Here is a 56,034-nt window from a genome sequence, read left to right as displayed (position 1 = left end):
TCTGCTTTTGAGACCTTGAAAAGGGAAAGACCACTGGGGGTATAGGATGAACTGGTGTGGCTGGATAGGAAGAAAGACAACCTACACTCCTCTCCTCTTGGCTTCCCTAAAGCCAAAGCTACCGTGTTTCCCCGAAAATAAGACCTAGCCAGACAATCAGCTCTAATGCGTCTTTTGGAGCAAAAATTAATATAAGACCCGGTCTTATTTTACTATAAGACCTGGTATAATATAATACCGGGTCTTATATTAATTTTTCCTCCAAAAGACACATTAAAGTTGATTGTCCGGCTAGGTCTGATTTTCAGGGAAACATGGTAGGAGAGGCTTCTGTGCAGGCAGAGCCAATGTCATTGTGAAAGAGACCACCTGGAAGGATGCAAGCTCTCTCCTTGGGTTGTGGTCTGCCAACACTCCCATTCCACCAAGCTTGGGTGCTGTCAGCTGCCCAGGCAGCCTTTCCAAGGAGCAGACCCAGAAATGAGGTCTCCCACCACTCCACCAGGGACCCAATATGTGGCAGAGACCCTTCCTCAGGGACAAGGACTAGTCTCACTGGATGACCCCATCCTGCTAAGCAGATGGAAAGATTATACAGTGGGAACCACACAGGGTAAGTTACAAAGGAATTTCAACTCATTTTCATTTATAGCAAGAGAGTACTTGATTGAAACTTTTTTGACCTTAGGAAAATAGTATGTGAGCATTAATATAAAACCTACCAGTATAAGTACCATTCAGGCTTCTTTCTGCTGAGATGCCCAGAAGCTGAGCGTGGGGACCAGGTCCAGAGCCTTCCAAGGGCACCTCAGGACAAGGTTGCTTAGTCATAGCCATGTTGCATGAGTCTGTTAAGGAATACACTGAAAGTTCATATTAAAATTCTAGCTGGAAAAACACATTTATCCAAGCATGTTCCTATTTAATACGTGTACCCAGTGCTGTTCACTGACCTGATTCACAGCACTGGTGGAAATAGGAGTCCTGTAGCCCCAACTTCAGTGCTGGATAGGTGGGGATGGAAGCAGACAGATGTTACACCTGAGCCCCAAAAGGGTCCTTGGAGGCCTAGGCCCAGCTAAGAAGAGGACGAAGAGGCAGTTGAGGTCCTTGTGAGACTGGTGAAACTCCTTTCACACTTGATCCTGGGAGAGAGGGGCATCCAGCTCTGGGTGTAGCTGAAATGCCGCATGCCAACCATGGCACTGGGTGGGCCTGGCCTTCTGGGCACTGTGGCCCCTGTTGTGATCTTCGTCCTGATATGGAGACAGGAAATAAACCATCCCAATGGCCAGCTCCTTGACTGCCAAAAAGCCCTGTAAGTGGACAGCATGCCTGGCAGGCTCCCAACCACATGGGCCTGGGAGTCTAGGGACCCTCCAGGGGCACGTTCCTGAAAGTAACACACATAGTTGCCTTATGATTCCACAAGGATAGGCTCCCTGGGCCCAGGCTTCTGTTTGTCTATGAAGGGACTGCATGTAGCTTTTATTGGGAGTGAAGTGAGTTCAGCATATGGGCCTGAGGAGGAAGGATGGTTTCAGGAGTGTCATGTTCATTTCAACATTCACTAATGTCACCTGGGAACAAGGCCCTTGCTAGGAGCTAGGGCTGCAAAGGAGATGCAGTTTCTGCCCTTAAAACTCAGACTTTTAGAGCGATGACCCCATCTTTCCCATCCTTGGAAAGAGGTACTACCATCCATTCACCCACCCAGTTGCTCAAGTGGAAATCCTAGAATACATTATTGATTTTCTTTCCTCATTCAATTAATCAGGAAGTCTAAGTAGCTCTATGCACATTTAAATTCTATGTTATTACATCTCCATTGCCATCAACCTGCTCATCACCAGGCTGCTGCCTCTTCCTCTCTGGCTTCAGGGTTTCCCATACACCCCTGCTACCTCAACATCTACTTACCGGACATCCGCTTACCCCAGGGGTGTCCAAACTGCGGCCCACGGGCCAACTGCAGCCCGCAATCCATTTTTTATTGGCCTGCAGCAAATTCCAAAAATATAGTTTACTTAAATAAACCAGGTAAGGGAATAGTACTTCACCTCGAGTGAGTGGTCTGGCTGTTTGTGTATTTTACCACATATGGCCCTTGGTGAAAAAAGTTGAAAAAAGTTTGGACACCCCTGGCTTACCCGGTGCCCACCTGCCTGTTGCTCCCAAGGCTGCTCCGTGCTTGGGCCTCTCCCATCAGTTCTCTTGAGCCAGAGCCCAGCCTCTACCCGGCTTTGTCTTTTATTACAGCAATTAGCACTCCTCTGGAATGTGTGTTTACGTTTGACCCTCACTAGAGCCAAGGCTTCACGAGAGCAAGGAGCCGGTCTTATTCATGGCCACCTGTCCAGTATGCAGAACAGCACGAAGCAACTGAGGTCAGAGGCAATTTCTAAGACAGAGCAAAAAATAGAACGAGGCTTAAAATGAAATCGCCTCTTATTTCGGACTAAAATTAGAGTTTGTACAGAGTTTGTACTAGAACTGCAAGGAGAGACTGACATTAGAAATTGCTGGCAGAACGACGTATCCCTTTAGTTAGTAAACATAGAAGTTTCTATTATCGTCAAACCCACGAAAATATGTGCGGCGGGGACATTTTTTTTTAAAGACCTAACAAAGGATTCCCACGGAAAATCGAGGGAGGGGCGACACCTAGAACCTTCACGGCGAACGAGACGGAGCCTCCTGGGCGAGCTGGCGCCCCCTTCCGGATTGCTCCTCGCTTGCGCACGCGCACTCCCGTCCGCACGCAGAGTATGCGCACATGTACGCGCACGTTCCTCCCAGACTGGCGGACCGAGGCGTGTGGGAGTTCCTGTCTGCAACCCAGTTCCCGACTCCGCGCGGTGACATGCGCACACTTGAGCGTCGGACGTGCGAGCCCACACGCAGACGCGTGCGCTCCCCCGCCCCCCATATGCTCCGATCCCGCCTTCCGTGCGTGTAGACATGTGCGCACCGCCCCTCGGGAGAGTGGGTCCCTGCGCAAGGAGCTGCGCAGAGTTCCAGGGAGGCGCGGTCCCCTAGCCCTCGCCCGCTCACCGTGACTCAGCATCCCCGGTGCGGGCTCCTCCCGGAACAACTCGTGAAAGCCCATCCTTGTGGATCGCCTCGCGCCCGACCTCCCGTGGGCTTCTTTAGCTCGGGCTCCAGAACTGCCCCACTCCCGTCCCTCTTCCCCCGCCCGTACCCCTCATCCCCTGGTCTCCAAGTCCTGCTTGGACAGGAGGCCAGCGGTCCCAAATTAAGGCCTGACTTACCTAAACGGTCATGCCTCAGTTTCCTCACTGTAGAATAGGGCTCTTGTTTGGAACTGTGCCACAGGCCAAGTGAGTGCTAGTTTCACAAATATTCAGTGGAAGTCAATTGGTTTCCCAAGGCTGTGCTAGGCTCCAAAATTAATCTTTATCAAGAGTTAAGACTGTCCCTGGACCTCCTAACTTGCCTCCGCACTCAGGTCCACCATCAAATCCACTCTCTCCAGCGCCAGGCTTGCTGAGGGCACTTGAAGTGCCCGGCGCTGAAGCAGGGTCTCTTGAACTGTTTGAGCCAGGTTTTCTTTCGGTTGTGGTTAGTCAGCCCCTGATCTGGGCACATACGACCCCTTAAAGCGTCAGTGCCCTCAGGACCCCCGGATTCGCACAACATACAGTGCGGATTGCGATGATGATGGTAGAAAAAGTGGGTTTAACTTTAATCAGAATGTAAGATTACCTTACACTGATATTTTTGCAGACTACAGACCCCACTCCACTCCCCAGGATTTTATGAGATGCCACCCTCACACTCCAGTGACTAATCACGATCCCTCGTACTGCACTTTCCCTGGTGGGTTTCTTTCTACTTCCCTACAAAGATCCTGAGACCCGAGTGCTAATGCAGTGGCTGACTTCTCCTAACTCTGCCTTTGCCATGTTGCTGTCCTTCCCGTTTGAGATGCCATTCTTGGCCATGTCCACTTGTAAAATTCTACCTGGTCAATCAGAGACCTAATTGATGTTAAAAGAACAGGAATGATGGGGAAGAGCCAGGAAATGGCAGGCAGGACAGGGTTTGATTAAGAAGAGTGCTCAAAAATCAGACAACCGTGGATTGATTTTCTACTTAGCAGCAGAATGGCTGGTTTTAGATTTCTTTTTTTTTTTTTTTAAAGATTTTATTGGGGAAGGGGAGCAGTGTACTTCCATGACTTTTTTTTTTCCAAGTCAAGTTGTCCTTTCAGTCTTAGTTGTGGAGGGTGCCGTTCAGCTTCAAGTTGTTGTCCTTTCAGTCTTAGTTGTGGAGGGCAGAGCTCAGCTCCAGTTCCAGTTGCCAGTGCTAGTTGCCAGTGCTAGTTGCAGGGGACGGAGCCCACCATCCCTTGGGGGACTCGAGGAATTGCACCGGCAACCTTGGGGTTGATAGCCCACTGGCCCAGGTGGGAATAGAACCGGCAGCCTTCGGAGTTAGGGAGCATGGAGCTCTAACCACCTGAGCCACCGGGCTGGCCCTGGTTTTAGATTTCTTAACCTCTCTGTTAAATGGAGAGAACAGCAGGAACTTCCTCATAGGGCTGCTGTGAGGGCTGCATATGAGAGAATTTAGCTCAGAGCTTTGCAGAGTAAACTGGCAGTGGTAGTAACCATGTCATTTGGATGACAAAAAGCTTTCAAATAATAACTGTCTTCCTTGTTCTACTTGGATTTTTCTCTCCTTAGCTGCTGTGATTTAGGACCCTCCAGGTAGGAACCTAGTTTTCTGCTAATGTAGAAAATCCATGTAATTTGGAATTTGAAAGTACAGTGTTAAACCTAAAATACTACAGGGGGAAATCTGGAATAATTGAAGCCACTGGGAATCACAGAGGCCAAACTGCTGAAGGTGTGTACATTAAAGAATGTCAAAAAGATGAAACTTTCAAACAGGAAATCATCAGAGGCTTCTAGTGATTCTAAGCTGCTCCTTTGGGTTTTGAGTGGACAAAAGAAGATATTGGAGAACACACTGTGGCGCTGGCCAGGTGAATACTCATAAAACATTTGGAAAGACATGGAGTTGTAAATGACAGCTCAGCTCAAAACAACATCAGCACTAAGAGCAATCACTGATTCGTGTACCAGCTGCAGACAGAGGAACTTGGGCCCTGTAAGGTTCACTCTGGAATCTCTGAGGGGGATCATTCTCTCCATTGTTTTTCTTGAGACCAGGGACGGAACCTCAGGTTTGTCCTTTCAGAAAGGGAACAGCACTACAAAAAGCTGAGTAACTGCTGCTGGCACCAGAGTCCCAGAAAGAGACCCCATTTGGCTGGCTTAGGCCATGGACTTATCTCTGATGCAATCAAGGAGGCAGAGAAAGAAACACATGGGTGGGAGGTATGGTTTTGGACAAGACATGAGATGTCCACCCTAGTCACAAAAAAGAGCCTACTAGAAAAAAAGGAGTCAGTGGCTACCGTTAGGCTAGAAGTCATCCAAGGAATCATAGTGTAAGCAGATGATGGTTCAGCGGCTACTGAGACTGGCCTTCCTATTGGATGAGGTTCTGTTCCGAAACACAGGATTTAGGTGTGAGTGTGTTGTTCTGTGCAGACAAGTAAGTGGCTTGGATGGGAAACTCTGGTTGGAGCGTTTCTCAGGATCTCCAGAAGAACAGAGGCTGTTCAGCACTGTCAGAGTTGTGCTGGGTATGGGAAGCTCACTTAAATATGACAGTTGATAGTTGACCCAAAACTCCTCTGAGTAAATAAGGGCCACATGGATGGGGCTGTTCCCTGCAAAGTCCTGTGACCACTCATTTCTTCAGTCTTCAGCCCCTCCCTATTTTCCTTCTTCATCTTTAGGACCCCAGATCATTCTGGGCAGGGAAAGAAACGCCAGTTGCAGAGGCCAGTGGTGGCATTGAGTGCATGGAGCTGGGAGGTGAGAAGGAGGAAGACCTAGGCTTGGGACGGCAGCAGCACAGGGCACCCTGCTGGACAGCTGTTGGAACAGGGTGATGGAGAAGCTCAATCTCAGTGCCCAGTTTCTGGACCTCTTCTCCCCTCGGACTTTAGTCACTCCCTTGTCCCAACTCTCATCTAGAGTCTCACTCAAAAGCTGTCTATTCACTGATGACTCCCAAGGTTTTCCTCCAGCTCGAACCTTTTCTCCAGACATGAATACCCAACTCAACACCTCCACTTGGATGTCTAATGAGTTTTGAAAACGTAACATGTCCAAAAACAAGATCATGATCTTGCCCCAAAACTTGCATCTCTGCAAGATGCAGTGATAATTCCATTTTTCTAGGAATTCAGTTAGAAAACTGGATGTCACCCTTGACTGTTCTTTATCTCTCTTACCAGGAAATTGTCATTTCTTCACTCAAAATAAAAATATATTCACCACGCCCAACTCTTACCGTCTTGACCCAAGTCACCTTCTTCCCTGGCCTCACTCTTGTAGTAGCCTCTTATCTGTTGTCCTTACTTACATTCCTGCTGCGTTGTGGATCTGATCCTTTGTAAACATGCCAGATGACATCCCTCCTCTGCTTAGAACCCTTCGGTGGCTTCCCATCTCTCTCGGAATAAAAACCCAAGTTCTCGCCGTGACTTACAAAGTCTATGTGATCTTGGTGCCTTCCTACTTTCTCTGACCTCGTCTTCTAGCATTCTGCCTCCTTCACACCACTCCAAGCCATCTTGCCTCCTTCTGCTTCTGAAACATCTCAGCAGGCTGCTCTTGGGAATTTCGCAGTTGCTCTTCTCTTTGCCTGAATACTTACCCGCCAGATATCCCACTGACTTGCTTCCTCACCTTCTTTAGGCTTTTGCTCAAATGTCACCTCATGAGTGCGGGTTTTCTCTTGACCATTCTATTAAAAAGTGCAACCCCCACTTCCAGAGCCCTTTCCAGCTTTCCATTTCTCAATAACACTTAACAGCATCTGATATACCGTATATTTTGCTTATATATTTGCTTATGTATCTGCAGCGTCCGGAACACTACCTGTAACATGGAAGGTATCTGAAGGAGTTGTGTTAAATGAATGAATGAACGAACGAATCAAACACACCGGGGCATTGGGATCTCGGCCTCTGTCCCCTAGTCGCTTCCAGGCAGAGGTCGCAGAGCAGCAGCATAAGTGGCCGCCTGTTGCACGGCGACACCAGCGGAAGCCCCGGAGCCCCGCGGCTGGCAAAGTCGCGGGGCGGGTGCTGAGGGCGGGGCCGGGCGGGAGGGGCGGGGCCGGGCGCCTGCGCCATAAAGACCGCTGCTCGGGGGGAGCTTTCTGCACGCCGGCGGTCCCTCTTCTTCCTCAGCTCACGACCCAGCCTGTGCACGCTGCTGTTCTCGCCATGGCCGCGCTCACCAAAAATCCGCAGTTCCAGAAGCTGAAGGAATGGCACCGCGAGCACGGCTCTGACCTCAACTTGCGCCGCCTTTTCGAAGCGGACAAGGAACGTTTCAATCACTTCAGGTGCGCGCGGGGCCAGAGTCTGGCGGGACGTGGCAGCCGGGATTGCGGTGCGCGGGGCCGCAGCTCAGGGTGTGCAGGGCCAAGGCCGGTGGCCCAGCCGGAGGTCCCCGGGGGCCCCTGGCCACGGATCGGGCTTAGGCCGCAGTTTGTCCTTGACGCCTCCTTGAAGCAGGTTCCTGGGGACTTGTCGGGGGTCCGGGGCCGGGGCTGGCTGCTTAGCCATGAGAAGTGGGCGCCTTCACGGCTTTCCCTCCACGGGGACATGTCCCTCACCCTCCTCCCGTCTCCACCCCTCAGCCCCAGCGGTTTGAGAATGGACTCCTTCCGCTGTTGTGCGGAGGGGCCCTCGCTGACGCAGCAGGAGGGGAAGGGCTGTCTCCTTCCACCCCCTGCCGGATGAGAATGGGCTTGGGACCGTCTGCGGGATGCGGTCAGAGTGGGGCAGACCCGGGGGATTTGCAGGGAGCCTGGTGTAAAGGTAGAGATGTGGGGGCATGATGCCTTCCGGCGACCTGGGAAGGACCAGGAAATGGAAGGGAGTCTGTCGGCGGAAACCTTGGGGGGCGGGAATGGGGCCGAGCGTGCTCTGGGCACTGGTACAGGTGTGTTGGGGAGGAGAGGTCTGTGGCTCCGGGCTGGAAGCCCCCGATGGCCAGCCCTGTCATCTGGGTCCTTCCCTGAGGAAGTTGAACCTCAGAATGGAAGCTCTGGGAGGTGATGGTCACTCCCTGGGCTAGGCAGGGGCAGTGCACGCAGCTCTGTCTTCCCATTCTCCATCTCAGTTTTAGCAGAGGAATGGCTCCTCACCCCGAGTCTGCCTCTCCATTCCGAGAATGGCCTTTTTCACTATGCTGCTGTCGCTACAGGTCAGCCTGGGGGACAGGCAGGTAAAAGACACCACCACTGTGTTGGGCAGCTGAGGCCTGTTTGGGGTGTGGCACAAGGAAGGTTTTTTTCCTGGAGGCAGGTCTGATCAGGGAGCAGCAGGCTGTGGGAACCTGAGGGTGTGGTCAATGCTTCTGTCATTTTTCTGCAGCTTGACACTCAACACCAACCATGGGCGCATTTTGCTGGATTACTCCAAGAACCTTGTGACGGAGGGTGTGATGCAAATGCTGGTGGATCTGGTAATGTTCTCCTGTGGGAGGCTTGACCTGTGACCCTCGGTGTGGTGGGCAAGCTGGGCTCCTGGGAGCCCCCGTGTCCTTGAGCATCTTTACTTCCTTCTCTCTGTGGACCTCAGCGACTGCCTGTGTGCCAGCGCAGGGCTCTGAGCTCCTGGCCCTGGCTCAGGTTCTGAGCAGACCCTTCCCTAGGCAGTGGGGGAGGGCGCCAGGCTGCAGCCATCAACCCCGCTCAGGGCTGCACCGAGCCTTGTGCATGGGAGCTTGGACTCTTGGGGGCCAGTGTGGGTGGGACCAGGCTTCAGTGTTATGTCTTCTCAGGCCAAGTCCAGGGGTGTGGAGGCTGCCCGGGAGCACATGTTCAATGGCCAGAAGATCAATTTCACCGAGGTGAGCAGAACTCAGCTGGTCTGCTAGGGCCTCTTCCTTCCCTTTGGTGTTCATCTGACCGTTAGCCCCACCATGTCTTCACCCCTCCTCTTAGGCAATGCTTTTGCTTAATGAAGGGCCTGAAGGCCTATTTCCTCCTGTGGGTTGCAGGGCCTTGGGATGTGTCTTCCCCAAGATTGGCGGTCTGGATCTGGTGAGCATGGAATGGCTCCCGGTGTCTGCCTAGGGAGAGCACATCTCAAGCCTGCAAGGAGAAAGCTTCTCAGGGCACACTTGGAGAACTTAACTCAGATCTACCTTTGCTGCAAGTTTTATTAGTGAAAAGAAGAATCTTCTGTCAAAAGATCAACCTCTTCGGTGGTTGGAGTCAGTAAGAAGCAGTGGTGAGGCCAGGACTTAGGCGTTCCTGAATTACTGTGGAAGCCGGAGACGCAGTAATCACTGTGCACTCAGAGGCTCCTCCTCATGATGTTATCATCCTCCTTTTACACACAAGGAACCTGAGGCTCAGAGGTCCCAGATGTCATATCTATAAAATCAGAACCAGGATTCAGATTCAACCTGTCTCGCACTGCTGGGCTAGGCTGAGAGAGGCTGTAATCAAGGAGGGCTTCCTGGAGGAGTGCATTTGCCTATGGAATATGGAACAGGAGTGGGGTCAGACTTGAAGCTTTCAAGGTCCACCTTAGTGAACCTCTCCCTGGGTTGGAGTCCCGAGACCATCCCTTTCCTGCCCACCTGGCATCTTTAGGCCGGTTTCTGTCAAGGACTCCTCTGCCGGCTTCAGCTTGATGGGACTGTTGCTCTCACATGACAAGGCCAGCTGCCTGGTATCTATCACAATCTCAGGGTCTGGTTGGTTTCTGGCAGTTGGTGTGATGGGGCCGCTGGAGGGAAGCTTGAGTTGCCTGGTTTGCTCCACATCCCAGGGGCAGGGGGCACTTTTGAAGAGATACCATGCAAACACCATGTATTCACATCAGGAAGATGAGACTACTTTAGGCTTAATGAGGCCTCGTCCTCTGAAGCCATTTATTGCATGTCTCTGACCTGGGTTGTCACCACTCTCTATCTTTGCTCGCTCTGTGCTTCTTTCCTTGGCTTTTCAGACTCTAAACCCCTGTTGGCCCTTGGGACCAATCCTAGGCTGATTCTGGTCTCCCTCCCTTTGGAACTGACCGTCTGCAGCACATAAGGGAGTGGCACATGCCTTGCCTTCTCCCCGGGGCCTGGGGTAGCCCCTACTTCCAGAATCACGTAGTAGGTTCTCAGTATGAGACCATGGTACTGACGAGACCTCAGGGTCTGCAAGTCCAGTGTCTAGAGGTTGAGCTGACTGCACCACGCCCAGCTGGAAGTGTGGCTGCCCTAAGGTGGGAAGCTCCTCATTCTGTCGCTTGTCCCCAGGATCGGGCCGTGCTGCACATTGCTCTGCGGAACCGGTCAAACACACCCATTCTAGTGGACGGCAAGGACGTGATGCCAGAGGTGAACAGGGTCCTGGAGAAGATGAAGTCTTTCTGCCAGGTAAGCAGTTACTGGGCTGGACTTCCCTTTAGCCATATGTGTGCATGTATTTGGGTATCTCGGGGCCCTGATGGGCCACCCCTCCACTTTCCTTGGAGAGGACTCAGACCCTCACTGAGTGGGGAGTGATCTAAGGTGGAGGGTGATCTGTGATTGTGGGCCCTTGGGGGGCTCTGCTAAGGCACGAATTTCCCTGACCCTGTTCTGAATGAGCCCACAGCTGGCAGCAGTGGAGCAGCATCCGTCCTGAACTGTAGACTCCTGTGGGCTCCTGGGGACAGTCTGGCCAGTGGCCGAGATCTGAAAAGTGAGGCTCCTGAGGGATGGGACAGTGGGGGAGAATCTTGCTTTTTCTAATCTCTTTAGTCATATCCCCTTATTGCCTAGTCTAGAACTAGATAAAATAAGTGTTTTAAAATTTCCTGGACCATACCCCCAAACAACTCTGCATGTACTAGCATACGCATACATTTGTCATCTCCTTTTTTTGAAATATACACATGCCCATGCGTATACACAAACACACGGGTTGATTTTTACCTGCTTTTCTGCAGCTTATTTGTACTTATAATATGTAGGAGATGTTGTTGTGTCAGCGTCAGTGCGCTTAACTTTCCTGTGTTGGGGTTTAGAGGTTTAACCTCAGACTAGCTAGAGATTGCCCCACGTCAATTGCCTCATTTCTGTCCCAGGGGATATTCTGCAATGGGTGGCGGACGGCCTCAAGCCTAGAGTACAAGGGTGATTTCTGTGGGCTTGTTTGTCTGTGCGGGTGTGTGCACATCTGTATGTATGGGTTCTGTGCTCTGGGAGTCATCATCTGTGCTCTGGTCAGCTTGTCCCTGAGAGCAGTGGCCCCCACGTGTGGCTGGTCAAAGTCTGGTGGCTTTGGCTGAGAGCTATTTGCAGACCTGAAATGGCAGGAGGTGATCTGGTCTGGCAGCCGAGGGGGTAGGACTTCCCAGGGTGAGAAAAGCTTGGGATCCTGATGGGAAACTGGATTCCAGATGTGCCTTACCAGTGACCGGCATGTGTGAGGGGCCTTGGGGGTGGGGGGTGGGGGTGCATTTTCAGCCATCTGCTGTGAGTGGCAGAGCTGACATGCTCTGTTTGATCAACGCTTGTGTGCTCTGGCATGCCATGTGGAAAGTGTGCCACTAGCCTTTGGGGAGCTGTTTGCAGGAAGGCCTTGCCTTACGGCTGGCCGCGGGAGTACCTGACTCAGACAGATGGGGTATTTATAGTTCAAGAAAGCTGCTGAATGGCAGCAAGTCCATGGTGAGGAACACTCCCCATGGCTGCCCTCATAAAAGTTCTCCAAAGTTAGATGAGGATGTTTGCCGTGACCTTGGTTGTAGAGGCAAAAACCGAAACAACCTGAGCTTATTTATCAGAGGGGACTGACCAGTGAAATCAGTGTATGTTCGGATACTGTCGTCCTGGGCATCATTAAGAATTAGGGGACTGCGGCTGCACCGACCTGCCATCCTGTTCAGGATATATTATGAAGTTAACAAAAGGAAGTTACATAATTGGCATGTGTCGTAAAACAGTGACCATCTGGTCAAATAAAGTGTGTGTGTTATGTTAAAGATATACACATTTCCTCCTCTGAGATGCTTTATTCTATTAAAATTTTAATGGTGAGTTTGAGGATTGAGGAGATGGGCAACTTATTTCCTTTCTGTATTGATGGAAAATTTTCCATAGGTTGATTGCTTTATTATATTTATTTATTTATTTATTTATTTATTTATTTATTTATTTATTTATATTGGGGAAGGGGAACAGGACTTTATTGGGGAACAGTGTGTACTTCCAGGACTTTTTTCCAAGTCAAGTTGTCCTTTCAATCTTAGTTGTGGAGGGTGCCATTCAGCTTCAAGTTGTTGTCCTTTCAGTCTTAGTTGTGGAGGGCACAGCTCAGCTCCAGGTCCAGTTGCCGTTGCTAGTTGCAGGGGGCACAGCCCACCATCCCTTGCGGGAGTCAAACCGGCAACCTTGTGGTTGAGAGGACGCGCTCCAACCAACTGAGCCATCGGGGAGGCAGCTCAGGTCAAGGTGCCGTGTTCAATCTTAGTTGCAGGGGGCACTGCTCACCATCCCTTGCAGGACACGAGGCATTGAACCGGCAACCTTGTGGTTGAGAGCCCACTGGCCCATGTGGGAATCGAACCAGCAGACTTTGGAGTTAGGAGCATGGAGCTCTAACCACCTGAGCCACCGGGCCGGCCCAATTGCTTTATTATTAATACATAAAGCAAAAATAAAAGTTGCTGGGTCCTCAAATGACTCCAAAACTTAGCAGCTGAACACAACCAACATCTCTGTGGATCAGGAATTTGCAATGACTGCACAGCGTGGTTCTGCCTCAGATCTCATAAAGGGTTGTCGTCAAGTTGTTGGCCCAAGGTTACACTCATCTGAAGGCTTAATGGGAGCTGCAGGATCTGCTTCCAAGGGGCTCACTAACAATTAGTGCTGGCTTTTGGGAGCCTTCGGTTCTACCTGGTGGACCTCCCCGCAGGCTATTTGAGTGTCCTCGTGACAAGGCAGCTGGTTTTCCTCAGAGTAAGTGATACAACAAAGAGAAAGGCAGAGTGCCTCCAGGTCTTTTATGAGCCAGCATCAGAAATTGCACTCTTTGATTTCTGTAATACCCATTGGTTTTACAAGTAGGCTCTGACCAGAGTGGGAGGGGACTACAGAAGGACATGAATTCTGTGCCGGGAGGTGAGGATCATTGGGAACCATCTTGGAAGTTGGCCACCATAGTCTGCCGTCTGGCTCCTTCCACAGGCAACATACCCCACTCACCTTCTCTGAAGGTGCTATCCCATCGCAGTATCGGCTAGAAGTCAACCTCATCCTCTAAATTAGGTACAGGGATAGTCGTACCTGCGTTTCCTTTAATAATTACAGTTCCTTTTAATCTGAGGACATGTGAATTAAGGAGACAAGTTATTTACCCTTCACACACCCAACAGACAACAGTAGAATAGGCATAGGAGAGCTGATAAAGCATAATTCCTTTGCAGAAAGGGGAAAAGTGGGAGGCATTACACAGGAGCCATTGGTCCGAAGCACTTCTGAAATCCAGCAGGACACATGTTGTCAGTTGCTTGGTTAGCACTCAAGCCTGAGAACCATTCCTCAGGGCTTTGGCTTTGTCTTCATTCATCTTTGCACATGAAAGGTAGCCTTGTTTGTCACTGCATAGTTTTCTGAGCCTGCGACTGCCTACAGAAATGTGGGTATCTAAAGTCTTCTTTTCTCTATGTACCATCTCTGTCCCTTTTATTCCAAGCTGGTGATGTTTCTGACAATGCAATTATCTTTAAAAACTTTGTGGGCCTCCTATGAAGCTTATTGGGGGGGGGGGGGTTCACTCCATTAGACAAAAGCCACACCCACCAGGTTCTTAAAAATAAGGTCCTTTCTACCACTGCTTCTGAGACCACAGAGACAGTACCCTTGAGCTTCGTAGAAGCCTCAAAGTTTCTCTGTTACCGCCTTAGCGCTTTCAGAGATCTTAACAAAGGACTTTGCAGCTCTTCTCAGCTTTGTCTTTTTGCTATGCTTCTGTGAGTGCCCTGCATGTGAACCTTTGCCAAGGAGCTGTCTCTTAATTTTAGCTTCACTTGTTGCCTGGAGAGGCTGGGAATTTTCAAACCCAACAATTCCTGGCCTCTTTTTGTTTAAAAGGTTTTCCTTTAGCTTACTTTTTTCTTCTTGCATTTTACTGTAAGCACCGAAAAGCCAGGCAGTTGCTTTGACCCAGTGAAAACGTCTGTAGCTAGATTATCTGGATCATAACAGCATCTCTCTTACTCTCCCTGTTCATGCAGGCAAGTGTTAAACTTTCTGTCCCTACATAACAAGGATTATTTTCCTCCCATTTCCAAGAATGTTTTCCTCCCTTTTCTTTAAATCCACACTTAGCAGCCTCTTCGAGGACTATCAAACTTGTGCTAATAGTCTCTCCCAGTGTTTTTTTTAGGTTTTCACTCTCTCCTCAAGGTTCTTTCAGCTTTGTCCACAAATTTTTGGTTTCTGTTACGGCAATACCCTACTTTGGAAGGGATTTCTGATACCAAAATCTGTGTTAGTTATTTGTCATTATATAACAGATTCCACCCAAACTCGGTTTAAAACAACAGTAAACATTTATGATCCCACCTAGTTTCTGTGGGTCAGAAATTCGGGAGTGGTTTAACTGGTTGGTCTTTGTTTGGGGGTCTGTTGAAGTTGTGGTCAAGATGTTGGCCAGGGCTGTGCTTATCTGAAGGTTTGGCAGGTTCTGGGGGATCTTCTTCCAAGGTGGTTCCCATTCGTGAATGGTGACTCGGCACTGGCAGCTGGCAGAGGAGCCCTCACCACATGGGCTTCTTCATGTGTCCTCACCACATAGTGGATGGCTCCCCCAAAAATGAGCGACACAAGAGAGCAAGACAGAAGCTGTGAGGTCTCTCAGGACCCAGCTTCTGAGGTCATGCTCCGTCATGTTTGCAATCTCTTCATGGGTGTGTAGGTCAGCCCTGTTCCGCATGGGGGACTATACGGGGTGTGCATACCAGGAGGCAAGAGCCACTGGGGTCCATGTGGAGGTTTCCTGCATGTCTGACATTCCTGTCCCCGTGGTTGGCATTTCACGTCTCTTGGTCTCTGATGTATTAGGTTCTTCTGAGTGTTCACCCTTGTTATGTAAATACTGACAATGTTACTGTGAGGGGGGATGTCACCCCTCTTTGCTAATGATGGGATAGTTGAGGGTTAGTGTGGCAGGAAATCTGCCACCTACTCATCCGCCACTCTGTAGGCCCCTGTGAGGGCCTGAAAGTCGGGACTGAGGTATATGGATGCAAAAGGGATGTGTTTGAGCAGCAGCTTATCCTCAGAGGGTGGGCTTCTCACATGTCCCTCTCTCTGCCAGCAAGTACGAAGCGGTGACTGGAAGGGGTACTCGGGCAAGCCCATCACAGACGTCATCAACATCGGCATCGGTGGCTCTGACCTGGTGAGAGGATGGCCTTGGGGTGGAGGGAGGGGTCCCATCCAGGGCCTTAGCTTCTCCAACAATGGGACCTGGCTGTTCCCACCTCTTGTGGGCCCTGGACTCTTGTTTTCTGATTTTACATCTCCCTACAGGGACCCCTCATGGTGACGGAAGCCCTTAAGCCATACTCTTCAGGAGGTCCTCGGGTCTGGTTTGTCTCCAACATTGATGGGACCCACATTGCCAAAACCCTGGCCGCCCTGAACCCTGAGTCCTCCCTGTTCATCATCGCCTCCAAGGTACAGCCTGGCTCCCCAGCCCTATGTACTGGGGTGGGGGCAGGGCGGGCCAGGTGGATGCTTTGCCACTGCCCTGGGCACGCGACCCTCCCCATCACTTCTGAGTGAACTGTGCTTTGTGGATCAGGTCAGCACAGCTGCCCTCAGGCTGTTCCTTGTCTGGGGGCAAACACTGTTCACCTGATAAAGCCCGGACTGGTCAATTTGAACCTTGGTCTTCAGGCCGCACTTGCTCGCTTTGTGGAATCTGTGCTTAGCCCGAGACTGTTCTTGTCTTTCTTAGAGATCGGTCCCTTGTGTCTGCTTCTTTCTGATCCCAGACCCATGTTCAGATAATGTAGGGTTTTGTTTGTTGTCATTTATGCCCTGTTTACTCATGTTAATACACATAAAATATTAAGAATGCTGTCTGAATTCTGAGATACAGCCTAGCCGGGCTGAAGGGAGCCCTAGGCATGGCCGCAGCCCCTCTCCTGGAAGATGCTCTGGCCTGTGACCCGTGGCAGGGATGGGGGTGTACAGAGGGGGTGTGGCTCTTACTAGGATTCCCCTCCCTCTGGTTGTGGAGTCCTGGAGTCACAGGATGACACCGCTACTTCTAGGCCCCTTCCTGCCCCAGACACAGCCACTCGTCATGGCTTTGTGGAAATGTGGGTGGAGGTTATGTGAAGTCACTGTCACTGACCCACATGCACTGCTCCCTGTGACAACTGGGTACCCACATGGCCTCTGCTGCCAAGTCCTTGCTGGAGGCTGCACAGAGCATGAGCTGGGACTGACTGCTGTACTCTCTGGTTGTAGACCTTTACCACCCAAGAGACCATCACGAACGCAGAGACAGCAAAGGAGTGGCTTCTCATGTCGGCCAAGAATGTGAGTGCTGGGTGGGCGGTGGGCAGTGTGTGTGGGCCCGGAAGGGCAGGGTGGGCCTGCCCGTCCACCTGAGTGCCCAAGCCTAGCCCTACAGCCCTATTTCTGCAGCAGGAGGCAGCCTCTCTGGTGCCTGACTTTTCTGGTTAAGATACTTGGTTTTGCTAGCCCCAGACGCACCAAACATGGCAGAACCTGCTCAACTGGCTGAAGGCCCTTTCTTGAAGGCCCCTTGGTCCTGTGGGATCCTCTCTACCCCTGGCCACACCCACTTTATAGGGAGGGCCATTCCTGGGCCTTGTATGTGGTAAGGTAGGATGGGCTGGCTGGCCTCTGGGCCCTCTGTCCTCTTGGCCTTGATGTGGGGCTCCTCCAATGGCCTCAGAACCAAGGACTGGGAACAGTCGGTCCCACCCGGGGCCTTGGTTTCTCTGGAGATGGGAGGATCGTTACCCGGGGGTGGCCCCCCAGGATGGGTTTGGTGTAACTTGGCTCTGTCTCTTGTAGCCTTCTGCAGTTGCGAAGCACTTTGTTGCCCTGTCTACCAACACGGTAAGTGCCCATATGGGCCCCAGACTATGTCCCTGCGATGGTTCAGGCCACACAAGGTCAATCTATTCAGAATATACGCACCGATATGTGGCTCACAGGTTCGGGGAGTTTGGCTCCCCTGATTGAGTCGGAGGGTGGGGTGCCTAGGAGGGATGTGAGCTGCAAACCCTCCTTGTCTTTTCTGCATTTTCCCGTCAAGTCTCTGCAGCTCCAAGGAGGGGCTTGCAGTCAGTGAAATCATGTCAACCCCATCCACCTCCCAGGGCTGACTGATGTTGAGAACACCCCACACACATGACCTCCCTCGGCCTCCATGACCCTGTCACTTGCCTCTCCCCAAGTGGGATGTGCTGACCGGGGTGGGGGCTGCATCCCGGTTCTCACATGAGGATGTTGGCCCCAGCGAAGGATGTGACTGTTTGCCGAGTGATGGCTCGGATTAGAATTCGAGTCACCTGCTTGCCAATTCTCACAGTCTGCCTGGTCTGAGTTTGTGCAAAGTGTGGGCCAGCGGGGCCAGGTGGGGCTGTGCTCCAGGAGTAACAACCATGGCAAATCTTGTGCACACTTGCTGTGTGTGTTGGGCTTTGTGCTGGGCTGAGTCAGAGCTGGAACCACACCCAGGTCATCCTGACTGCTGCCTCCCCGCTTCCACCCCTTCCTGCCTCCAGTACTGACCTGCTCCATGGGGGAGACAGGGCCATCTTAAGGCTGGCTAACCATAGTACCTCTGTCTGGCTCCTGCAGGTAGAGCTCAGACTGGTTACTAGGACATCTCCTCCTATGGGGACAGTGTAAGGGTTGTGACCCTGTCTGCCTGGGGGACTGGAACACATAAAGGCTTTCTGGGGCAGAGTCATCCCAGATTTTGGAAGGGCTGGGCAGATTTCCTGACTGTGTGGCACCTGGCCTGGGAGGTGGCGCCGGCCTGGGAGGTGGCCCCTGCCTGAGCTCAGGTTCATTTCCCAGATGTCCTTGGGGGTGGTTCCTGGTACCCCAACAGACCCAAGAGGTAGCCCTTTTCTGAGCAGTGTGTGGTCCAGGTCCTTACCCTGGGTATGCTGCCCCCTCAGCAGGAAGGCTTCGCAGGTGCCAGGCCACTGGTGTGCTGGATGCGAGCTGGAGGGTGGACAGCTCTTGTCCCTGCCCTGGGCTCATAAGCTGCCTCAGCCCTGCCTGTCTGGGGCTCTGCAGAAGGTGGGGGTGCTCCCACAGTTCAGACAGCACGCCTCCTTGCCCCCGGGAGCTCCTGTTTTTGTCCAACTAATAACATGCTTCCTTCTTTCCCTCTCCCTTTGCCCATTTTAGACCAAAGTGAAGGAGTTTGGAATTGACCCTCAGAACATGTTCGAGTTCTGGGATGTAAGTAAAGGCACGTCTTTGTGCTGCGTGAATTATGTGTCCTTTGCTAAATCATGACTGTTGAGCCACAAATGAGGGACCGTGAGGGCTGGTCAATGTTTATTGAGCACCTGCTACATGCCTGGCTTCGAGAAAAGCTGGGAAGCCATCAGGGAGGCTTGGGCAGGAACAGCCCAGTCAGGATGAGTGTTCCACTTCCACCAAGGGTGGGCCAAGCTTGCAAAGCCAGGGTGATACTCCCCTGGGTGCCTGCCAGTAGCACCCACTGTGGGGTAACCGGAGCTGCCCTTACCCGCTTCACTAAGCCAAGGTTGTGAGTTATTCTCAGTGATGACCTTTTTCTGGAAATACAGCCACAATCTGAAAAGGCCAAGGGGCAGGGGTGAGGCAGGAGGTATTACCGAGCAGGCCTGGACAGGAGGTGCAGGAGCAGTTGGAGGGTGGCAGAGAGGAGGCACCAGGCCTGGGGCCTGGGTGGGGCCGTGGCAGAGCTTCAGGCCACTCTAGTGACAGGTAGTCACATGAACTTATCTCTGCTGGAGCCATAGCTGGTGCCAAGCAATGGGCTGGAGCTTTCTCTGCAGCTTGTTTGAGTGCAGCAGTGGTGTGAGAAGGGCTCCAACTGTGGAATGCAGGGGTGCATCGTGTGGGGTGGGTACTGTGAACGCAGTGGGCATGGCTCTAACACGTGACCCGTGTAGGCTCACCAGAGAGGGCCTGGTCCCATCAGACTGGAAGCTCTGCATGGTGGCACAAATGGAACCTCCTTTGAAAGCTCTCCTGGCCCTGAAATCTGGGAGAGAATTAAGCCCTAACCCCCAAAGGCACCTATTGTGTGTAATGAGTTAACCTCTTTCTACAATGGGACTAGTTATATACCATCCTGGGAAGAACTGAGAAGAGGCACTCAAATCGTTTTCTGCATCCAGTGGCTCAGATGAGGAACCCCGGTGGAGAGAGACTGCAGCTTCTGACAAATGCTGCATGCCTGATAAGGAGGGGAGGCACCTGCCACCTCCTCCCCGGGATCTGGAGCCTGAGCAGGTGGTGGTGTGGGATGTGTGGGTGCTCCTTCTAGCCAGGGAGCCCAGCAGAGCAGCATTGTGTTCCAGTCTGGGTTTTCATTGCCTTGAAGGGCCCAGCATGCAGAGACGAGTTGGGGTGTGGCTTAGGGAGAGGCCTGCATCTCCCAGGTAAGGCCTAGGAATGGCAATTGAGCACAGGAACGTGGGGAGTGAGGCTTGAGTGAGTGGCCAGGCACCGTGGGGGCCTCCTGGGCCACGCCAGACATATCGCATGCCACAGTAGCTGGAGGACGGACCTGCCTTGGTCACTAAAAGTATACGTGCATATTGCTGAATTGAGACGGTGACATCTGAGGAGCCAAGAACAGGGACAGGTGAAGTTTCTGGAGCTAGGGTCTCTCAGGTGAGAAGGAGGAGTCAGGACAGACATAGGGACACTGTGTTGGCTCTGAGGTAGGTCGGAAGAGTCCAGTCTGGCAGAGGTACGTAAAGTGGGGCGGCCGTCTGTTGAGGTTGGTCATGGGACAGCCTTGTAGGCTGGGATCAGGCAGGGGCATGATGGTAAATTGTGGGGTATCTGAGAGGTCAGCCGGCGTCAGCACACCTTGGAGAGCTCATTTTGCCTGATGAAGTCCAAAAAGAAGTCAGTACAGGTACAGGTGTGTTCTAGAAGGAACCAGGACAGGTAAAAGTACAGGTGAGGTCTGTGAATTCTGGAGGAGACACAGGTATTTAGAGGTGGTTCTATCAAGTAAGGTCTGAGGAGCTGAAGTCACATACAGGTATTTAAGCCTGGATCTGTGGCTTGAAGTGTAGATGTCTGGCTTGGGACATGTATGTACACATTGGGGTCTCTCTGATCAGTTCTAAAAAGTCAGCATCAGGTGGGTGGTTGATCACTCAAATAAGGTGATTAGAACTCAGAATTAGGTAAATATAAGTAAGTCCCCTGAGCCAGGTCAGCCGCCTGGCTCTCAGCGTCCTGAACAGGTGTGATGGGCAGAGTGGAAGGTGCTGCAGAGGACTCTTAGGATCCAGAATCAGCCCAAGGCATGTACGTGGCATTGGGTCTGGCTGGGGTAGCGTTTGCGGAGCCCACAGGAGGGAGAGGTGAGGCTGGGGAGTTGGGCAGGTGAAGAACAGACAGGTGAAGCAACCAAGGAGCTATGTCGGTAAGGTGTGGTCTGAGAGGCTCATAGTAGACAAAGGTCTAGAGACCCGTGTCTACAGGATGAGATGTCCAAGGCCCACGTCCCTCAGACACTGCACCAGTGGGCTCTTCCCAGGCTTCGATAAGCAGCCAGGAATCTGTCACTTCTGTGGGAAGTGTCAGGTCAGCTTAGATTTGTACAGTAGCCCACCCTTATCCACGGGGATACATTCCAGGACCCCCAGTGGATGCCTGAAAACACAGATAGTACTGAACCCTATAATCCTGGTTTTTCCTATCCATACATACGTATGATAAAGTTTAATTTATAAATTAGGCAGAATAAGAGACTAACAATGATCGTTTAAGATTAATAACAATAATAATAAAGTAGAACAATTATAAAAATGTACTGTAATAAAAGTTATGTGAATGTGGTCTCTCAAAATAGCTAATGGTACTGTACTCACCCTTCACAAGTTTTTCCTTCTTCACAATTTCATGGACAGAAGATTCATTGTTACTGTAGATCTTAGCAGCCTCAGCATATGATTTTTCTCTTTCGTTATTAAGTGGAGAACTTTCCTTTTTACTTAAAAGAAGCACTCTTCAGCTTGTCTTTGGCATATCCGAATTGCCAGCATCACTCCTCTTGCTCTTTGGAGCCACTATTAAGAAAAATAAGGGTGACTTAAACACAAGCACCGTGACAGTCAATCTGGTAACAGACGGCTACAAAGTGACTAACGGGCAGGGAGCCTCTACAGCGTGGAGACACTGAACAAAAGATAGTTCACGTTTGGGGCAGGATAGAGCAGGATGACGCGAGATTTCATCACCCTACTCAGAATGGTATACAATTTAAAACATGTGAATTGTTTATTTCTGGAATTTTCTATTTAACATTTTTGGACCATGGTTGACTGTGGGTAACTGCGGGTCATGGGTGATTATCGTATAGCGGAGTCACCTGGGGTGGTTATAGAGCCACATCTGTCTAAGGCCTCGGGAGCTGGAATCGGACAAGGTATGTGTAGCTAGGTTTCTTAAGGAGACCTGAGGAGCCAAGATTAGGCACATTTAGGTAGAACTGCGTTGGTCAGGAAAGGACAGTGGAGGCAAACAGGCACAGAACTGAGTCTGACTGGTGAGAACTATAAACCCATGGTCCGGTCCAGGTCAGCACTGCATCCCCAGGTGATGTCTCAGCAGGTCTGGTGATGCAGAGAAGGTGGTGGGCCTGGGTCTCCTGGGAAAAGACTGCCAGCTGGAGTCAGGCAAAGGGATGTAGAACTGCATCCATCTGGAAAGTTCATGATTCTGGGTCTGACTCAGGTATGTAGAGCAGGTTTGTCAGGTGAGGTTTGAGGGGTTGAGGTGAGATTAAACAGGTTAGTACTTTTGGGTCTTGAGTAAGTAAGGTCTGAGCTGTTGAGATCAGATCCTTGTTTATATTCCACATCTGAGGAGCTGGAGTCAAGCACAGGTGGGTAGAACTGAGTTTTTCAGGTAATGCCTATGAAACCAAGGGCAAGCAGAGGTAGGTTGACCTGAAAAGCCATCACTAGGTTCATTCAACTCTGTCTCACAGTTGAGCTCAGGCACAGGTAGGTAGAGCAGATCTGTAGGTGAGGCCTGAGGATCCAGGGTTAGGCTCATCTAGAAAGAACTGGGTCTCTTAGATGACCTCTGAGGATATGAAGTAAAGACAGGTGATTAGACTGATGTCTCCCAGGTGAGATCTGAGGAGCTGGGATTGGGTACAAGTGAATAGATCTGGATCTTCCAGGTAAGGTCAAGAAAGGCAGGGAGAAATGCATCTCTGCCTCTTATAGAGATTTCATGTAAAGTTGAGGAGTCATGGCCAGGTACAGGTATATGGAATTGAGTTTCTGAGGTAAGGTCTATGGAGTCTGTGTCTCGCACAGGTTTGTATCCTTGGGTTGTCACTGGGAGTAGAGCAGGGTTTGTCAGGTAAGGTCTATGGATCCAGGATCAAGGCAGGTTAACAAACTGGGTCTGTCCAGTGGGATCTAAAAAATCACAGTCAAGCTCAGGTAAGAACCAATGCCTTCGATGAAATGTAAACAGATAAGATGAGGTACAGGTAGGCAGAGCTAGCCTTCCAGGTACACTCTTGGCAGCCAGGAGCAAGCACAGGTAGGTAGAACTGGCCCACCAGTTGGAAGAACCAAGGTCAAGCACACGTCGGCAGAGCTGGCCCACCAGGTGTGTTCTGAGGAGCCAGGGTCAAGCACAAGTAAGCAGAACTGTCCTACCAGGTGAGGTCTGCAGGGCGAGGGTTAAGCACAGGTGGGCAGAGCTGGCCCATCAGATGAGGTCTGAGGACCCAGGGTCAAGAATAGGTAGGCAGAGCTGGCCCACCTGCTACCCTGTAATGAGCCAGAGTCATCTGTAGTTAGAGAGCTGGCCTGCCAGGTTCAGTCTGAGGAACCAGGGCCAAGCACTGATAGGCAGAGCTGGCCAACTACGTACAGTATAGGGAGCCAGGGTCTTGCACAGGTAGGTAGAGCTGGTCCACTAAGTGTGGTCGCAGGACCCAGGGTCAAGTACCAGGTAGGTAGAACTATCCCACCAGGTGTGGTCTGAGGAGCCATGGTCAAGTACAGGTAGGCAGAACTCGTCTGCGAAGCGCTGTCTCGGGACTCTGGGTCAAACACGGGTAGGTAGAACTGTCCCACTAGCTGTGATCTGAGCATCCAGGGTGAATCACAGGTAAGCACAATTGGTCTGCCTGGTATGTCTGAGGATCCAAGGTCAAGCACAACTAGGCAGAGCTGGCCCACCAGTTAGGATTTAATGAGCCAGGGTCATCTATAGGTTTACAGAACTGGCCTGCCAGGTGAGGTCTAAGGAACCAGGGGCAAGCACAGGTCAGCAGGGCTGGCCTGCGAGGTGCTTTCTGAGGACTTAGGGTCAAGTACAGGTAGGTAAAACTGTCCTACCTTGTTTGGTCTGAGGAGCCCAGGTCAAGCACAGGTAGGCAGAGTTGGCCTACGAGGTATAGGAGCCAGAATCATATACAGGTAGGTAGAACTCCCACCAGGTGTGGTCAGAGGAGCCAAGGTCAAGCACAGGTAGGCAGAGCTGATCTGCCAGGTGCTGTTTGAGGACCCAGTATCAAACACAGGTCCCACCAGATGTGGTTTGAGGACCTAGGGTCAAGCACAGGTAGGCAGAGCTGTGCAGATTAGGAGCCGTCTGAGCACCCAGGATCAGGCCTGCGAGGTGCTTTCTGCGGACTTAGGGTCAAGTACAGGTAGGTAGAACTGTCCCACCAGTGTGGTCTGAGGAGCCCAGGTCAAACAGGTAGGCAGAGCTGTCCCACTAGGGACAGTATAAGGAGCCAGAGTCATGTACAGGTAGGTAGGTAGAGCTGGTCCACCAGGTGTGGTCAGAGGAGCCAAAGTCAAGCACAGGTAGGCAGAGCTGGTCTGCCAGGTACTGTCTGAGGGCTCTAGGTCAAGCATCGGTAGGTAGAACTGTCTGTCCCACCCAGTGTGGTCTGAGGAATCAAGGTCAAGCACAGGTAGGTAGAGCTGGCCCACTAGGCACAGTATAAGGAGCCAAAGTCATGTACAGGTAGGTAGACCTGGCCCACCATATATGGTTGGAGGAACCAGGGTCAAGCACAGGTAGGCCTGCCAGGTACTATCTGAGGAACCAAGCTCAAGCACAGGTAGGCAGATATGACCTTCCAGGTGTGGCTGAGAGCTAGGATCAAGCACACATAGGTAGAACTGGCCCACTAGGTACAGTGTAAGGAGCCAAAGTCATGTAGAGCTAGGTATAGCTGGCCCATCAGTTGTAATCTGAAGACCCAGGATCGATCCACAGGTAGGTAGAGCTGGCCCACCAGGTGTGGTTTGAGAAACCACAGGTTTCTCAAAGCCCATTTGCCAAACATGGTGTCTTATGAGGCCTAAGGAGTTAGGGTTGAACACAGGTAGGTAGAGTTGGCTCTTTCAGATGTTAGATTCAGGGGAAGGTATGTACCTGAGGGGAAGGTATGCCCCTGGGTCTTTCTGGTGAGGCGTGAAGAACCAGGGTACAGCCCGGGTGGGTAGAGTGGCCTCCCAGGTCAGGCCCACAATGCTGGGGTCTTCTTCAGGTAGGCAGAACACGGTGGGGCTCGTAGGCGGTCTTGGGGCCTAAGTTAGACACAAGTAGGTAGACGTCTCAAGCAAGGTATGTATACCTGGATCTTGCAGGTGAAGTCCTTGAAGCATTGTTGTGGCTCAGGTATGTTGACCCAGGTCTTAGAGATGAGGCCTGGGGAGCATGCGTTAGTCACAGGTAGGTAGAACCACATCTCTCAGTGGGCCGTGTGGGGCACAGATATGCAGAGATGTTCACGTCTGATGAAATCTGACTCCTCAGTGAGGTGTTGGTGCCCAGGTCAAGCTGGGGTTGTTAGTGTTGGATCTGTTTACAAGATGTGAAGAGCTGAGTCAGACACAGGATGGAGACTTGAGTCTCAAGATAGGCCTGAGAGCCAAGGTCAGGCTCATGTTGATAGAGCTGGATCTCTCAGGAAGGTGTGAGGAGTCTAAGCTGGGCTCAAGGAGGTGGACCTGGGTCTATAGGTTGAGATGCGAGGGTCAGGCCCAGACACGTATGTGAAACCTGGTGCATCAGCTTAGCTGTCTGACTCCTGCCTCTGACACGTGTGTAACCCTCCAGTATGAGGTACTGGGGTAGGACACAGACAGCGCTTATATCCCAGGGGAAGCCATTGCATCCATCCGATGTTGGCTTTGTCAGTGAGTTCCTGGATCCAGGTCACATGGGGAGAGGTGTATAAACGTGATCTTAGGTGGGTTCTTGCCACATGGGTTTAGGTACAAATTGGCAGCCCTGGGCTTGTTAGGGGAAATGAGTAGGCTAGGCAAGTTCTAGCCCAGGAATAATTGGCGTGGCAGGGAAGGCCTGATAAGGTAGGTCAGACACAGGCGGGACCTTCAGTGGCAGGATTGGACACCTTTAAATGGGTAGTGTGGGCTCTTACCAAGGGAAAGACAGAGTCATCCTAGGTATGTGTACCTGGGTCTGCCTGGTCTTGAGAGACCTTTGGATCAGGTAGGACAGAGAATGCCCTGAGCCAGGTAGCACCTGATCAGGTGTGATGGGCAGAGCTCTGGGTATTACAGAGGCCTGGGGATTTATAACTAGTCCAAGATGTGGTCTGCAGGGTTGGGGTCTGGTTGGCATCGGCACTGAGTTACCCAGGTGAGGAAAAAGATAGGATTATACCTGGCTAGATAAAGTGAGCTCTGGGCCTGGGCAGGTGAGGCATAGAACGTGGAACTGACTCGAGGAGCTACATCTGTGAGGTATGGTCTGAGAGGCCCACTGTAGGTACCAGTGAGGTCTAGAGACTTGCGTCTGCAGGCTGAGGTTTCAGAGGCTCAAGTCAGACACTGGCATTGCTGAGCTCCAGAAAAGTGAGGTCTGATGACCTGGCCTCAGCCAAGGTCAGAAGCCTGAAATCTGTCGGTCTGAGGGCTGGCTGTCTATTCAGTTCAGTTTCTAGAGTTGAGTCTGTTAGGTGAGATTTGAGAGCCCATGTCAAGCATGATATGGCCAGTGGGACTGTATCTGTCAGGTAAGGTTCCCCCCAACCTAGACTGTTTCCGGGAGAAGGGCCCCACCATTCATTTCATTATCCAAACCAGAGACCTCTGGTCCACACTTGGTTCTCTCCTTCTCCCCATTCATCCTGTTTCATTGACCTCCTGAATCAGTCCTCTGCACTCCCCAGGGTAGCCTCATTCTCTGGATGACCACTGGGGGTCCTAAGTGGTTTCCTGCTTCCATTCTCACCTCACCCAGACTTCTTGGTTCTCCAGCCTTGCCTCTCAACTTCTACCCTCCTCCAATCCTCAGTTCTTCTTTCATCTTCTCGATTGTGCTTCCTCCTGGCCAGCCTGTCTCAGTGGGCTTCCAGTAGAGAATTAAGCCCCAATGTCCTAAGGCATCCATTGAATGTAATGAATTAGCCTCTCTCCTTTGCATCTAGAAGGGAACTAGCCTTGGACCATCCATTGGAGAACTGAGAAGTCACTCGAAGCATTTTCTGTGGGGATTAATTCTCTCACTATTGAGAAAAGCTGCTCTTGCCCCAGGACTTTTGCTTATGCTATTCTGGCTGCTGTAATGCTTTTCCTCTCCCAGGGCTTCCCTGGGTAATGCCTGCTCATTCTCAAATCTTAGCTCAAGCACCCCTTGGATGCCTTTTATAATTGGTTTCAGTACTATATTTCCTTTCTCCCAAGCTCTTATATCTCTTTTTCATATTAATTGGCATGATTATTTCATTTACCTCTTTCTCTCCCATGGACTGTTTCTGTTGCCTGTGCTAAGAATGTGGTAGGTGCTCCCTACATAGTTGGAAGATGTGAATGGAATTCTGAGGTTTCTGATGATACAAAGTGGAATCTACAAGATGGCATGAAAAGGCACAGTGTGAAGAGTAGGCCTCGGTGTGTCTTGGGGCTGAGGCTGAGAAGATCAGTGAAGCCCAGGTATGAACCACTGGGCCTGTCAGTGTCCCAAGAGGCAGGCTAGCACAAGTGTGAGGCACTGGGTTTGTCAGTCCAGCCTGAGGAGTCAGGAATGGGCCCAGATAGGAGGTGCTGGGTCTGTCAGTTTCAGAAGGGGCAAGACCAGGCCCAGGAAGGAGGCCTTGGAGCTGATAGTCTGAGGAGGCAGAGTATGGCACAGGTACGAGGCACTGGGCCTATCGGTGTCCCAGGAGGCAGGACCAGGCACAGGTATGAGATTCTCATCTGTCAGTGTCCTAGGAGGTGAGCTAGGCAGAGCTATGAGGCGCTGGGTCTGTTGACGTCTGAGAAAGTGGGGCCGCATAGTGGGCCTGTCAGGGTGTGAAGATGCCTGGCACAGGTATGAGGCGTGTCCCAGGAGGCACAACCAGGTGCGGGTGTGAGATGCTGATCTATCAGTGTCCAAGGAGGTGGGCTGGGCACAGGTACAAGGGGCTGGGTCTGTTGGTATTTGAAGAGGCGGGGCCTGGCACAGGTACGAGGAGGCGCTGGCTCTGTCTCTGCTTGAGGAGACCTGGCACAGGTATAAGGCGCCGGCTCTGTCAGGGTTTGAAGAGGCCGGTCCTGGCACAGGTACGAAGTGCTGTGTCTGTCAGTGTCCAGGGAGGTGGGGCCTGGCACAGGTATGAGGCGCCAGGTCTTCCGGTGTGGAGAGAGGGCAGCCATGGGAAGGTGTTCAGCTGAGTCTTGTGCCTCTGATCAGGCCCACGTGTAGTCTGCCCTGTTGGGCAGCCCAAAGCGTTGCCAGCGCCTGGCCTGCTGTCTTGCTTCCCAGAGGTGGGTTGGGCCCAGGCCCTCTGAGCTGCGCCTGTGGAAGAGCATTACTCTCAGGGGGCTGGTTTTGTGGCAGGAGGGGGGGCGGGTATGCCCACCCTTCCTCAGCACCTTTTCCTATCTCTCTTAGTGGGTAGGAGGACGCTACTCGCTGTGGTCAGCCATTGGACTCTCAATTGCTCTGCACGTGGGTGAGTGTGGCGTTTCTGTTTGGGGAGGGGATGTGGAAAGTCTACGGTAGGGTGAGGGTCTCCTGTCCCTGAGCCCCTTCCTGTCCTCACAGGCCACTGGCCTCTCTGCCCTTGGCTGGAACATTTCTTTCAGGTCAGGAGGGAAGGCCCGAGTTTTCTTTTCAGTTTGCGGGTTGCCCTTTCTCTCTACCCCTTCCATCTGCAGTCCTATTTGTTTCCCATGTGAGGCAGAGTTAGACCCACCTCTGAGCTCAGAGCCGACTCTGATTAGAGAGGCTTTCTGCAGGCCCAAGTCTTCCAGGTCCGATTTCTTCTGGCTCCACATCCAGCCTTTCCCTGGTTCCAGAAGAAGCTGTGCCTACTGCCAGATGGGCATAGGGCACGGCCATTTCTGTTGACGCTGCTTTTGTGTCGCAGGATTTGACAACTTCGAGCAGCTGCTCTCAGGGGCTCACTGGATGGTAAGTGCTGAGGCTTGTGTTCTCTGCCAAGCGCTGGCCAGAGACATGTAGTTAGTCCGGCTTCCCCGCCCCTCCCCCCTTCTTTCCCCGGCAGCAGCTCAGCTCCCACCCACCCTGCTCTCATTTCAGGACCAGCACTTCCGCACGGCACCCCTGGAGAAGAACGCCCCCATCCTTCTGGCTTTGCTGGGTATCTGGTACATCAACTGCTTTGGGTGTGAGACACATGCCATGCTGCCCTATGACCAGTACCTGCACCGCTTTGCTGCCTACTTCCAGCAGGTACCAGTCACCAGCCAGGCCTTAGGGTCAGCGGGGCCTATGCAGGCTCTGGGAGGCCCATGAGCCCAGACGCCCAAGTTCCTGCCCCTCTAGGGGCCTTTTCTCCTTTCCGCTTGGGCATGACCCAGGCCCACCTCTGCTCCCCATCTCATGGTGAAGCTTTGCATCCAGGGTCTGTTTGATCTGAGTGGCATCTGAGTTTGACAGCCATGGGAGGGGCATGGCTGGTTATCATGGTGCCCTGGCCGGTCAGACCCTGGCTTGGCTCAGGGCATGTTTCTCAGCTGGGTCATTTCTTCCATGGACATCACTCTGTGTGTCTGCAATAGGGTGGGGTCACAGGTCGGGACCCCTATGGCTTGTACTGCCTTTGTCCCTCCATAAAAGCAAGTTCACACCCAGTCTCTGGTGCCTCTTTGGGCTACTCACAGCCCTCTGCGCCCCTGGAATCTCCAGAGCCCCGACTGCTTGTCCAGCTTCTGCTTCGGGCAACCCGTCCACGTTTGTCCCTGCCTTTGTTTAGCACAACCCAGTCCCCGGCCTGTAGCCCTTGGGTCGGCACAGCAGACTTTCACCCAATACCTGGAGGTGAGTCCTGTGATTGAAGGAAGGGCCCTAAGGCCCACATCTAGTTGAGGTGACAGCCCTCAAAGGCCATACACTCTCGATGCCAGCCTGCTTCTCCCTTAAGAAATCAGTTGAAAATTTTGTGACCAATTTCTGCTCTTAAGGAGGTCCTCTTACCCACCTTCTCCTGGTCGTGGGTCCTTCCTGCAGAGTGGTCTAAGCTAGAAACCCTGTGAGCCTGTGTCCTCATGGGTAAGGGGAGAAAAAAGGATTAAGGACATCTCATAGCGCCAAGACAGGGCAGGTATGCCTGGTGCACCCCAGGCAGGATTTGGGCACAGTACATGAAGGAACAATACTTGCAAATAAGAGGACTGGGTTTCTGTCCCATTCCAGGGTGACATGGAGTCTAACGGGAAGTACATCACCAAGTCCGGCACCCGTGTGGACCACCAGACGGGCCCCATTGTGTGGGGGGAGCCAGGGACTAATGGCCAGCATGCCTTCTACCAGCTCATCCACCAAGGTAGGGCCCATCTGGCCTGGGCACAGGTGCTGCTGGGGAGGGAGCGGGCCTCCCGGCAGAGGCTTCTCCATTAGGAGAGCTCTGACCTGTAGACCATACTGTGGCTCCCACGGGAAGACGCCTGGGTAACCACAGTGCCCTTCACAGGCACCAAGATGATACCCTGTGACTTCCTCATCCCGGTCCAGACCCAGCACCCGATAAGGAAGGGTTTGCATCACAAGGTAAGAGCCCCCACCCAGACCTCCTCACACTTCCTTAGGCTCACATTACACCCAGACTTCTTCAGACCTGATACATTCATTAGCTGGCAGTTAGTTAGACTAGTTTTCTATTCCTGCCACAGCAAATTACCACAAACTTAGTGGCTTAAAACGACACCCATTTATTATCTCGGTTTCAGTGGGTGTCTGCTCAGGTTAGGACCAAGGTCCAGTTTCCTTGCTGGCTGGCGATGGGGGGGTCACTCTCAGTTTCTAGAAGCCACCTTAGCTCATGGTCCCCTCCATCTCAGAATCAGCACTGATGGGTTGAGTCCTCTCAAGCTTCGGTTCTCTCCGCTCCTGCTGCATCTCTCTGACTGATTCTTTTGCCTTCCTCTTCTACTTTTAAGGGCCCACATGATTACATGGGGCCCACCTGCATAATCTCCCGATTTTAAGGTCTGTAACATTAATTCCATCTATAAAATGGAATGGAACATACACGGGCATAACAGAAGGGGGCAAAGATCATGGAGCCAAGATCTTGCCTAGCACAGCAGCAAACGGGAAAACCATCCAAGTCCTAACCTGACAAAGTCCTAGAAGAGGATTGATCACACCCTATCTCAGTGTGCAGAGTAGCCTGGGTTACTGTGGGGACCAGCTTTGGACTCCGAGACCTGGGTTTGAATTCTGATTCTTCCCCTCCGTACTTCTCGGCTCAGCGCTGTTGAATTGAGGACACTGAGCCTCCACTAGAAGAGACATGCCTCTCCCCACAGGCTCTTCCTAGATGTAGTGAAATTCTTAGCAGGGCCCTTGGCAAGTAGCGCAAATTCCTTAAAGGGTAGTTCTCGTTGTTACCCCTGTCTGATGTCATCCCATGTGTCCTGCTGTCCGCTCTTGCTCCAGCTGAGCTCTGGAGTGGGGGCTGGCAGTCTGGCCCAGGCTGGGACTAACCACTACTAGGAAGTCTTGTCCTTCTGCCTGACGCTCAGACAATGCTTCCCAGTGTAACTGGATGTCTCTTGTCAGATCCTCCTGGCCAACTTCTTGGCCCAGACAGAGGCTCTGATGAGGGGGAAGTTGACAGATGAAGCCCGGAAGGAGCTCCAAGCTGCAGGAAAGAGTCCAGAGGACCTTGAGAAGCTGTTGCCCCACAAGGTCAGCCCTTCTGAAGTGGGCTTTGGGGGGCATAGTGGAGATGGAAGGATCGAGTTGTGGGGCCAAGGCAGGGGCTCGTGGTGTGCCTGGCTTGTCCTACACAGGAGGAGGGGCTGTCCTCACAGATCCTACACATCCCTGCCTCTGGGGCAGGGTGTGCTTCCCTTCTGAGGATTTAGGGATCACAACTAACTGGGGGACATTCTTGGGTGTTTTCTGAAGGTCTTTGAAGGAAATCGTCCAACCAACTCGATTGTGTTCACCAAGCTCACACCATTCATTCTTGGAGCCTTGATTGGTGAGTGGGGAAGGTCCCGCCTTGGGTAGGTTGTTCTGAGCTGCTGGAGCCCTAACATTGCCGTCTGTCACCTCTGCAGCCCTGTATGAGCACAAGATCTTCGTTCAGGGCATCATCTGGGACATCAACAGCTTTGACCAATGGGGGTGAGTGCTGACTCGAGGGGAAGGTGGAGAATGCCTGTGGTTTGACTTGTGGATTTCACTAGCAATGCTGGAACCTTCCTCATGCCATTCTTTCTCCTATTCCTGGCAGAGTGGAGCTGGGAAAGCAGCTGGCTAAGAAAATTGAGCCTGAGCTTGATGGCAGCAACCCAGTGACTTCTCATGATTCTTCCACCAATGGGCTGATCAACTTCATCAAGCAGGAGCGTGAGGCCAGAAGCCAGTAAACTCATGCTGGGCTGAAGTCCTTAATGTGACTGTCCATCTTGTCCCTCCTCACCGGTCTGCACTGCATGGTCCCGCCCAGAGTACCTTCTGGTCATGGGCTCAGACCACAAGCCCTTTGGGGGAAGCTGGTCTAGAATTGCCTCCAATACCTCCGTGTCCATGCCCCCCTGTTTTACAGTTAGTTGAAGTGTTTCAGTGCAGCTGATTGTTTCTGCCCCACATTCACATTGTTCATATCCCAGGAAGAAAAATAAAGATGCCACAAAGGAGGTTGTAAGCTCAGCCTCGTCTTGTTTCCTGAGATGGTGGGTGCTCTATGCAGGAGTTAGAGCACCCTGTAGAAGCGGTCATATGCCTCGATTGAGGCGTGACTATAAGTGGTGAGCAGGTCGAATGGAGGATGGTCCATGAGAAGAGTGTGGGTGGAGTAGGGCACAGTCAGTGTCACAAGGGCACCTTGGCCTCTGTAATCAAACCCCTTCCCCATTTTCTTCCACTCCTCACCTCTGTGACTTTGCAGGAATTGTATATACTTCTGTTCACTGGGTGGTGTTAAATACCGCATTGAGATTACGTCTGTTTTGGGTGTATCCCTGGCCCAGATCAAGGATGCTTACCATCTCCTGGCCAGGTGCCCAAGTAATTCTTTTCCTTTTATAAGGTAGACATTGAAAAAATGATTTTTTTTTTTTTTTAATTGAGGAAGGGGAACAGGACTTTATTGGGGAATAGTGTGTACTTCCAGGACTTTTTTCCAAGTCAAATTGTTGTCCTTTCAATCTTAGTTTTGGAGGGTGCCTTTCAGCTTCAAGTTGTCCTTTTAGTCTTAGTTGTGGAGGGCGCAGCTCGGCTCCAGGTCCAGTTGCCGTTGCTAGTTGCAGGGGACACAGCCCACCATCCTTTGCGGGAGTCCAACCAGCAACCTTGTGGTTGAGAGGACGCACTCCAACCAACTGAGCCATCCAGGAGCTCAGCAGCAGCTCAGCTCAAGGTGCCATGTTCAATCTTAGTTGCAGGGGGCGCTGCCCATCATCCCTTGTGGGACTCGAGGAATTGAACTGGCAACCTTGGTTGAGAGCCCACTGGCCCATGTGGGAATTGAACCAGCAACTTTCGGAGTTAGGAGCATGGAGCTCTAACCGCCTGAGCCATGGGGCCGGCCTGAAAAAAGGATTTTTGAACAAACTACCCTTTTATCTTCTAGTGAAGATATTAAATAGTATTTCTGGCCAATTGAGCAGAAAAGGAATTTTATTTAAAGAGTCAAAGGGCAGAACTGATGGACAGGCTAGCGGCTGAGCTTTCAGGACCTACCCCCTTGACCAGGATACAGAATCCAGACGGGGAACCGGCTGTCCTCGACCCTGTCATCCAGGCTGCCTTTACCCTATCCTATTCTGGGTCACCCACTTCTGAGCAGTACTGTGGCTTGGTCACATGCCTTCCTTAAGACAGGGACAGCCAGGATTCATTTTTTTCCCCCCTATAAGAAGGCAAACTGTACCCACAAAGGCTCAAAGTGAGAAACACCCTAATTCTAGAAAGTGACCATATAGGTGCAAATATCTATTTAAAATGATACTTAGAGGTGCGGCCGGTTTGCTCAGTTGGTTAGAGCGCAGTGCTCATAGCACCAGGGTCACTGGTTCGATTCCCACATGGGCCAGTGAGCTGCGCCCTCCATGACTAGATTGAAGACAACGACTTGACTTGGAGCTGATGGGTCCAGAAAAACACAGTGCTCCCCAATAAATAAATAAAAAAAAAATAATAGTAAATTAAAAAGAAGTAATGATAAAAAAAATGATACTTAGAATTGTCAGCACTTCTCATCTTTCTGTTGAAGTGGGTTTCTTCTTTTTATTCCCATTTCTCTCCCCATCTTTGTAGAGGGAAAGATATTCTTTGATAGTTGAGCTCTGTTTAGCCCCCTGTGGACCCACCTCCTTTCTTAATGTAACTGATTAAAAGTGAAGGTCTTTTCCCATTAGAGCCACTTCCTCTATTACAAAAGAGCAAGCACACAAAAAAAGTCTGCAGACTGGGAGGAAAATCCAAAGTGGCAGATCCTCTCAGGCTAACTTGGCTTCACGTGAAGGATCTCTTAGCAGTGGGACCGCTGGCCAGCTGCTAGGTGTCATGTCTTCCCTTATGCAGGAGGAACTGGCACGTGACAGTTGGCCACATGTCCCTTGGCCCTGTCCTGTTCTGCTGCCCTCATGACTGCCACTGTCATCACTTGCAGATTTCTTTTGCTCCATGGCTGCCTGTTGTTGCAAGCCTTGAACAGTATATTACAGTGCTCCAGAGAAACAGAACCAATAGGGCATATAGAGAGGTATTTAAGAGGAGATTTATTATGGGAATTGGCTTGTGATTATGGAGGCTGAGAAGTCCCATGATATGCTGTCTGCAAGCTGAAGAACCAAGAAAGCCAGGGGTATAACTCAGTCTGAGTCTGAAAGCCTAAGAACGGGAGGAGACACTGGTGTAAACCCCAGAATCTGAAGCCCTGAGAACCAGGAGCTCAGATGTCCAAGGGTGGGAGAAAATGGATGTCCCCACTTAAGGAGAGAGAATTTGCCCTTCTTCCATCTTTTGTCCGATTCCAGCCCTCAGTGAATTGGACGATGCCCAGCCACATTGGTGAGGGCAATCTTCTTTACTCAGTTTGATTCAAATGCTCTTCTCTTCTGGAAACACCCTCATAGACAATCCCAGAAATGATTTTGCCAGCTGTCTGGGCATCCCTTAGCTCAGTAAAATTGACGATCACAGATAGCACTTCAGTGTGAGATTGAAGCAGCTTTCAGTATCTTTATTTTGTACTTCCGCATACACACATCACAACTTACTGATTTATGTGTTTGTCAGGAGGTCCAAACCCTACAAAATCATGAGTTAAGTCAGATACTTCAAATCTCACACATATAGGCAGTTTTTTGTTACATTGTTTCAGGGACTCCATGACGATGGCAGTGTAAACTTTGATGTGGAATTGCCTCTGGAATTCCAGAATGTAGCAGCAATTAATATCTTGAAAATTTACTTTAAGTAATAAACCTTCATCCTGCAATCACACTTCAATCAAGAGGTAGTGTCATGATGTAAACAGATGACTCATGTTGGAGACCGCTCAGTAACTATTAGTCTTGCTGTGTTAGCAACAATAAGAATTTTGAAGTTTGTTTCTTCTTGCTATAATTTAAAAATATATCCTGGGGAACAAATAAAATAAACATCTGCCAAGTCACCCAGTTCTTTGGCTAGCCCTGAAGTGAACACCAAGATCAGACTTTATAGTGCCTTTTAAAGCTATCAGATTGGCTGCGATAAACCAGGTGTAAACTGGTTTTTATCTCCAGGCCTTCTCTGGGGCTGGAGCCAAACATTGGGAAGCACCTGTGTCCTCTTTTGAGGTGTCAGTCCTTGAGAACATTCATTTCCTTTGCACGCTATAGTATGAAGCCTGAAATCGTGCTTTTGCAACAGGCATTTTTTTTTAAAGTCCAGTTTATGGAGATACAATTTACGTATAAAATTCATTCACTTGGTGTATGTATAGTTCTGAGTTTTCACAAATGTATGCAGTCATCTAACCACCACAATTGAGATACACAACAAAAAAGTTCCTGACAGCCCTTTGTGGTCAATCCCTACCCCCTAAACCCTGGAGAACATTGATCTGATTTTAAAGTTCACCTTTTCCGGAATGCAGCCTTTTGTGTCTGGTTTCCTTCACTTAGTACGATGGTTTTGAAATTCATCTGTGTTGTACCACAGGCATTTAAAAAACTTTATTATGGAAAATTTCAAACATAAAAGTCAAATAGTATAATAGGTCTACATGTGCCTGATACCAAATTCCAACAATTATTAACTCAGCTTTATTTCATCTGCTCCCACCTCCATATATTTTAGCAAATCACAGCTATTTCACTTAACGCGTGTGTTTTTTTTTAAGGAGGTTGCAGCTCATAATGGCCCATGCCCGGGATAGAACCGGCAACCTTGGTGTTGGCACCATGCTCCAACCAACCGAGCTAACCCGTCACACCCACATCTATAAGCATTTTGAAGTGTATCTCCAAAAATTAAGGGCTTCGTTTTTTTTCTTGTTAACGATAATACCATTATCCCGCTTATCTCAGGTTAAGACTTTATGGCAAGACTACTTCTTAGTAGAGGGTGCGTACTTCCTACCACAGCGCATTAGGAGTCAAATAATGGTTGGGGATCCCGGATTTTGAGGTGACGACAGGAGTAAACTCCAAGACATCGTCTTCCCCGGAGGATCTTAAGGGGGCGGGGCCGACGCCGGTGTAGGCGGTGCGCGTGCGCAGGGGGCGGCACCATCTCGGCTGCCGTAGTTCGCCTTTTCACGTGGGTGCGCCGTCGTCATGGCGGCAGTTCGGAAGCCGGTGTTGCTCGGGCTTCGAGACGCAATGGTGCGTGGCTGCCCCACCGGACCCGGCGCCTGGACTGCTAGCAAGCTGGGAGGTCTTCCGGTGAGATGGGGCGCCCGAGTCGGTGTCGGGGAGTGCTAGTGAGGGCTGCGGGGTGAGGCAGTGGGCGAGGTCCCGGGGCAGAGTCAGGGTCTGAAAGCCTCCCCTACCCTCAGGACGCCCTGCCCACCGTAGCAGCGCCGAGGCCCGTGTGTGAACGTTGCCAGCAGTCGCTTGCCTTGGTGGTGCAGGTGTACTGCCCGCTGGAAGGTTCTCCGTTTCATCGGCTACTGCACGTGTTCACTTGTCCCCTCCCCAGGTGCAGCAGCGGCGGGGCGCGCAGGTAGGTGGGGAGTTCGGGAGCTGACCCCGGGATTTTATCCCGAGTGGGCGGGAGCGGGGTGCGGCTCCCGGTGTACCCGGACGGGGCTGGCCAGCCGGCTAGCAGTCAGGAGGGAGCCCTCACGGCCGTTTGTCCTTACCCTGAAGCTGGAAGGTGTTCCGCTCCCAGTGCCTGCAGATGCGCGAGAAAGAGGCGCCGGACGCTCAGGTAAAGCGGCTGTGACTGACGGTACGATTTGCTGTAAGTTGAGGGTATTTTCCAGAATATCGCTTAAGACAGACTTTAAGCTGTGTTTTTTGAAGTACGTTGGAATGTTGTTTGCCCTTTTCTGAACCGTATATACAATGCTATTTCCTTAAGGTTTTGTCAGTTGTTTTAATATACACTGAAGCTCTTGAGGCCCATAGCTTACCGATTTTTCTGTTGGGGAAAAGTAGGGTTATGTACATATACATGGTTGGGTGTAATACATGTATGTGTTTATAGTAAATATACTTATTGTGATATGCATATAACACATTTAATAAGAGGAAATCTTGCGTTAATCAAAAAATCAGGCAAGTTGGTAGCTGCAGAACAAAATTCAGCCTCTGTTTGTCTGTAAATGTTGTTTTATATACAAAGAGTGCCAAAAAAATGTACACATTTTAAGAAAGGAAAAAACTGAGGGTTAGCTCTTAACAACAAGGTTGCTGGTTCCATCCCCACATGGGCCACTGTGATTGAAACAACTACTTGACTTGGAGCTGATGGGTCCTGAAAAAACACATTTAAATAAATAAAAGTTAAAAAAAAAGGGAAAAACTATTAAAATCGTAATAGTCAATATATACCAATAACAAAAGATGAATGTAAGAATACAAGTCACGTTTGACTTCTGCAATTGCAAGAGGTGCGCACAGTGGTTACCGACAGCGTCCAGACACTTCTAATTACGGTGAACTACTGCTTGGGCATAGATAACATCTCTTAAAATGTGTATACATTTTTTTGGCACCCCTGGTATATATGCTAAGTTCTTAATGTGTGACAGGCATATCACTAATACCAGGAATAAAAAGATGGTAGTGGTGTCAACTTACATTTGTCAGAGTTCAACTGCAGATAATAGAAAAGCACTTGGACTTTTAAAAGGTGAGACAGACTTAAAATTGGGTTTTTGCTACCTGATTAGATAGCCTGGAAGAGGCAATTCCAGGAATGACCTCCAGAACCACACCTCAGAATTGACGTGTCAAGGAGCTACTGTGCCTCCTCTGGTGCTGGCCAGAAGTTGAGGTGTGGCCTGGTAAACTGGAAGCTGCTCTTGTCAGAATTGTTGCCCCCAGAGCCTTGCTCTGTCTTCATTTACAGACTGGCTGCCAGTTTTGCTTCATGGCCTCTTTTTCCACTTCACTCTATCTCAAGTTTGTGTCTCTATCTGGTGGACCTGATTAGCAAGCCCCTGATCATATCTGGACCCTTAGCTCAGGAGTCTGGGATCTGTAGTTCTTTCTTGCCAGCTTCTGCAATACATGCAGCACAGCTGAAAGAGTTTGGAACAGATGATTAAAGAAGCCCCTGTGCTACGTCTGCCACAGTGCCCCTGAAAATGAAAGGCACTATTTGTCACCTGTAGTATTTTTTTGAGTAAACGGGGTCCAGGAAGTGAATCAGAGTGTGCCAGACTGGAAGTGGCTGGTGTGAAGCCTCCCTCAGGAAGGTGAAGGGATGGGAAGGCCAATGGAATAGGTGAGATCACCTGTGTGCTTGGACCTCATTGACGGGATACTCTTCCAGAAACAGGAAAACGGCCTGGCAGCCAAGGATTGGTGTGAAGGTGCAGACGACTGGGGAAGTGACAGTGAGGAGGCGCCTTCACCACAGCTGTCCTTGAATTTTGGAAACAATTCTAACGGTGCCAAAGATGGAGACTGGACTGCCCAGCTCCAAGAGCTCCACCTGCAGGATTCTGTCGTGGGCGCTGCTCTTCCTGTGCCTCCTGGAGAAGGAGTGGCCTTGTCTTCTGTGGTGCCACACTTCCTACCCTACTACATCTGTGTCGTAGACGAGGACGATTACAGGGATGTTGTCAGCCTAGATCACGCTCACAGCCTTCTGAGGGACTATCAACAGAGAGAAGGAGTTGACGTGGAACAGATGCTTTCCCAAAGGTGAGAGTGTGCGTTGCTGAGGTTGGGAGGTGACTTGATCAGGAAGCTGCCACAGTACAGACCCTTTGGTTTCACCCTAGTACCTGCGGAGACTTTTTCAGGCAGAACTTGTGTATGTCGGACCTTTCTGTTTCACTCCTCTTGGATGAGAAAGTGAGGCAGAGAAGGGGATTTTTATCAGTCGCCCTTGAGTTAGCTTGAAAACACTTTGCCCTATTTATAAGGACCCTTAAGAAAATGAACAAACAGTAGTTAGGGATGTCAAGTGTTTACAGAAGAAGATGTGTTCACTATCTCTTTAACTTTGTTTTTTGTTTTTGAATGTATAGCTGAAACAGGTAAGTTAGAAAAATGCCATTTGTTTATTGACTCGAGAACTGGCCCAGGACCTCATAGACCCTTCCACAGCCTCAGTTATCACCTGTAAAATGGGAATGATATTGATAGCTATTGTCTGTCTTACGAGATGGTTTTGAAAGTCAAGCGAGAGAATGGGTCTTGAAACGCCTTATAAACCAAAGCCCTCTAAAGATGTAAGAATGATCATTTTTGCTATTATAGTAGAATTAGAATAGGAAATTTAGAGAGATTATTTGGTTCTTTACCAGAGCTGTTGCATTCATAAGCTTTTTTCAGAATAATGTTGGGTTGCAGCAAGATGTGTTGGTGTTTGAAAATAATCCACAATGGAGAAAGAAATGGAGAGAGTCTTTCTCTACAATGGAGAAAGAAATAGGCATGATGACTTTTTAAATTGCAAATAATTATCCCAGAGTTGAAAATGGGTAGGGAGCAGGGCTTGGGAGAATAGTGGGCAGAGGATTACTGGTATACATTATAAGGTATTATATTTATGATATTTAAATTGTGTGCATATGTTAACTTTGGTAAAATTTTAAAAAATTATCCTGTTTTCTAAGTATTTTAACTCTCTGGATATAGAGACTCAGAAGTATTTTCTGCTTCTCTTTTCAGTCTTCCTAGTGATGGTAGTGAAAAATATGAGAAGACCGTAATTAAAAGTGGAGACAAGATATTTTACAAATTCATGAAGAGAATTGCTGCTTGTCAGGAGCAGATTTTGAGGTAAAGGCACATTTTCTTCTATTGTTTCTCTTGATTATAAAAGTAATACATGTTCGTTTGGAAAACACAGGAAAGTATAATGAGTTAACCAAAATCTACAATATTCCCCAGACTGAGAGGCTAAGATTTTAGTATATTACATTCGCTTATTTTTTTATAAATTGGGATGCATACATGTAGGTAGGTATTGTGTATTTAAAAAAGAAAACATACTTGGTTTCATAGAGTATTTATAACTTTTCTTTTTTTCAATAAACAATTGGTATTGAGGGTTTTCTTATATGTTAAAAATTCTTAAATGTTTTCTCTGCTTTTTTTAAAAAGCTTAAATTTTTAGTAGGTTATGTATTTCTAACGTTCAAAAATATATATGTATGCATACATGTATAAATACAATAAAATAATTCCTTTCCTAATATTCCCAGTCTACTGAGGTAACCACTGTTGTTAGTTTCCTATGTGTGTTACACAGTTTCTTTATGCATATGTAAGCAAATGTAGTTACATATTCCTTTTTTTTACACAAAAGGAAACATTCTAGGCACATTCTGTATTCTGCTTTTTTAACTCAGCTGTTTCTAGGAGGACTGCATCTTTTTAGTACATTGAAAATTTTATTTTTTTATAAAAGCTTTATAGTACTGTAGTCCCTTGTTCACTTTCCTTGATGGACATTTAATGTTGCTTCCAAACTTTTGCTATTACAAATTATGCTAATGAACAGTCTTGCACCTGTGGTATCATGCATGTGTGCAAGTACATCTGTAGGATACAGTCCCTGAAGTGGCATAGTGAAGCAAAAGGCTGATGCAATTGTAACTTTGATAGCACCAAAGTGACTCCCATAGAACTTGAATTCCTCCTGGCGCTATGTCAACTTTAATTCCTACTGTCAATGTGTAAGAGCCTGTTTCCCTATAGCCTTGCCAATGATGTGAGCTTCATGCTTTTGTATTTCTCCTACTTCAAGGTGAAAAGGGCGTCTTGGTGTAATTTTACTTTGCTTTAGTTTCTTATTATTAGCACCTTTCTCTATGTGTTTGAATTATTTCTATCTATATCCTTTATCCATTTTTCCGTAAGTTCTTGGTCCTTTTGATTTTTAGGAACTCTTTGTATGTTAGGGAGATTAGCCCTTTGTTATGAGTAATTTTCTTGATCTGTTTGTTGTTTGACTTTGCTTATGAATATATCGTTGGGTATGTAAGAGCGCCCATCCAATTTCTTTCAGTTTTCTGGAGTTTAAGTGTTGCATTACACCTATCCTTCATAAATCTTAGAATTTTTTTATGATTCCCCCATAATCTAGTTCTAGAAATGAAATTCAGGATCAAACGTTTGAAGTTTAAAGGTTCTTGATATATAGCGTTAGACTGTAGATTTTACTACTTAGTACCAAGTCAAGCTTTACTCTTGATTCCTACATCCCAATTTTATTGGTGAAAATCCAGTTTATTTTGTTTCTCCGTTTTAATTAAGAATGGCAATTAGAGATCTCATAATACACATGGAAACAGGCCCAAATTATGATACCTTCAACAGAATTTTCAGGTTAAACAAACTTTTTTAAGCATGTGGCACCTCAGTAGTGGCAATGATTCTCAGCTAGAGACCACTCCCTGGAGGGACCTCTTCACCAGTGAGACTCATGCCCGCAGTGAGCCCTTGATGCTAAAGGAGTGAGTTATTGTGTGCTGGGTGAGAGGAGGACCAGTAATCACTGCCCGATGCTGGCCACAAAAATACGTTGTCTGGTCAGGGAGGCAGCCAACACTGTGCTATGTCAGGTGCCCAGTGGAGCTGGGAACAAGTATGCAGGAGACACAGAGGAGGGATGAAAGCCCCATGCCTGGCTGCATCATGGAAAGCTTCATGCTGGAGAGACGGACTTGGGCCCTGAGCCCTGCTGGAGGGACTAAAGGGCAAGGATGCTCCAAGTCACAGAGGGATCACCAACTAAGGAAAAAGGCAGCCACGTGCCTAGTGGTGGGGCAGGGGCAATTCAGTGAGCTGGAAACCATGGGGTCTGAAGTGACACAGCTTGATTGGAAGACTGTCCGTTCCCCTCCGCTCCTACAGCTCCGTGCCTTGACCTCCTTCAGGACACACTCCCTTGTTGTCTTTCTTCCTTGCCAGACTGGGTGCTCCACATACTTGGTATCTAGTATTGGTATGGATTGGGTGCTCATCTGGTATGTTTTCAACCCATTTCCTGCTAAAGAATTTATACTTTATTACATGGCCAGTGGTGCCAGGGAGGTGTGTGATCACTCTGAGATTAGACAAAAGGAATCCGGGAGAGTGATGGTGAAAGGGTTTGGATGAAGGCAGAGGATATGGGAAGGAGGAGTAAATTTCAGGGATATTTGTATAATGACAGGTCTTGGTGACCATGGATATAAGAGTGAAAGATTGGAAGACAACAAAGGTGGTTTTGAGCTGCTGGCTGGTGAAGTTGGATGATGAAGATACTGTTTTGGAGATGGGGTTTTAGGAGGCTGTCATCTGGCATGCAGGAGTCTTGATTTTGTTTTTTGTGGGTGTTTTTTTTTTTGACTACAGAGTGAGTCCATTCGATTCATATCTTTATAATTAAATCTTTGATATTTAGAATAGTTTTTACTTTATTTCCCTCGTACATTCTACCTTAACAAGTTTCATAATTAAAGACATTACTTTTGTAGTAACAAGGGCTCATAGGAAATTGAATCTGAGGCCTTGGAGTTCAAGGCCTAGGTCTTCCATTTCTAGTTGTGACTCCTTGGGCAAGTCACTTAACCTTGTTATCCTCAGTGCCTCATCTCTAAAATAAGGAGGATGCTACAACTACCTATGTCGTAGGATTCCTATGAGAATCAAATGAGGTGATGAGTGAAAATGCTCTGTAAAACATACATAAATGCGAGAGAGCGGGACGTCCGGCTTGCGAGTGTGAGGCTGCGTTTCGTGTCCAACGAAAGAGCGATTAAAAAATGGGTGATGTTGAGAAGGGCAAGAAGATTTTTGTGCAGAAGTGTGCCCAGTGCCACACTGTGGAAAAGGGAGGCAAGCACAAGACTGGGCCAAATCTCCATGGTCTGTTTGGGCGAAAGACTGGTCAGGCCCCTGGATTTTCTTACACGGATGCCAACAAGAACAAAGGTATCACCTGGGGAGATGACACCTTGATGGAGTATTTGGAGAATCCCAAGAAGTACATCCCTGGAACAAAAATGATCTTCGCCGGCATTAAGAAGACTGCAGAAAGGGCAGACTTGATAGCTTATCTCAAAAAAGCTACTAAGGAATAATAGTTGGCCACTGCCTTATTTATTACAATACAGAAATGTCTCGTGACATTTTTTTTTATGTGTACCATATTTAAATTGATCTCATATACCAGAATTCAGATCATGAATGGCTGATATTACGTTTCTTTTGGGCAGTCCTAATTGAAATAAGATTGGCTTATGGTTAAATGGATATGATCAGCTTTTTGAACGTGTTGGTAATTTCGGGTCAGCAAGTCCTATTACGGTTTTCCCCCTTCTGAAGCTATGATTGGGTGTGATGAGCCTTGTTCAACTTTTCACAGAGATGGTAAATGCCATCTTCAAATCTATAGGAGTTTTGAAATGGAATTTTATATTTAGATTTGTATAACTGGTTATATTAATATGTTAAATACTGAGGAAGTCCCTTCACTGTCTTATAAAACAGCCAGACTCAATTCTGTTTCAAGTGTTCATTAGCCTGCTAAAAGGCAAGGGCTGAAGATAAGGTGGCAGTGCCCACTTTATCTTTTTGGTCCTAACTATGCCAATTTAAATAAAATCCCGTGTATCTAAACCGTTGCCTTTTACGTAATGAAAGGCATTTTAGTTTGATTTGTGTATAATACAAATAAAAAAACATTTAACACTTCTCACATTTTATAGATGATCTATAAGGTCAGATGCTTTTAAAATTCAGTGTGAAAAGATATAGCAGCAATCTGTGTGAGTTCTTTACTAAGTCAGACTAACATAAGTTAGGATTGTCTTTTAAACAGCTATTCAAAAACACAACTGTAGAACTGTATATGTACGATTGGTATTGGTGCTTTTGCCATCTCACTAGAAGGATTAGAAAATAGACCAGCACAGAATTGTAAATTATTTGATCATAAGACTTAAGATAATTAAAAGACAAAATCACAAAAAAAAAACAAATGGATCAAAAACAATATTCAAAGATGAACAGGAAATTTCCTCTAGATGAAATAAGAACTAAATCTACAAATATTAAAGTATACTGAGTACAGTTTCTTTGTCCATTCATTCAGAGATGGATACTTACATTGTTTACGTATCTTGGCTAATATAAATAATGTTGTAGTGAACATGGGGTGGGGGTGCATGTATCTTTTTGAGTTAGTGTTTTCATTTTCTTTGGATAAATATCCAGAAGTGGAATTGCTGGATGATACAGTAGATCTATTTTTAATTTTTTGAGGGACTCCCATACTGTTTTCCATAGTGGCTACACCAATTTGCAATCCTACCAACAGTAGTACACAAGTGTTCCTTTTCCTCACATCCTTGCTGACAGTTGTTATTTCTCGTCTTTTTAATAATAGCCATTCTAACAGATGTGAGGTGCTGTCTGCAATGTTTTTCTTAAACAGCTTAATATATGGGTCTTGCCTTTTTTAAAATACAGCTGTCTGCCCCTTAAATGGAGTTTTTGTCCATTTAATGTAATTATTGGTGGTGTTGGATTAATTTTATCATTTTGGTATTGGTTTTTTCCCCTTTTACTTTTTTTTGCCTCTCTTTTCCTTTATGTTTAACTTTTGCAGTGAATTGAGTATTTTTAGTTCATGATTTTATCTCCTTTCGTGACTTTCCGTAATAGCTGTTGCCTTTTTAGTGTTTGCTTCAGTGATTATAATGTACATCTCTGAGTTATTGCCGTCTAACTTCACATAGTCATTTATTACTTTATGAACTAAGAACCATCTACAGATTCTCATTACCTTCCCCATCTTTGTGATCTTGTTTTCATATATCCACTTCCATATATGCTGTATACCCCATAACACATTATTGTTTTTGCTTGAAACAATCAAGTTTTTAAGAAAAACTATTACATACCGGGGGTGCCAAAAAAAATGTGTTCACATTTTAAGAAATGTTACAATCTATGCTCAAGCAATAGTTCACTGTAATCAGAACTGTCTGGGCGCTGATGGTAACCATTTCGAGCACCTCTTGTAATTGCAGAAGTCAAATGTGACTTGTATTCATCTTTTGTTATGGGTGTATATTGAGTATTACAATTTTAATACAGTTTTTTCCTTTTTTAAAATGTGTATACATTATTTTGGCACCTTCTGTATATATATAATGAAGTAAAAATAACTATCTGAAGATCTTCTATATTTATTCGCCTGTTAACCCTTTTGGTGCTCTCCATTCCTTCATGTAGATCTGAGCTTCCATCTGGTTTTCCCTTCAGCTTGAAGAACTACTTTTAATTTTATTTATTTATTTTTTATTGGGGAATATTGGGGAAACTGTGTTTTTCCAGGATGTCAAGTCGTTGTTGTTTTTTTCCAATCTACTTGTGGAGGGCGCAGCTCACTGGCCCATGTGGGACTCGAACCAGTGACCTTGGTGTTATGAGCACCACGCTCCAACCCCTGAGCAAACCGGCCACCCACCAGCGGCTCAGCTCCAAGCTCAAGCTGTTGTTTTCAGTCTAGTTATGGAGGGCACAGCTCACTGGCTCATGTGGGAATCGAACCAGCAACCTTGTTAAGAGCTCACGCTCTAACCACCTGAGCCATCCAGCTGCCCCTTTAATTATTTGTTTGAAGTGCATTTGTTGGAGACAGTCTCTCAGGTTGTCTTTCTAAAAATGTGTTTATTAATATTTCTTTTAATGGATATTTTCATTGGCTATAAATCGTAGTTTTTACTTTTTTTTTTCAGCACTGAAGAGATTTTTGTTGTCTTGCCTTTATTGTTTCTATTAGAAATTAGCTGTAATTCTTATTGGCGTTGTTCTGTATGTATGTGTACTTTATGTACGTTAGTATGTGTATGTTTTAATTTATCCTGTTTGGGATTTGCTGAGCTTTTAGGATTTGTGGGTTGATGTCTTTTCATTGATATCTTCCTTCTAGGACTCCAATTAATTGTAGTTAGACTATTTGGAATTGTCCCATGGTTTTTAAGTGTTCCTGTTCTTGTTTTTTCAATATTTCACTTTTTGTTTCATTTTGGATATTTCTTCTACTTTCCTCACATTCACAGATTTGTTTGTTATTTCCAGTCTGCTGTTAACTTTTATCGAATGAAGTTCTTTATTTCTGTTATCACACTTCTGTTTCAGTCTCTTATAGTTTCCATTTCTGTGCTAAATTCCTCGTCTGTTTATGCCTGTTCACCTTTCCACTAGATTCTTTTACATGTTTATTATTGGTATTTTAAAGTCTTTGTCTGATAATGCCATCATCTTTTCTGTGGGTCTTCTTGTATGGACTTTTCTTATGGACTTTCCTTCTGCTTTTTATATCTAATAACTTTTTAAAAAATTGTTTACCAGAAATTGTATGTTGAAGAGAGATGGATACCGAAGTAAATATTTACTCCTTAGAGGGCATGTCAGTGCTGTGGTGGTTTGAGTTCATTTGATTTGCAGTTGGGCTTTGTGGCAGTTTTAGATTCCATTCCATGTTGGCTTTAGTGCCCTCATCCAGACTTTGAATCAAGCATTGATAAGTGTTTTGGGCCTTTGGATTTTCTTTTTCTCTGGTTTACTCCCGGTACTCTGCAAGAAAGAAAGTTTGCAAAGCATGGTCTTAGATGTTGGACTGTGACTTGTATGTGGTCCCGACTCTGTTCTTTGTTTCCTTGTCTTAGGTATTCCTGGAGTGGAGAACCACTTTTTTTGACCTGTCCTACATCAGAAGCCACTGAGCTCCCAGCCTGCACCCACTGTGGAGCCCAAAGGACATTTGAGTTTCAGCTTATGCCAGCGCTGGTCAGCATACTGAGAAGTGCTGATTTAGGTAATAAGCCCTTTATTAATTTGAGTTTGTGAATTTCTGGCACTAATTTGGAATTATGTTTAAATGAAAGACTACTTCATTTTTGTTTACTTATAAAATATAAGCATATTACAGAAAATGTGGGAAATTGAAATTATTTTAAGGAAATTTATAAGCCAACCAGGTAATCGAACGCAAACACTGATAGCGTTTTCGTTAATTTAAGCCACACCATTTTCTGTCCTTAAAACTATTTTCATCACATTATTTTATAATGAAAATTTATTACTCTTCTAAAAATAACTTTTACGTGATTATAATTATCATTTCATAGTCCTTATTTTTAGAATTTTTTAAAGGAAAATGAAAAGTTTTTATAATGTTACACATGTGAAGCAAGAGTCAAGCAGTGCAGAAGTGTGTGCAGTAAGAAGTAAAGGCCTTAATGTCAGTTACTAGAGGGAACTTTTTTAGTGGAGAGTTTATTTTTCTATACTTTTCTGTAAACATGTTTTATGTATACACACATGAATATACATGTAAAACATTTTTTTGGACAAAAATGTGCATTCGGTCTTATAGCCTTTGTTTCTTTCTCGTATAATTGGAGAATTTTTTCTATGTCAACATACTAGAATTTTTTGCAAATAGATTTATTAAGATGTAATTGACATATAATCAACTATATGTGATCAAACAATATGGTGAATGTTTAAATTTTAAAAATTTATTATAGTAAAAGACACATTGCCATTAATCCGCCTCAAAATACTCCCCCTCACTTTGAACACACTTATCCCATTGTTTTTGCCACTTTCTGAAGCCGTTATTTCTCAGTCTAGTTGTGTAGGACACGGCTCCCTGGCCCATGCTGGTATTATGGGCCTTGCGCTACCCCCGGCTGAGGCAGTGGGTTGCCAGTCGTCGGTCAGCTGCTCACGGCAGCTCTTGCCAGCTCTCGCCAGCTGCCGGCCACTCAGGGCAGCACACTGCCACCCACGGCAGCTCATGCTGGCTGCTGGCCACCGACCACTTATGGCAGCACACAGTAGCCCATGGAGAGCTGTTGTTCACAGTCTTAGCTGTAAAGGGAATTTAGCTGCTTCGGAAATTAGGAGAATTACAGCTCACTGGCCCATGTGGGAATCAAACCGGCGACCTGAACATTAGGAGCATGGCACTCCAACTACCTGAGCCACCGGGCCGACCCAGTAAGCATTTCAGTCATTATTCCTGACAAATACAGATGGAAAGTTAGATGGATGGTCGGATGGCATGAAAAATTTTTTTCTAAAAGCAGAAAAATTCAGTACATACTAATTAAAAATATTAGAATACATTTATACAAATTTAACATAAGGAAAACAAAGTGTAAGTTAAGTGGCTGCTGGACGTTAGGTAATGGGTTCTTCACTCAAGAGGCCCTAGTTTCTAAAAGCTCCTTCGGAAATTAGGAGAATTACATTCATTCCATGTTTCAATTTTAGGTAGTGTGCATGTGGCTCCTTACTATAATAGATATGGAAATTTATACCCTACTCTGCCTCCAAATATTTTAGTATCATTCTTACTTTATCCAAGTTTGCAAGTCTGCATTCTTAACCATAATTCTCCAGCTTTTTAGCCTTAGTTCTGTTTAAATGATTTTAGTGCTCCTATCACTCTCAACATTTTATCTTGACCATATCTCAGTCCTTTATTTTGATTTGTTATTGGCAGCTAGGTTCTGTCAAGTAATAGCCTCCAGGAGGACTCGTAGGGGTTGTTGTTATTTCAGAATGTGTGTGCTAGTCTACCTTGGTATTTGAAGGACAACCCGTGTATAAAATTCTTACGGCCCCACTTTCTTTCTTCAGAACATGGTAGACCCCATGCTGTCATCTTACAGTAAGAGCACCGCTGGCCCTTTTATTTGTTGCCTCTTGTCATCTCCCGTGGCTGGTCTCACTGAGAAGATTTTTCTGAAAAGCCCTGACATCTTTCACTTTTGTCTAGATATCTTTTTAGCACTGAATGTTGCTATGTAGAAGTCTGAGGGTGGCCTGTTTTCCCCCATTGTAACTAACATTTATGTTAGGATGCCTGTAGAATTTTCTCTATTAGTGAAGTCCAGTCACTGAATAGTTATGTCTTGCTGTCCCATTGTTATATATACTTCCTTTATTGTGGGACAAGACTGGTTTTTGGACCTACATATTTAGTTTTTCTTCCTTTTTATTTCTGAGTATCTTTTTTGTTGTTGTTGTATTTGTAGCTTTTCTACTGAACCAACACCAGTTTCTTTAGTCTCCTTTCTCCTCTCATATCCGTGTTAACCTCTTTTCCCTTTACCTCTGCATTCACTGAGATTCTCTCAAGCCTTCCCTTTCTACCTGTAATTAGGTTTCACCTGTCCTTTCTGTTCCTTTTGGTTTCTGATATTTTTCTTTAGATGTGTAATGAGGCTATTTTGACCTCCATGTTTCCTCTTTCTCCTACCCCTTCCTCACTCCCCACCTGTGACAGGTCTCTGGGCTCAGGCCTCATGTACAGTCCTCAGGTACTTGGTATTTTATTCCATTGGAGTTCTTACACCGCCTTCTTCTATCCTGGTGGTTACTAGTTCTGAGGCTCCAGCCTTCTTCTGTCCTCTGCAAACTGCCTGTTGCACATTCTTGTTAGGAATTATTTCAAATTCACCAGGTTGTTTCTCCCAAATCAGCTCTATTTTGGCCTTCTTTGTTCAGTCTTTGATCATTTTCTTTCCATTATCTTTAACTACATTTTTTTTATTATCTTGTAGATGTTTTGTTTGTTTTTTCTATACACTTTTTTTTTAAATTAGTTTCAGGTATACTACATTTTAAAAAAATTGTTTTCCGTGGCTTCTTCAAACCAGTTACCCGTCTCATCCTATTGTCCTGTCTTCCTGTTCTGATATTGGTGGGACTTCTCGTTGCCCATGTTTTCTTGGTACCATTCTTCATGGCTTCATCCATCCATAAATTTCTATAATCTCTTAGTATTTATTTTCTGTTTCGTGTGTGAATCCTTTCTTGGAGATAGTGCGTACGGTTAGTGGGATAATATTTTTAAATGATTTTCAGTGTCAGATAATCTAGACAGTTGTAATGAAGATTTGTTGAGATTTTAATTTATTTTTAAAGTATATTTTCCTGTTAAATCAGCTTTTCGTCATCAGTGGTCACATATTGTAGGAAAGAGTATGACTGTATCGTGAACAAAAGCTAGTGAGCACTGTTTTTGCTTTACATAATTGTTTTTTTCAGCTTGTAAGGTAAAATTTGTTAAGTTTTGTCTTGTTGCATTTAAGATAACATATCTTTGAAGTGTCAGAGTAATCTTTTCCAGAAAACTACTCCCTGTAGGAACACGTCCTACAGCAAGTTATCCTGATGTTGAGCCATCTTTCTCCTTCCCTTCTATTATCGTTTAATTTCTTTACCTCTTTGTTTTACAGTGAACACGTAAGATGTGCCAGACTCTGTTCTAAGTATCTTACATAGATCAGTTTATTTCATCCCCCTCCCAACAAGCTATCATCAGGATGGATACAGTCATTATTACAGAGAGGCGAAGTCACTTGCTTAGGGTTGTAGAGCTGGAATATGAACCCACGCAGTCTTGCTCCAGGATCTGGGCTCTGTCTACTAAGTAAACTCAAATACTGAGTGTATCTCATAAATAACACTTTCTCTTTGCTGGAATCCTGAATATGTTATATTTTTCAGGTCTTTCTGCGGAATTTGGAACAGTTCTAATTTACACATGTGAGAAGAGTTGCTGGCCTCAAAATCAGCAGACTCCCATGGAAGAATTTTGTATTGTACAAGAAGACCCAGATGAATTGTTATTTAAATAGAGCATTTCCCTTTATTTATATAAATTAAAACAAATTTTAATGTCCAAGTTTGTGTTTTTAACTTCGTTTTGACTCACAAGTTATTCGCTCTTGTTTTTGAGTGGTGGTCTTTCTGCTTTTTGGCGCCTGTGCTGGGACTGAAGTGAGAGTTAGAACCTTCTGGCCATGGGCTGGTCGACCTTTCCAGAGTCAGTGGCCTTTCTCCAGTGGCAGCTCGGAACGTGTCTCCTCTGCCACCCAGAGGGCAGGTGTTCTCTGCACAGGCGGCTTGGTGCGCATTCTAGGAGGGAGAGCAGCTGAAGACCGTAGCCAGCAGTCGGCCTCTTATACCTGTGCTGCTTCTGCACTTCACTGCACTCTGTCGCCGTCCCTGGATGCTGACAGATCAAGCCGTCAACTTTCTCCAGCTGTTTCAGGCTCCCCGCCCTCACCCATTCCTCCTGTGGACAAAAAAGGGGCCACATACTAAACCTGACAAGCTCAGGTCAGGCCTGCATGGCGGGCCTTACAAACTCAGAGACCGAAAGTAACCACATAGGATGGTCTGAACCTCCTAACTAAAAGCGGGTCATGGCCGGTCGTCATGTCCTAGGCCTGGAGCTTCCTTGACAAAGGTCACTCTTTACCTTAACATTTTCGCTGCGACATTCATCAGTAGTCGAATGATATTTCCATGCTGCTGACTGTGGTGTTCAACTTTACCCCGCGAGCTCAGTGTTCTAGAAAGGAAGTTTAGGAAAGCAGATGTACATTTTTCTATATTTTTGTGTTTTTCAAGAATGAATAACAATAGGAAATTTTTATACTTTAAAGTAATCATTTATTTTAATGTAGCACCTTAATTGTATTTACTTAAAAATACAAATATTGTAATTATTTTCTGTGGATTTTGGACACATTTTGGGGAGCAAATGTGAAATCAACGCCATGAGAAGGTTAAGCCTGTCTGTTGTCTTTTTGCATCTAAGATGACATACCTTTGAAATGTCAGAATAATCTTTTCCAGACCGCTTAAGGCACAACCACTGGCACCAGAGCACAGAAGCCCTCATTGTTACCATGTTCCTTGAAGACCATCTCTATGTGCTGTAAATGTTAATTATTAACTATTCTGTACCCATCAATATAAAAGACGTACGTATCTTCTATTTTGCCTTTTTATCCAACCAATAGATGAGGACACTGGGTATAAACAATTTGATCTGCTCCTCTGGTAAATATCACATTAGGCTCAGATCATCATGACATGGGGGTTTCCTGAACAGTGTGTGTCTGGTGAGAACCTCACCTGATTCTGTCCCCGGGGCACCTGAGGGAAAGTGGCTGCCTATGTACAAACAAGGTTTGGTCACGGAGGCTTTTGAGGCATGCTGGGCTTTGTAGAGGAGGAAAAATAATTTTCCCTTTTGCCCTTCTAGGTTCTTGGCTGAGACACTCCTTCTCCACCCATAATTTAAAGATTAACAGGAGAAAAACATTGGAGCTTAATGACACCTATATACCTCCTGTACACATGAGAGACCCAGGAAAACTATGTAAGTGCCAGAAATGGTCTAAGCCATCACCTTAAATACCTTCTTCAGCTAAAGACAAAAGATGTTGGGAGTTGAGGGGGCAGCCAGTTAATGAGAGGTTATCAGGCAAAGCACAGTAAACAAGGGTAAGGTTATACATTGTTAAGGCAGAAAGATGAGAAAATAAGTCCAATATGAACCCACTTAAATGTAAAACTTGACCCGCTTGACTTTCAGTTTTTACTTCCTGCACTTGTATCCTATTTGAATTTGATGGGCAAGCATTTTACACTTAACACACACACACACACACACACACACACACACGCAAAGGCCTTCAGAGCCCAGTGTAGGCCCCGGTGAAGAAGACGGAGGCAGGAGAGAAGAAGCCAAGGAAGGTGGCTCCCGTTCACTGAGTGTCTAGCAAGAGAAGTAAAGTCAGCTTTCTCTGGAGGGCCTCTGTTAGGTTTAGCTGCCAGGGTGGGGCCTTTGTGAGAGCCAGCCCAATAGGAGGAAAGGGACATCAGCAGCCCACTATGCAGGGGTGCCCCCCACCCTTATTGAGCATTCTGACACTTCCTTCACCTCATGCATCAGGGCAGCAGCCTAAGTATTCTCATGGACCAGCTTGGTGTGTGGTTGGTGAACCAAGTAGCTGATGACAAAGACCACAGAAGTCAAAAGCATTTTTCTCTGTTTTCCATCTTTCCCTTTTTTCTTCTAACTTTTTAAATTGAGTCTATTTGTCATATAATATCGTGTATATTTAAGGTATACGATGTATTCATTTCATAGGGGGATATGTTGTTAATATGATTGCCATTGTAACGATATTTAGCACCTCTATCACATCATTATCTTTTCAATGGTTGGATAATATTTTTTTTCTGATTTTAAAATTAACATTTTCTTTGAGGAGCATGAGAATCTGAGAAATACATAAAAGTTTAAAGAAGAAATACAAATTATCCACAGTTCCACCACACACAAATACACAAAAATAATAACTGTTTCAGACTGAGGCTGAATTGTTCCAAGATTTGTGCGTGAGAAGTCACAAGCCCAAAGAACACACACGGTGGCTGAGTGCGAGACATAGGTTTATTGAGACTTACAGACCCGGGAGAGCCTCCGGGGGCGGCTGGCTGGAGGAGTAGTGATCCGCACGCAGGCAGAGAAGAAGCAAGATTATATAGATACAGCAAAACAAAGAGTGTGCCCTGGGAGAAATCATTTGGTGGGCCCTGCAAACCTGCTCCCAAGTACACAGTGTCCCAAGACGACAGGAGACCTTGACTGCCTGCTAGCTTACCTGCCTGTGGGCACTGGTTTTCTTCTTGTTTTTTAAATGTCAAAGGTTCAGAAATAGCCAAAGTAAAACTAATGAATCACTGAAGTAGTAATTGATAAAAATGTATTGTGCACACACCAAAAAGTTTGCAAGCTGGGAGCACTCAGGCCAAAATATGCAATGAGTCTCGGGTATACTGTTACAAAGAAGCTTATACGGTGAGAACGTAGTGTCTTCACAGTGATGGGTAATTAAACTAAAATAATGACTAAACTGGTTTTATTTGCTCAGGGAAACTCCAAGGTTGGTCTCCATTTGCTTTTGATTTTAACATATATTTTTTTGCTTTTGTTTTTACAAAATGTAATCATACAAATGGTTTTGTGTCTTTTTCATTTAACATTGAAAGCATATGCCCCATCAATATTTGCCCATGACATAATTTGTAATTGCTGCAAAGTACTTTTTTAAAATATGCAAATATGTGACTTTTTGGCCTTTTTTTTTTTTTTTAAGGAAGGCACAGCTCGCAGTGGCCCATGAAGGGATCCAACCAGCAACCTTGGTGTTATCAGCACCACGCTCTAATCAACTGAGCTAACTGGCTTCCCCGTGCTATTTGTTTTTTCCATTTTTTGTTCTTGTAATGGACATCCCTATGGCTAAGACTTTTTTTTTTTAAATCAGTGATAACTGCCATAGGACAAATTCTTTGAATTGGAATGAATGAGTCAAGCTATGTACAATTGTAGGGTGTGTTTTTTTTTTTTTTTAGTTTCAGGTGCACAAGACAAAGTAATACTTAGACATTTATCATTTATATCCCTCACACTGTGTGAACCCTCCTCCCCCCATCCACTATCCCTCTGACATCGCACAGAGCCATTACACTTCCACTGTCTCTGTTCCTAATGCTGTAGTCCACTTCTTGTAAGTATATACATATACACACACACACACACACACACACACAAGCTTGTAGTTGACATTCATTATTCTTCAGCTTCAGCTTCAGGTGTACAGTGCAGTGATCAGGCATCTACATCATCCCTGAGGTGGTCTCCCTAATGAGACACGTGTCCATTGGATACCCTACAAAATCTTTACAACATTATTGATTACATTCCCCAAATTAATTTTCAAAACCCCATGGCCATCTTGTGGTTACTGACAATTGTAGGGTTTTGAATCATATTTCTAAATTACCTTTGTTAAAAAAAACAAAAACAGGCCCAAATGGAGTCGCTTATACTAAGCCCCCATCATCAAATTGAGACTTAATTATAGTTTTGGATCTCCCAGAAATGGAATCTTAAAACAGTCAGTCAGGAATCACATGATCGGCACTGGTTAGGTAACCTGCCTGATGACCCATCATCCCAAAAAGGAGAGTGACTTTGCAACAACCAACCCATTTTTTGCCTTGTATAACCTTCTTGTTCCCCCTCCCTTCTGCCTATAAAAGTCTTTCGGAACTCCTTTCTGTCTGCTAGATTGGGTGCTGCCTGATTCAAATCGATTTTTGCTTGAACACACTCTTCAAGTTTTTAACATGCCTCAGTTTATCTCTTAACACCCTCTAGAAAAGCTTTGCTGTAGAATCCGTATCTGTAGTGTATGGGAGTGCTTGTTTTCCTAGCCTTTGACAACACAGGGTGTTACACTTTTTCTTTATGCCTTTAAAAAATTTTTTCAGTTACAGTTGACATATAATATTGTATTCGTTTCAAGTGTACAACATAGTGATTAGATATTTATGTACCTTATGAAGTGATCCCCCCCAAGTCCAGTATCCATCTGACACCATACAGTTATTACAATATTATTGACTATATTCCCTATGCTGTATTTTACATCCCTGTGACAATTATGTAACTGCCAATTTGTAATTCTTAATCCTTTCACCTTTTTCATCCAGCCCTCCAATCCCCCTCTCTTTTTGCAGCTTTACTAGGTGAAAATAATTTAAACACAATTTTGTATTTCTTTGATTAAATTTGAATGTGGTTATTGACTATATTGTCTATTTGTCAGTGCCTGTTCACATCTTTTACCTATATTGTTTGGGTGACATTTGTTTTCTTCTTAATTTGTTAAGAGTTCTTTACATATAGGGGCATTTGTTTTACAACG

The 56,034-nt window shown here is 47.1% G+C and overlaps 2 protein-coding genes and 1 pseudogene across 3 annotated transcripts; all 3 read left to right on the top strand.

Annotated features, from left to right (window-relative positions):
• The first annotated feature begins 7,232 nt into the window (after window positions 1-7,232).
• On the top strand, window positions 7,233-32,474 carry GPI (glucose-6-phosphate isomerase). Its single transcript, XM_019742669.2, has 18 exons — window positions 7,233-7,455; window positions 8,492-8,582; window positions 8,901-8,969; window positions 10,377-10,496; window positions 15,430-15,513; window positions 15,645-15,791; window positions 16,593-16,664; window positions 17,169-17,213; window positions 18,522-18,575; window positions 28,239-28,299; window positions 28,717-28,760; window positions 28,890-29,042; window positions 30,006-30,135; window positions 30,283-30,359; window positions 31,374-31,502; window positions 31,725-31,800; window positions 31,880-31,946; window positions 32,056-32,474. The coding sequence occupies exons 1-18, from the start codon at window positions 7,334-7,336 to the stop codon at window positions 32,189-32,191; spliced, it is 1,677 nt and encodes a 558-aa protein (XP_019598228.1). The 5' UTR covers window positions 7,233-7,333; the 3' UTR covers window positions 32,192-32,474.
• Window positions 32,475-36,544: 4,070 nt separating this feature from the next.
• Window positions 36,545-51,143, top strand: PDCD2L (programmed cell death 2 like). Its single transcript, XM_019742761.2, has 7 exons — window positions 36,545-36,700; window positions 36,814-36,980; window positions 37,127-37,187; window positions 38,760-39,133; window positions 40,109-40,219; window positions 47,107-47,255; window positions 50,966-51,143. Exons 1-7 carry the CDS (start codon window positions 36,593-36,595, stop codon window positions 51,094-51,096), a joined length of 1,101 nt encoding a protein of 366 aa, XP_019598320.2. The 5' UTR covers window positions 36,545-36,592; the 3' UTR covers window positions 51,097-51,143.
• Window positions 43,118-43,681, top strand: LOC109445079 (cytochrome c; annotated as a pseudogene). The gene has a single exon (XR_012490098.1). The product of XR_012490098.1 is annotated as a cytochrome c (transcript).
• Window positions 51,144-56,034: the final 4,891 nt, after the last annotated feature.

Source organism: Rhinolophus sinicus, linkage group LG11 (genome assembly GCF_036562045.2).
Source record: "Rhinolophus sinicus isolate RSC01 linkage group LG11, ASM3656204v1, whole genome shotgun sequence".
In the NCBI taxonomy this organism is placed as follows: domain Eukaryota; kingdom Metazoa; phylum Chordata; class Mammalia; order Chiroptera; family Rhinolophidae; genus Rhinolophus; species Rhinolophus sinicus.
Note: the sequence above shows the minus strand (reverse complement) of the source record. Positions and strands in the feature narration are given on the sequence as shown.

Coding starts and splice junctions, on each gene's coding strand:
- GPI (XM_019742669.2), top strand. CDS start 7,334: ATGGCCGCGCTCACCAAAAATCCGCAGTTCCAGAAGCTGAAGGAATGG. Junction 8,583..8,900: donor TGCAAATGCTGGTGGATCTG/GTAATGTTCTCC, acceptor ATGTCTTCTCAG/GCCAAGTCCAGGGGTGTGGA. Junction 16,665..17,168: donor TTCTCATGTCGGCCAAGAAT/GTGAGTGCTGGG, acceptor TGTCTCTTGTAG/CCTTCTGCAGTTGCGAAGCA.
- PDCD2L (XM_019742761.2), top strand. CDS start 36,593: ATGGCGGCAGTTCGGAAGCCGGTGTTGCTCGGGCTTCGAGACGCAATG. Junction 36,701..36,813: donor GCAAGCTGGGAGGTCTTCCG/GTGAGATGGGGC, acceptor CCCTACCCTCAG/GACGCCCTGCCCACCGTAGC. Junction 40,220..47,106: donor TGTCAGGAGCAGATTTTGAG/GTAAAGGCACAT, acceptor TCCTTGTCTTAG/GTATTCCTGGAGTGGAGAAC.